The 66733-nt window shown below is 38.5% G+C and overlaps 13 protein-coding genes across 19 annotated transcripts in view; 7 read left to right on the forward strand and 6 right to left on the reverse strand.

The window, feature by feature from the left end:
* The first annotated feature begins 5479 nt into the window (after window positions 1–5479).
* LOC103447477 (protein NUCLEAR FUSION DEFECTIVE 4-like) lies at window positions 5480–8627 on the forward strand. 2 transcript variants are annotated; one of them, XR_003776400.2, is made up of 4 exons: window positions 5480–5977; window positions 6619–7529; window positions 7612–8188; window positions 8304–8627. XR_003776400.2 is itself a non-coding variant. In XM_008386675.3 (3 exons), the coding sequence occupies exons 1-3, from the start codon at window positions 5654–5656 to the stop codon at window positions 8096–8098; spliced, it is 1722 nt and encodes a 573-aa protein (XP_008384897.1). In that variant the 5' UTR covers window positions 5485–5653; the 3' UTR covers window positions 8099–8627. The 2 variants fall into 2 exon arrangements, 1 of the variants encoding a protein (XP_008384897.1); XM_008386675.3 differs by having other exon boundaries at window positions 5485–5977; window positions 7612–8627.
* A 4781-nt stretch (window positions 8628–13408) lies between these two features.
* LOC103451914 (protein NUCLEAR FUSION DEFECTIVE 4-like) lies at window positions 13409–16573 on the forward strand. The gene is made up of 2 exons (XM_070805276.1): window positions 13409–14392; window positions 14483–16573. Exons 1-2 carry the CDS (start codon window positions 13647–13649, stop codon window positions 14994–14996), a joined length of 1260 nt encoding a protein of 419 aa, XP_070661377.1. The 5' UTR covers window positions 13409–13646; the 3' UTR covers window positions 14997–16573.
* On the reverse strand, window positions 15743–16540 carry LOC103447469 (uncharacterized). The gene has a single exon (XM_029097183.1). The coding sequence runs from the start codon at window positions 16538–16540 to the stop codon at window positions 15743–15745; it is 798 nt and encodes a 265-aa protein (XP_028953016.1).
* A 2073-nt stretch (window positions 16574–18646) lies between the features above and the next one.
* Window positions 18647–21079, forward strand: LOC103447459 (calcium uptake protein, mitochondrial-like). Its single transcript, XM_008386665.4, has 7 exons — window positions 18647–19177; window positions 19272–19339; window positions 19462–19685; window positions 19778–19861; window positions 19963–20155; window positions 20258–20554; window positions 20654–21079. Exons 1-7 carry the CDS (start codon window positions 18775–18777, stop codon window positions 20867–20869), a joined length of 1485 nt encoding a protein of 494 aa, XP_008384887.2. The 5' UTR covers window positions 18647–18774; the 3' UTR covers window positions 20870–21079.
* A 126-nt stretch (window positions 21080–21205) lies between these two features.
* On the reverse strand, window positions 21206–22754 carry LOC103447454 (protein ANTAGONIST OF LIKE HETEROCHROMATIN PROTEIN 1-like). Its single transcript, XM_029097192.1, has 2 exons — window positions 21441–22754; window positions 21206–21286 (listed from the first exon to the last, which is right to left on the reverse strand). The coding sequence occupies exons 1-2, from the start codon at window positions 22752–22754 to the stop codon at window positions 21206–21208; spliced, it is 1395 nt and encodes a 464-aa protein (XP_028953025.1).
* Window positions 22755–24905: 2151 nt separating this feature from the next.
* On the reverse strand, window positions 24906–27871 carry LOC103447544 (protein OS-9 homolog). The gene is made up of 8 exons (XM_008386744.4): window positions 27620–27871; window positions 27041–27117; window positions 26390–26590; window positions 26178–26249; window positions 25618–25733; window positions 25450–25516; window positions 25260–25366; window positions 24906–25134 (listed from the first exon to the last, which is right to left on the reverse strand). The coding sequence occupies exons 1-8, from the start codon at window positions 27702–27704 to the stop codon at window positions 24987–24989; spliced, it is 873 nt and encodes a 290-aa protein (XP_008384966.2). The 5' UTR covers window positions 27705–27871; the 3' UTR covers window positions 24906–24986.
* Window positions 27872–29641: 1770 nt separating this feature from the next.
* On the forward strand, window positions 29642–33383 carry LOC103447530 (protein PHOX1). 2 transcript variants are annotated; one of them, XR_011576132.1, is made up of 4 exons: window positions 29642–30166; window positions 30366–32497; window positions 32599–32849; window positions 32986–33383. XR_011576132.1 is itself a non-coding variant. In XM_070813746.1 (4 exons), the coding sequence occupies exons 2-3, from the start codon at window positions 30454–30456 to the stop codon at window positions 32745–32747; spliced, it is 2193 nt and encodes a 730-aa protein (XP_070669847.1). In that variant the 5' UTR covers window positions 29646–30166; window positions 30366–30453; the 3' UTR covers window positions 32748–32762; window positions 32986–33383. The 2 variants fall into 2 exon arrangements, 1 of the variants encoding a protein (XP_070669847.1); XM_070813746.1 differs by having other exon boundaries at window positions 29646–30166; window positions 32599–32762.
* A 546-nt stretch (window positions 33384–33929) lies between these two features.
* On the reverse strand, window positions 33930–39075 carry LOC103447500 (uncharacterized). Of its 4 annotated transcripts, none has more exons than XM_008386708.4 (16): window positions 38733–39075; window positions 38063–38374; window positions 37827–37955; window positions 37533–37740; window positions 37158–37304; window positions 36876–36950; window positions 36687–36758; window positions 36438–36509; window positions 36144–36215; window positions 35870–35941; window positions 35627–35698; window positions 35353–35424; window positions 34969–35112; window positions 34708–34779; window positions 34431–34577; window positions 33930–34268 (listed from the first exon to the last, which is right to left on the reverse strand). In XM_008386708.4, exons 2-16 carry the CDS (start codon window positions 38264–38266, stop codon window positions 34084–34086), a joined length of 1743 nt encoding a protein of 580 aa, XP_008384930.1. In that variant the 5' UTR covers window positions 38267–38374; window positions 38733–39075; the 3' UTR covers window positions 33930–34083. The 4 variants fall into 4 exon arrangements, with proteins under 4 accessions (XP_008384930.1, XP_070669857.1, XP_008384936.1 ...); XM_070813756.1 differs by having other exon boundaries at window positions 38063–38266; window positions 38729–38885; XM_008386714.4 differs by having other exon boundaries at window positions 38063–38270; window positions 38642–38876.
* Window positions 39076–40427: 1352 nt separating this feature from the next.
* Window positions 40428–45433, reverse strand: LOC103406708 (protein S-acyltransferase 24). The gene is made up of 13 exons (XM_008345699.4): window positions 44857–45433; window positions 44268–44408; window positions 43652–43764; window positions 43419–43498; window positions 43141–43304; window positions 42623–42761; window positions 42420–42519; window positions 42072–42129; window positions 41800–41877; window positions 41610–41708; window positions 41435–41513; window positions 41173–41321; window positions 40428–40978 (listed from the first exon to the last, which is right to left on the reverse strand). The coding sequence occupies exons 1-13, from the start codon at window positions 45136–45138 to the stop codon at window positions 40550–40552; spliced, it is 1911 nt and encodes a 636-aa protein (XP_008343921.2). The 5' UTR covers window positions 45139–45433; the 3' UTR covers window positions 40428–40549.
* Window positions 45434–46730: 1297 nt separating this feature from the next.
* LOC103426572 (uncharacterized) lies at window positions 46731–49365 on the forward strand. Its single transcript, XM_008364661.3, has 3 exons — window positions 46731–47293; window positions 48599–48657; window positions 48754–49365. Exons 1-3 carry the CDS (start codon window positions 47180–47182, stop codon window positions 49097–49099), a joined length of 519 nt encoding a protein of 172 aa, XP_008362883.2. The 5' UTR covers window positions 46731–47179; the 3' UTR covers window positions 49100–49365.
* Window positions 49366–50363: 998 nt separating this feature from the next.
* On the reverse strand, window positions 50364–52413 carry LOC103426573 (triphosphate tunnel metalloenzyme 3-like). 2 transcript variants are annotated; one of them, XM_008364662.4, is made up of 2 exons: window positions 51507–52413; window positions 50364–50610 (listed from the first exon to the last, which is right to left on the reverse strand). In XM_008364662.4, the coding sequence occupies exon 1, from the start codon at window positions 52139–52141 to the stop codon at window positions 51512–51514; it is 630 nt and encodes a 209-aa protein (XP_008362884.2). In that variant the 5' UTR covers window positions 52142–52413; the 3' UTR covers window positions 50364–50610; window positions 51507–51511. The 2 variants fall into 2 exon arrangements, with proteins under 2 accessions (XP_008362884.2, XP_070661389.1); XM_070805288.1 differs by having other exon boundaries at window positions 50364–50825; window positions 51507–52383.
* A 3333-nt stretch (window positions 52414–55746) lies between these two features.
* LOC103451923 (probable receptor-like protein kinase At2g23200) lies at window positions 55747–58550 on the forward strand. The gene is made up of 2 exons (XM_070813766.1): window positions 55747–56632; window positions 56783–58550. The coding sequence occupies exons 1-2, from the start codon at window positions 55818–55820 to the stop codon at window positions 58377–58379; spliced, it is 2412 nt and encodes an 803-aa protein (XP_070669867.1). The 5' UTR covers window positions 55747–55817; the 3' UTR covers window positions 58380–58550.
* Window positions 58551–64865: 6315 nt separating this feature from the next.
* LOC103447604 (heparanase-like protein 3) overlaps window positions 64866–66733 on the forward strand; it is a 3131-nt gene continuing 1263 nt past the window's right edge. The window contains exons 1-5 of the mRNA XM_008386800.4: window positions 64866–65443; window positions 65882–65918; window positions 66017–66200; window positions 66299–66447; window positions 66547–66733. The exon at window positions 66547–66733 is cut by the window's right edge and continues 44 nt beyond it. Of these exons, the coding sequence (XP_008385022.2) occupies window positions 65201–65443; window positions 65882–65918; window positions 66017–66200; window positions 66299–66447; window positions 66547–66733 (800 nt within the window). The 5' untranslated portion in view covers window positions 64866–65200. The remainder of the gene's footprint in view (window positions 65444–65881; window positions 65919–66016; window positions 66201–66298; window positions 66448–66546) is intronic.

A 66733-nucleotide genomic window follows, 5' to 3' on the forward strand; every position in this document is an offset into this window, starting at 1 on the left:
AACTTGAACATAAATAATAACGCCACGTAACAATATTAGTATGAAACACAAAATCTTATCCGACATCATCTATGATGAGTGATTTCTTTAGCCATGAGACTAGAATATTGACGTAGTGTAACGTGATGCGACTGTTGGACTCTAATACTTATCCATTACTATGCACATAGTGTCATTTGTGTTTTGTTCCTTTTCAGATAAGCCGATTTAAGGTTTTCGGTTTTATCTTTTGGTTGTTTGTGTTGTGTTATTCTGAGAGGAAAGAATGTAACCTTGTGTGTGGTGGGAAACAACAAATCGCTTGCCGGCCCGTGACAGAGGATTTGTTTGTAAATTGCAATATGCAATATGCATGCACAGCTGGTGATGCTACTTTGTTTATAGTTTTATATTTTAAGTCGGCTTCTTCACACATATCTTTGCCATTGGTGATACTATGCTTTGGCTGGCCTATGTGTATCTACTAATGGATATTGTTGTATCATAGCCTCACAAGGACTCGATGTTTGGGTGTCACTACTTAGTCAATGAAGTATGCAAAAGAAAAGGAAAGCCTTTACCATACAAAGAGATCTCTCACCGTCACTTTAAGACGTCTTTCATTCTAAACCCTAGACATTGTAATCCATCAAAGACAAACACGCATCTATGTACACTATAACCCACATTTACATACTAAAATTGAATCTACAACAAAATGGATGTAGTCTGAACTTGGAGTGAACCACGATACATCATTGGGTTCTTGTGTGCTTTATGGACAAATCTATGTTGGTCCAAAATCTATTTGATTTTGTACATCAACATATATCCTTTACTATTTAGGATTTAGTAAATACTATATATGCGATGGACAATTTTAGAAATGACACAACCTACATGCGATGGACAACATTTATCGGATTAGTGATTCAAAAGTTTTAGTTATCATTGTTCAGTATTGGAACATCGATTTTTATATGGCACCGTTGCACATTGTTAATTAAGTATGATTCAAATTTTTTTCTAGATAAATAGATAATCTAAACTACTGTATAGTTTACGGAAAGAAGGATTCGAACTTGGGTGCAAGATGGTGCATTGTCATGATCTACTATCCTACCCTTACATTGGCTTGATTGTTCCTTTGAGACAAGTACTCTCATATATAGAGGTACTGCAAGGATAACAAGCTTATGACTCCCCAAAGCTCTTATCGACGGAGTTTTTTGGCATCTCGATATCGAATCATCGCATCCTGGAGTTGAAGACAGTCCTAAGGGTTTAGTTACTTGCCGATTGAGGTGGCATGCCAGTTCCAAATGGCGTTTTACTGCAATGGCAAAAAACAATAATACCTATGCATTATGGTAAAGTTCGATCTCTAACGATTTTCTTCTCCCTAACATTTTATAATTTAACTCACTAGCCCTATCGTTTATCAAAAGAAAAAAGTGACATGACAGATTGATTCAGAATGTTGTGAGACAGTTCGTTTCTATACCATTGATGTGAATGGGAGAAATTTGTGGCCAACGTTTGCTACGAGAGGTTATTGGGAGGAGAGGCCCCAATCACCTTAGGGTAGCTTTATTAACGGATTCAAAGCCCATTACACCAGTACCCAAAGAAAAAGAAAGGAAAAGAGCACAACTATGCTTTCATTGTCTTTTCGAGAAGGGAAGTGCTAATCACACATTTTTCTTAATTTCCAGCCGTTGGATAGAATAAAGTAAAAAAGATCAAACAACATAAATTAACAAGAGGTGTATGGACATCATCACCCTTGGAGAAATGATAAACACTTACTATTTTTCTCGTCTTGTACACCTCTTTTTATTTTCTGTTATCGAATTGAATGTCATATGAAATAACGGACAAAATCCAACAAAAATGCCGTACAGAAAAACGATGTGGGGTTATCATATCTCTTGTTTTGATGACCCCTCTTGTCAACTTCTTTGGAGAAAACAATGGATCTGGTAGATATTATAGAATCATGCAAAGGCAGCTTGAGCTAAAAGCATGTTTGCATTCTTTTTCACTTTTGTACTCGGAAGCAAGAACACAATGATGCTCCATTGGGCCACCCATTACATGTGGCCAGGCCCAGGCCTTTTTTTGTTTTCCATTCTTTTTCCTACACAAAGTATTATTTAACTCTTAACTAATCTATCTTTGTCCAAAAAAAAAAAAAAAAAAACTCTTAACTAATCTAAATTGCGAGAAAAAAATTGAAACTCAAATGTACAGTGAGGAGAGTTTATCTGATCTAAAAAAAGGAAGATTGAGAAATATAGCTCGTTTGATAGTGTTTTTAAAATGACTGAAAGTACTTTAGATGAAAGTGTTTTGAGAACCAATTATTAGTACAAAATGCAAGTGAATTCTGAAAAAACATTTGAAGTGCTTATTGGAATAAACACATAAATGGTGCTTCTTACATAAAGAATTTCAAGTGCTTTTGGAGCCCAAACAATTTCTACAAAAGCGTTTTAGTTTATTTTATAAGCATTTCCTAACTAGTCCTTTATTTGTCCAAATTAACATTAATAGTTGTGAGAAGACTATACAAGTTATATTTTTCAATGAAAGAACGAGTATATAGAGATGCTAAAACGACTAAAATTATCAAATATATGATTATTTAACAAAGAAAATTGGAATTAGACATGCGATTTGAAGGGCTTGAAACTAGAATATATATATATATATATATATATATAACTAATAATTTTCAAACATCAATTGATGAAGTAAATAATTTCGCTATTTGATTATGATGTCGTTAATATTTAATAGTTATAATATTTTTATCAATACATTATTTATATTTAATTATAATTAGTTCAGCAACTAAATTCGATTTTAGATCATTTTATTTAATACAAGAATGCACACTGTCTAATTGTCAAATATAATCAGGCATAATATTTATTTTTGTTATGCTTAACAGTTAATAACCGTTAAGCATAACAAAAAAATATATTATGCCTGATTGATAGATCATCATTCCAAAACTATTAAGACAATCATTTTGTAGTGAAAAAAATAGACGAATACAATTATACAAAAAAATCCTAAACTCTTGATGGTTGGATCATATAATTTCAATTTTAGGTGATTTTTGCTAAATATTAAAAAAAAGACGTAAAAAATAAACAGTTCGTATTTTTAAAGTAAATTACAAGCCTCACATAAACATGTATAAAAACTATGCAATTAAGAATATTCAAAGTCATCGGCTCCCAATACGTGGCTTCCTAGGAGTTTCCAAGCAATGGCCCACCTGTTCTTTCTGCTTTTGGAAATTGGTTTTGGACCACATGATCTGATGTGATGTGACTCACAATTCACAAAGAGGGCCCACCAATCAAGGGAGGTGGCTCCAAAGGGCATCCTCCTTGTCACGTGCGGAGGCGTGCGAAAGACAGCAGAGACTTTGCCTGCTTGCAAATGGCAATTATCAATGTCGCTTGATTCTCAGCCACAGGTGGCGGTTGGCCACCCAACTCTTAAAGAATTTGAAGCTGATAATTGAAATAATACTGGTCACATGAAGACTTTGAACTTTCAAGCATGATAATTGAAGTCTTTATTTTTTACACTGGTTTTATTACGAGGCAGTTCATGATGTTTTTATTGATTTATTATGTGCTTTTACATTTAGCATTGGGTGGACCTCGTACAATAACTGTCATAATGTTATCGTATCTTTTGTTTCGTTAACTTTATAAATAATGTTAGAACTGCTAAACAATTAGCAGGTACTTCTGCTAAATAGCCAATGTGGCTACTCATGGCATTTTCAATATTGCATAAGTTTAAAAAAAAAAAAAAAAGTGAATATTTGTCAACCTGTTGAGCAGCCAAGATGGCTATTTAGCAGGAGTTCTTGCTAATTATTCAGCAATTATTCAGCAGTCAAGCAAAGTGGGTAAGGTATCTTTATTTTTGTAAGGGCTAAATAACCAAAATGGTCCCTGAGATATGCATAACACATTACTTTGGTATATGAGATTGAAAATCAATATAAATGGTCCCTGAGATTGTCCATCCATAATTTTGATCATTTCGTTAAAAACTCTTTGGGTAATTTTCAAAGCTTCGTAACTTAATTGTTTATTAACCAAATTCGACCCGTAATATATCAAAATGAAGATAAGAAAGTGTAGAACAAGATTATACCTATTTGTAAGCCCAATGGTTGCCGAAGATGGCCAGAAAATAGTCTCAAAGTTGACTAATCCTCGGAAAAATTGGAAAACTCGTCGGAAATTGGGTAAACTTTAAACGTTCACAACTTCTTCAATACTCAACGAAATTGAGTGATTAAAAAATGAAAATCATACTTCTCGACGAAACGAAGAGAATGATACCCTTATTGATCGCGAGTTAGCCACTTTCGAGCCATTTTCCGGCCAAACCACAACTAGGTAGTAGTCGATAAAGGTATCATTCTCCTTTTCTCGTCGAAAAGTATGATTTTCATTTTTGAATCACTCAATTTCGTTGAGTATTGAAGAAGTTATGAACGTTTAAAGTTTACCCAGTTTCCGGTTAGTTTTCCAATTTTTCCGCCGACCAATCAACGTTAAGGCTATTTTCCGGCCATCGCCGGCAACCATTAGGCTTCCAAATAGGTAAAATCTTATTCTACACTTTCCTATCTTCATTTTGATATATTATGGGTCGAATTTGGTTAAGAAACAATTGAGTTACGAAGTTTTGAAAATTGCCCAAAGAGTTTTTAATAGAATGACTAAAATGATGGATGGTGGACAACCTCAGGGACCATTTCTATTGATTTTCAATCTCAAGGACCAAAGTGATGTGTTATGCATATCTCATGGACCATTTTGGCTATTTAACCTTTTGTAAATTGCCGGATGAAAAACTAAGTGAGAATTCAAGATCTCTCTCAATTCGAAAATCCCTAAATTTGCATCATTGTACACACACCAAAATATAACAAGCAAAAGAAAGAAGAGAGATGCAGAAGAAAAATACCAGTGATGTATACCAAGACTAGATAGAAGAGAAAAATAGTGAGAGTTACTCCTATTATTTCAAACAATAAAAGAAACTATTGTTGTTGCACCAAGGACTTAGGCACATTTACTGAATCTCGTAAATACTGTGCATTGTTTACCTTATATTCTATTGCACACATATCGTATATTTCACAACAAATTTAGCATTCAAGATTGAGCCGTAACATATGACAAATAAGTTTATATACAATATTTGTCAACATTTTAACAAGTGAGTTTTAACAAAACACTCATGGTACTGTTCACTTTAAAAAAAAATGATATTTTTACTCTAAAAAGCCACACCTGATATTATTCACTTACAACACCTTTTTGTTATTTTGATTAAAACTCAAAGTTTTCAAGTTCTTTCATTAGGTTTTTTTTTTAACAATTCAATGGGCATTTGTGCAATTTCCCCAACAAGGAAAAAGAAAAATAAAATTTCACATGAAGGAAAGTCAAGAGACGAAAACAGACAAATGATCCCAAATGGCAAATGCCGAGTCATAAACTCATAACTTCCTACACCAACAGATTTCATTCGGACAAACTTATCACCGCCTTCTTCTTCTGCTCTACTTGTACCCCCTTCTTCTTGCCTCTGAGCTGAAGCTTCTTGCTACTTCTACCCACCACCAATGCCGACACTCAAAGCAGGCACCCGACCGCCGTGGGTCGGCCTAGGAGCGGCAGTGTGGGTGCAAATTGCAGCCGGCAATGCCTACACTTTTCCTCTCTACTCCCACTCCCTGAAGTCGGTTCTGGGTTTCAACCAGCAGCAGCTCACCATGCTGGGTGTGGCCAACGATATCGGCGAGAACGTCGGCCTTATCCCTGGCATCGCTTCCAACAGGCTCCCTCCGTGGCTAATTCTTTTGATCGGCGCTCTCGCCTGCTTTACCGGCTACGGCATCATCTGGCTCACCGTCAGCCGCACCATTCAGCCCCTGCCTTACTGGTTGGTATGTTTTTTTTCCTTCCGATTTTTATAAATTTTGTAGCTTTTCTTGAAAATGTGAGCGTTTCTTATCCAAATCTGTTTGCTTGCAAATTTGACTAACTGGGGTTTCTACAGAAGCACTTCTGCTTATAAGCGCTTACGGTAGAAGTGTTTTTGTAATAAGCCTGTAGAAATTTTGAAGCTTTTTTGACAATTTAAGCATATCATGTTGCTGATCCGATTGTTTGCAAATCTTATTTGGTGGGTTTTTGTTTTAAGACACATTTTAGGACAAATCTGAAGTTAATCGACGGTGAAATGTATTTCTATTACAATTGAAGAGTAATCTGCTGGTGATTTGGAAATTTATTCGGCTTTGACGATGCTATTACTCACATGCTGCTACTTTTTTGTAAGCTTTTGAATAAATTGATGGATTAAAATTGGTGTGCTTTAATTTGATGTTGCCTTGGTTATTACTTGGTTCCATTTAAGAAACTCAGATTTAAGCATCAATTTCTGCATTTAATTATCTTGTGGAGGTTTGCTTATCCAATTAAATGATTGCGGGCCGATGTAGTTTATCTGCAAATGCCATATATATCGTGATTTTCTAACAATTAAGATCTTAAAAAATTAATGATTTTTTCTCTGGTATTGCAGTTATGGCTTGCCCTTTGTGTTGCCACTAATAGTAATGCTTGGTTTAGCACGGCCGTGCTTGTAACCAACATGAGAAACTTCCCTCTAAAGCGTGGCACAGTTGCTGGTATTCTGAAAGGTTACGGGGGTCTCAGCGCAGCTGTATTTACAGAAGTTTATAGTGTTCTGCTTCGTAATTCCTCTTCCAGGCTTCTGCTCTTCCTTACACTTGGGATTCCCGTTCTGTGTTTCACTATGATGTATTTTGTGTGGCCTTGTACTCCGGCTTCAAGTGAAGACCCTGCAGAGCATGGCCACTTTCTTTTCATCCAAGTTGCAAGCGTTGTGCTTGGATTATACGTTCTCTCAACTACAATATTGGATGATACCATTTCCTTAAGTGCTCCAATTACCAACACTTTTGTCGTCGTAATGGTTCTACTTCTTATGGCCCCACTTGCAGTCCCTGTAAAAATGACATTGTATCCCACAAGAACCAGCAAATCGGGGATGCTTGGTCAAGCGGTTGGGTCTTCAAGTAGTTTGAACGATGAAGAAGGCACTGCAGACAAAACTGAACCACTAATGAAGCCATCTTCATCGACAGCGAGCCTGGTAAGTTTAAATGAAGGTTATGATTCATCTGACGTGGCTTTGCTTCTAGCTGAGGGTGAGGGGGCAGTGAAAAGAAAGAGACGGCCCAGAAGAGGGGAAGACTTCAAATTTAGTGAAGCTGTGGTGAAGGCTGACTTCTGGCTTCTATTCTTTGTTTACTTTTTCGGGGTTGGTTCGGGGGTAACTGTTCTCAATAATCTAGCCCAAATCGGGATTGCACAAGGATTTCATGATACAACAGTCTTGCTGTCTCTCTTCAGTTTTGGAAATTTTGTTGGTCGTCTTGGAGGAGGAGTTGTTTCCGAACATTTTGTCAGGTCAGTAACATTACCTTGTGCCTAATCTACAATATATATCCAAATGGATGTCCTTTTGATTTAGAGAAACTTCTCTTTGCAGGTCGAAAACAATCCCTCGGACAGTTTGGATGACGTGCACTCAAATTATAATGATCGCCACATATCTGCTGTTTGCTTCTGCCATCAGCGCAACCTTTTATCCTGCAACGGCATTACTTGGAATCTGCTACGGTGTCCAATTTTCTGTCATGATCCCAACTGTCTCGGAACTCTTTGGCTTGAGGGATTTTGGCATATTTTACAATTTCATGTCACTAGGGAATCCTCTGGGTGCACTGCTTTTTTCAGGCCTCTTAGCCGGGTACGTATATGATAACGAGGCAGCGAAGCAGCATGGGATTCATCTCTACGGGACAAATATCTCCTGCGTGGGTCCGAATTGCTTTAGGCTCACCTTCCTGGTTCTCGCTGCTGTCTGTGGCGTCGGTACCATCTTAAGCATCGTTCTGTCTTTAAGGATAAAGCCTGTTTACCAAATGCTTTACTCTGGGGGCTCCTTCAGGGTACTTCCAAATACAAACCATTAAGATCAAGGAGCGGCCGGGGGAGCTCAAACTGTCTAGAGAGCCATCATACTCAAGCATATTTCAATACAACTACAACAGTCCGAGACGCATGTAAAAAGTTTCGTTTTTAGTTTCTCAAATCTATCTCAGAACCAAAGAATCAACACATGTGGAGGCTCTAGGTTGTTTGTACAATTCTGAACTGCTGTTTGTGCAATTTTTTCAGGTTTTTGTGTGCTATATACTGCGGTTGGAGACTTTTAGCTCTCCAGTGTATCCTATGAACTATACTCCACCCTCCGGCATCAATGACGAGTACAAAACCTGTAACGGGTTCGTTCGCCCTCACGAGGACGTGCCTCGTAGGGACAAATTAAAAATTTTGGTTGCAGCTTTCAATCCTGAGAAAGACTTGGTTTTGAGAGTGATTGTGTAATTGAATGAATGTAGCTGCCGAATAAAGCTGTAGTAGTAGTGTTTGATATTTTGTTGGGTGGAAAGTACTGTTGATGTGTTGTTGAAGCAGAATCCTGAAAGTTTGTTGTGGAAATTACTTTTATTTATTTGTCCTTTGATTCTCCGAGATAGAAGGGAAATCACTTCCGTTCTTTTACCCCATTGAAAACATATATGTTTCAAGAAATTACAATTAACTGATGGGCAATTCAAATCAACCGGTATATATATTTAGGGCTTTCCATTCCCATCTAAGAACACACGAGGATGCAGAGGAAAGTAATACGGTGAGAAAAAACATCAAACATCCTCCCTTTCCTTCTCAAAAGGAGTGCAAAACTTTGGGCTCACAATTCTCCCATCCAACTGCCCAGAAAGTCTTGGACTTTTATTTGTGGCTATGACCTTCTCATGCGTTCTTCCATCCAACGGTCCAGATAACTTGAGACTCAAACTTGCAACCAAAGGACTGGTCAGCCTTGGTCTCCTATTTGTGTACATTAAACTCTCATGAACCTTCCCATGCAACGGTCCAGATAGCTTCAAGCATGGATTATTATGAGCCACCAATCTCTCCTGAACTCTCCCATCCAACGGCCCAGCAAGCGCAATGCTCCTAGTCTTACCAACCATAGGCTTCTCATCCTTGACCTCCTCACTGCAACTCTTGTGCTTCCTCAACAAGGCTCCTCTCCAATGCTCTTGATATCGAGTTGGCTCAGCCAGAGTTGCACCCCTACTGTCGAAAGACTCCTCCTGAAAAACCAACTTGTTAAAGTACTTGGATGGCACTTCTGGTTCGAATGAGTGCCCAACTTAGCCGGGAAAGCGACTTCTGGTGCCCTAATCTGGTTTCTTTCTTGGTAAGTTTGAGTATTTCTAGCCTATGCTTGGCTACAGATATTCCCATGCTGATCTGCAAGAACTCGTGGTCGCAGTAGCTCACATCGCCGAGCTGCAGCTGGTTGCGAGACGAGGCCATATTCGTAGATGAGGAGGGTTAAGGCCGACTTTTGACAGCCATGAGAACCAGTTCATAGCTGAGCTTAAGGTAAAATGTGCCTGAGGCCTGAGGGGTTATGTTGTTATGTGGTGATACATTTTGTGAAGGCCAATAATTAGTAATAGGTGGTTTAGTTGGGATAATAGCGTTGATATTGATGGATGGATCTGCATGGACCTATAAAGTTTATCATGATAATAGAGCATGCTATTTTTTGACACGTCTTGGCCTGATTTACTGGCCTTGAATTTGCCATCTTAAGTTGGCATTTTAAAAAACATTTCACAAGCTCTAGCTTAAAGATATTGAATGATGAGACTTCAAAAAGTTACATTGGCTTTAGTATAATGACTTGATAAGTTGTCTGTGAGAATTTGTTCCCTTGTGATCCTAGGTGGGGTCAATTGTGAGAGGATTTGTTGGAGAATAGAATCCGGCATTGGTCATATGACAAAATAATATATAATTTATATTTGAGAGTTTATGTACCTAATAACATCAACACTTAGTAATAAGTAGTTAAGTTGTTACAATATCGGTAATATTGATGGTGGACCTACATGAGCTTATAAAGTTTATCAACTGCTGGCCAAAGGGCACACTTACCTAACCTCGTAAATATTGTACTTGTTTATTTTGTATTCTACTGCACACATCGTCTATCTCACAACAGATTTAACATTCACTATTGATACATTCACAGTATATACTATGAGCCGTATATTATGAAAAATAAATTATACACGATATTTGTCAACATATTAAAAATTCTAGGGGCATTTTTGCAATTTTCCCAAAAGGAGAAAAAGAAAAAGCAAATGTCAAATGGAAGAAAGTCAAGAGACGAAAACCGTTATATAAAAATCCCAAATGGAAAATGTCAAGTCATAACTTCCCACACCAACAGGTTTCATTCAGATAAACTTCCCTCCGCCTCCTCCTTCTGTTACTTGTACCCCTTCTTGCTGCTGCTGAGCTGAAGCTTTTTGCTACTTGTACCCACGACCAGTGGCGACACTCCAAGCAGGCACCCGACCGTCGTGTGTCGGCCTAGGTGCTGCAGTGTGGGTGCAAATGGCTGCCGGCAATGCCTACAATTTCCCGCTCTACTCCCACTCGCTGAAGTCGGTTCTGGGTTTCAACCAGCAGCAGCTTACCATGCTTAACCATGGACTTGGACACTTGGAGACACTTGTCAAATACTCTAATGCAAATGGTTAGTATGTACACTTGGCTCTACAACCCGCGAGTTATTAGCCGCATGTTTCATGTCGAAGGGAGCCCAACAATGCATGTATATCTATCCATTACTTGGTGAATAAGTAGGTGTGTTGAGCCTCACAGTTTCTCCAATCAAAGCATAGTTGTAACCGCTTCATTTTAGTGTTTCCTATAAATAGCAAGCCATTCTATACAATCCCATTCATATTATATCTCCACCCCTCTCTTTAGCCACGTTGCATGCATGCAGTAGCCTTACATGCATAATATACATAGAAAGAAAAGAGAGTGGAAGAAATAGATGGCGTTAGGAGTGATCAACGAGCTTATTCAAGTAGATTGAGCTTAGTTATAGCGGTGGTGACGTGGATCTTCGCTTTAGCTTTGGAATCGAGGTAGGAGGTTTCTTGGGGAACTTATCACTATTGGGTATTTGTCTTGTTTAAGCTTTGTGAAATATGTGTTATACTTAATGTGTTTATAACTGATATAACTGTTTTGTATTGGAACTGATATATTATTGTTATTTTCAATAATGTGGATGTTGTGATAATGTTGATCATATGCATATATCATTTCATATCGGAGTAGATGGATTTTATTGGTATATTCAAAGATTGAGTTATGGAAATAGAACTATATTTTGTGTGGTTGAGTTCAGCTCTTGTAGGGACCAGCAAGGGTTGTAAAAGTGAAATTATAGGAATGGTATGAAGTAATGGGGACTTTGCAATCAAGAGAAAAACATAAGTGCGGCGAGCGCGGAGACTATTCTTCTTTCTTAAGATGACCAACAAAATGGAAAATTTGGGATGATAGAGTTACGGGTGTGAGTTTATATAATAAAGCTTTCAGACCACCGATGCAGTGGTAGAATGCATGAGATTGGACGTGCAGGTTCGCTTGAATTATTATATAAATTAACGGGTTGGGTAATTGAAGTTTATATAATAAAGCCTTGTACGATAAAACGCAACACTTAGTACTAGGTGGTTACATTGGAATCATATCGGTAATATTGGTGGTGAACCTACAGGAGCCTATAAAGTTTATCAACTCCTACCCCAAAGGTACACTTGTCTAACTTCGTAAATATTGTGCTTATTTATTTTATATTCCACTGCACATATTGTCTATTTCATAACGAATTTAACATTCACTATTGATATATGAGCAGTAAATTAAGAAGGAAATAAAATTCACAATACGATATTTGTCCACATTTTAACAATTCAAGGGGCATATGTGCAATTTACCCAAAAAAAAAAAGAAAAAGAAAAAGCAAATATCACATGCACGAAAGTCAAGACGAAAACGGTTATATAAACCCAAATGGCAAATGCCAATTCATAACTTCCTACACCAACAGAATTTTCATTCGGACAAACTAATCACCGCCTTCATCTTCTGCACTCGTACCCCTTCTTCTTGCCTCTGAGCTGAAGCCTTTTGCTACTTGTACCCACCACCAATGGCGGCACTCGCAGCAGGCACCCGACGGCCGTGGGTCGGCCTAGGAGCGGCGGTGTGGGTGCAAATTGCAGCCGGCAATGCCTACACTTTCCCGCTCTACTCCCACTCCCTGAAGTCGGTTCTGGGTTTCAACCAGCAGCAGCTCACCATGCTGGGTGTGGCCAACGATATCGGCGAGAACTTCGGCCTTATCCCCGGATTCGTTTCCAAGAAGCACCCGCCGTGGCTAATTCTTTTGATCGGCGCTCTCGCCTGTTTCTTCGGCTACGGCCTCATCTGGCTCACCGTCAGCAGCACCATTCTGCCCCTGCCTTACTGGATGGTATGTTTTCTTTCCTTCCGATTTTTATAAATGTTGAAGCTTTTCTTAACAATGTGTAGCTTTTCTTGTTCGTTCTTGAAAATGTGTAGCTTTTCTTGTTCTTGAAGATTTGTAGCTTTTCTTGTTCGTTCTTGAAAATGTGTAGCTTTTCTTGATCCAAATCTGTTTTCTTGCAAATTTGACTTAGTGGGATTTTTACAGAAGCACTTCTGCTTGCTTATAAGCGCTTATGCTAAGGTGTTTTTGCTATAACATGTACAAATTTTGATGCTTTTTCGACAATTTGAGCATATCATGTTGCTGATCTGATTGTTTGCAAATATGATTTGGTGGGTTTGTTTTAAAGAAAGGTTTTGTAGGATTGGTGATATTTGAGTTTGATAGAGCGATTTTGCATCCGGATTGTTTTAATTTTGACACTACCAGGAGTTACTTTATTCTGTTCTGGAAAATGAACAACACAGATATTGTTGAAGAATGTAAGAAGTAGCGTATCGGAAATTGACAACATAAAATACAATGGTTCTACTAGTATCGAGGCATTTTGTGAGAAAACTCACACCTTCCGTGTTGTGCAGGTGATTATATGTAAGTTGGGGACAATATCGATGTTGATTAGTAAACTATGACAAATCTGAAGTTAATCGATGGTGAAATGTTTTTCTATTACAATTGAAGAGTAATCTGCTGGTGATTTGGAAATTTATTCGGCTTTGACGATGCTATTACTCATCTGCTGGTGATTTGGAAATTTATTCGGCTTTGATGATGCTATTACTCACACGCTGCTACTTCTTCGTAAGCTTTTGAATAAATTGATAGATTAAACCATTAATGATTTTGTTCTGGTATTGCAGTTATGGATTGCCCTTTGTGTTGCCGCTAATAGTAATGCTTGGTTTACCACGGCTGTGATTGTTACCAACATCAAAAACTTCCCTCTACAGCGTGGCATAGTTGCTGGTATTCTGAAAGGTTACGCGGGTCTAGGCGCAGCTGTATTTACAGAAAGTTATCGTGTTCTGCTTGGTAATTCCTCTTCCAGGCTTCTGCTGTTCCTTACACTTGGAATTCCCGTTCTGTGTTTCGCTAGCATGTTTTTTGTGAAGCCTTGTACTCCGGCTCCAAATGAAGACCCTGCAGAGCGTGGCCGCTTAGATTTCATCCAAGTTTCAAGCTTTGCGCTTGGATTCTATGTTCTCTTAACTGCAATATTGGATGATAACATTTCCTTAAGTGCTCCAATTACCAACACTCTTTTCGTTGTAATGGTTCTACTTCTCATGGCCCCACTCGCAATCCCCGTTAAAATGACATTGTATCCCACACCAGCCGGCGAATTGGGAATGCTTGGTCAAGCGGTTGGATCTCCAGGTAGTTTGAACGATGAAGGCGGCACTGCAGACCTAACTGAACCGCTACTGGAGCCATCTGGCGTGGTTGGATCTCCAGGTAGTTTGAAAGATGAAGAAGGCACTGCAGACATAACTGAACCACTACTGGAGCCATCTGGCGTGGTTGGATCTCCAGGTAGGTTAAATGAAGGTCATGATTCATCGGACGTGCCCTTGCTTCTTGCCGAGGGCGAGGGGGGAGTGAACGAAAAAAGAAAGCTAGGGGAAGATTTCAAATTCATTGAAGCTGTGGTGAAGGCTGACTTCTGGCTTCTATTCTTTGTTTTCTTTTTCGGGGTTGGCTCGGGGGTAACTGTTCTCAATAATCTAGCCCAAATTGGGGTTGCACAAGGATTTGATGATACAACATTCTTGCTGTCTCTCTTCGGTGTTGGAAATTTTGTTGGTCGTCTTGGGGGAGGATTTGTTTCGGAACGCTTTGTCAGGTCAGTAACATTATCCTTGTGGCTAATCTATCTTCAATGCAAATCCAAATTGATGTCCTTTTGATTCAGAGAAACTTCTTCTCTTTGCAGGTCGAAAACAATCCCTCGGACAGTTTGGATGACGTGCACTCAAATCATAATGTTCGCCACATACCTGCTGTTTCCTTCTGCCATCAACGCAACCTTTTGTACTGCAACGGGAATACTTGGAGTCTGCTACGGTGTCCAATTTTCTGTCATGATCTCAACTGTCTCGGAACTCTTTGGCTTGAAGGATTTTGGCACACTTTACAATTTCATGGCACTAGGGAATCCTCTGGGTGCACTACTCTTTTCAGGCCTCCTAGCCGGGTACGTATATGACAACGAGGCAACGAAGCAGCAGGGGATTCATCTCTACGGGACAAATGTCTCCTGCGTGGGTCCGAATTGCTTTAGGCTCACCTTCCTGGTTCTTGCTGCTGTCTGTTTTGTCGGTAGCATCTTAAGCATCGTTCTGTCTTTAAGGATAAAGCCCTTTTACCAAAATCTTTACGCTGGGGGCTCCGTCGGGGTACTTCCAAATACAAACCAACAAGATCAAGGAGCGGCGAGTGCAAGTTGAACTGTCTAGAGAGCCATCATACTCAAGCCTATCTCGATACATCTACATCAACTATCTGAGACGTATGTAAAAAGTTTTAGCTTCTCAAATCCATCTTCAGAACCAAAGAATCAACACATGTGGAGACTCTAGGCCATTTACCTCAACACTCGGCCGTCCGGCATAAATGAGACCACTAGGAGACCTACAACGGATTCCTTCGTTCGGTCTCACGAGGACATGTCGTATAGGGACAGATTACAAAATTTTCGTTATAGCTTTCAATCATCAGAAAGAGTAGGTTTTTGAGTAATTGTGTATATCAGTGTTGATGTGTTGCTGAAGCAGAATCGTGAAAGCTTTCTGTAAAGCTAGTACTTTTTTCTAGGAAACGATTTACTTCTGCACACTTTCTTATTTGTCCTTTGATTCCCCGAGAAAAAAGAGAGGTGCGGAAATCACTTCCCTTATTTTCCCCATTGAAAACATATAATGTTTCAAGATATTAAAACTAACTGATGGGCAAATCAAATCAACCAGTAAATATATTTAGGGCTTTCCATTCCCATCTAAAAACACAAGAGGATGCAGAAGAAAGTAATACACTGTAGAAAAACCATCAAACTTGTAGGAACACACAAAAAAATGAACATATATCTTGTCATGTTGTCGCGGTACATCCCTTTGTGTAACCGAAGCAAACAGATATGTCTCCGGTAGTACGGCATATTCTCTCTTGTTAGGACAAAACCAACCAAACACAAACTTCAAGTTGGTTTCAGATCCTGAAACAGTGCAGTCCAGAGTGAATGATCATCGTAATCAACATCCTCCCTTTCCTTCTCATAAGGAGAGCAAAACTTTGGGCTCACAACTCTCCCATCCAACTGCCCAGAAAGTCTTGGACTTTTGTTTGGGGTCATGATCCTCTCATGCGTTCTTCCATCCAACGGTCCAGATAACTTGGGACTCAAACTTGCGAACGAAGGACCGGTCAGCCTTGGGCTCCTATTTGTGTACATTAACCTCTCATGAACTTTCCCATCCAACGGTCCAGATAGCTTCAAGCTTGGATTATTATGAGCCATCAATCTCTCCTGTACTCTCCCATCCAACGGCCCAGAAAGCGCAATACTCCTAGTCTTAACAACCATAGGCTTCTCATCCTTGACCTCCTCACTACAACTCTTATGCTTCCTCAACAAAGCTCCTCTCCAATGCTCTTGATATCGAGTTGGTGTTGCCGGAGTTGCACCCCCACCGTCGAAAGACTCCTCCTGAAAAACCAACTTGTTAAAGTACTTGGAGAAGCACTTCTTGGTCCGAATGAGCGCCCAACTTAGCCGGGAAAGCGACTTCGGGTGCCCTAATCTGGTTTCTTTCTTGGCAAGCTTGAGTATCTCTAGCCTATGCTTGGCTACAGATATTCCCATGCTCTGCAAGAACTCGTGGTCGAAGTAGTTCACGTCGTCGAGCTGCAGCTGGTTGCGCGTAAAGACGACGCCGTAGTCGTAGATGAGGGAGGGTTCAAGGCCGGTTTTTGACAGCCATGTGAACCAGTCCATAGCTTAGCTTAAGCTAAAATGTGCCTGAGGCCTGAAGGGTTATGTTGTTATGTGGTGATACATTTATACGAGAAGGAGATGATGATATAAAATGATAAAGTGGGAAGGAAAATAAATAAAATTAAATGTGGTGGATAAATAATGGGGCCTTAGAAAATTTGGATGGTTGTTGGGACTGGATGTGACATTAGCAATATCCTGGAAGTTGAGGATGAGCTTAACGACCTCGTGATCTGGATTCCGAAAATCTCTGTCTAGAACAATTTAAATTCTGTTTGACATTAGATGGCTGGTCATCGTCTCGATTAATTCTTAGGTGATTTCATTTTCCCAATCTCATGTTCATGATTCAACCCGTCTCTGCCCTATGCAAATACTTCGTTATTCTACATGTTTTAGTAAACAGAAACTAAATCATAAAAACTGAATAGTTCTAGACTTCTAGTAATCACTTGTTCAATGATATAGAGCACAAGTCCAAATTACATGTGAGATTGGGCAGGTAAATACTAAATATGATTGATGAAAACTCAAAGCTACAGCATAAGGTTATAGGGCCCAAAATTGAGGGGAGCAGTTAGGATATTGAATTGGATAACCTACTACCACTTGATGAAAATCATTAAGGCAAAGTTTAACACGCCAGCAGATTTTAGAGAGATTTTTCAACGTGTCCAGAATACGGGATGATATGTCATATATTATTATACAAGTAGGAAATTTTTTTTTTCAAGTGTTTTTCAAACACACTGAAAAATCTCTTCCAGTTTTAAGGGTCCAATAACTTTATTTTACTCCAACTCATTGCTATTAACTGCTTTACCTGCTAGATTGTGACAATGTTTCTTCCCCAAAAAGTGATATGACTTAATAACCTACTACAAATCTGCAACATTCTTTAAATCACATTTAATCTTGTCAACCTACCGTTACCGCTTATCCCCGTAGAATAAATAAAGACAAAAAGTAACGTAGTTTTGGAGAAATTTTTCAGTATTAGGTACATAATCCAGTACACCAATTGTTATAATACAATTAGTTGAATTTTTTTTTCTTCAAGTTTTCAACTGATATATATATATATATATGTGTGTGTGTGTGTGTGTGTGTATTTAACAAATGATATTATTTACATTAAGGGGATGAAGGAGTGGGCTAAGTCGCACAATGGGCTAACAATAATATGATTCAAATTCGCATTTGGCAATAATCGAACCTGAGATCTCTCATTTACTAAGTGAAGAAGAATACTACTAGACTGTAGTACTAAGTGACAACTGATTATATTATTATATTTGGTGTAACGAGTCGTGTGCTTAGTACAATGAAAAATCTTTCGTAGTTTTGGGCAGTGGAAGTCATTTACTGTAGTCTACTGCTCATACAAGAATTATATGCTTATAGTTGTAGAACGATAGTTAGAGTTCATCTACAAACAATTTACTCTTCCAAACTTTGTAATTAGTATTTTGATCAATTTACCAAGTTTTTACACATTAATATAACGTAGGAAAAAAAAAAAAAAAGAGATGACCAAAGTGGATAAATTAATTTATCTAAAGTGGTTCGAAATTGGCAATAAATCACCCAAGAGAGAAACATCAAACTTAAGCATTAAGTATGATGTTAGAAAGGGAAACAAGGTGGATATTTGAGATTTTTCGGATAGCATGAGTACAATACAAGCGTGACAAAATTCGGCAAGGTGTATAAAGAGTACTTTCTTTCCTGTTACGTTTTGGGAATATTACAAAACATTTAGGGTTACTTAGAATCTTTAATTTTCTATTTAAGTCAACCTATGAAATTGTATTCGCTAGATCTGTTATATTTTCGATTTATGTTCTTTCATCCTCTTGTTTTCGATAAATTCTAACTCGATGAATTTGTAACCCATCTGATCAATCTATGTGTGGAAAATCGACTGAGAAGACGCAAATAGACCCAAGCCACAAACTAACTTTTGAAAAAACCGTTACAATCAGGTTCAGTCAAAACCCTTGAAGTGCCAACCACTGTTCCCGCTCCAAAGGCGTACCCGATTCCGTACCATCCTCTCTCCCTCTCACCCTCTCACCCTCGCCTATTTATAATCTCCACCGCTTCCAAATTTGACAAGAAAAATCTCTATCACCCCTTTAATTTAATTCTCTGTATGTTTTTTCGCATCTAAACTTCAACTAGCTCGCCATATACGTCAGAAACCCTAACCCTAAAGACCGTAGACTCATAGTATGTTTTCACGGGCATCTTCGAGGGGATCCTCAGGGTCCATCCACCGGCTTTTTTCGGATGTTAAAAGCCTCAGCTCTCGTCCTCCATTCAACAAATCGCAACCCTCCTCCTCGGTCGCTTCATCGCCATCTTCTTCTTCTTCTTCACTCAGCTCATCGGTTGGCAGATTTGGCTATGGTGGCAGTCATAATGGTAGATCAGGCTCCGATAACACTTTTGATTTGTTGCTGAGATCCGTTTCTTCGGGGGTTCTGATTCTCGGGACCAGTCTAGGGTTTTCGTATTGGTCTTCTTCTTCTCTGGATCCAAATTCCTACGTTTCTTACGCTGATAATTATCCCAAGGAGGCGGCATTTGCAATCGGCGAAGATACAAACAAAACTCAGTTTTCCCTCTTTGATGGTACCTTGTTTGTTTCTTTGTTTTCTTCAACTTATCTGTGTATCGTGTTTTCCGAGGTTTCTGTTATGTTTTACCCTGATGGATCTCGTCTCAGTTTCATATAGGAGAAGAAAATTCTTTACGTATGAAAAGCGGCTCCGAGATCAAAGTCCTCCGGAGAAGGTATGGATCATGCACTCCTCGGAAAATTGATTTTTATAAGTTGTAATTTTGTTTGTTTGATGATTGTCGTGGTTGCAAACACTACATGCTTGTGTTTTGTGTTGTGTGCTTGTGGTTTTCAGCTATTCGACTACTTTGCATCGGTTAAAAACCCCAACGGAGAGGCGTTTATGACGCCGGCAGACTTGATGAGAGCGGTGGTTCCTGTATTTCCTCCCTCAGAATCAACCCACGTTAGAGTGGGGTCTCTGAGAGGGGAGAAGGTTCCCAGCAAGCAGCAGTACGCTCCTTCCAAATTCTTTATGCTTTTCGACACTGACGGAGATGGCCTGATTTCCTTCCCGGAGTGAGTAATCTTGATACCACAATGATTCTAGCCTAATTGAAATTTGTTAAGATCTAAAACAACGTATACGTGTTCCTTCTTGATATGATCAGGTTCATCTTCTTCGTCAACCTCCTCAGCATCCCTGAATCGAGCTTTACGATTGCGTTTAAAATGTTTGATCTCGACAACAGCGGGTGGGTTAAAATCGCCATCGCCTTCTCAGTCGTAAAAATCTTTCATTGTAATGTACTGCTAGTAGAAAACTTAATTAACTTGTTACACTTGTGATTCACAGAGACATTGATAAGCTGGAGTTTAATAAAGTCATGTCCTTGATGCGATCTCAAAGCAAACAAAACACGGATAGCCACAGGCTCAATGTTTCTGTCGAAGACGGAGGCCTACTCGAGTACTTCTTCGGCAAAGACGGCAAAAAAAGTCTAAAACTTGAAAGATTTGTTCAGTTTTTCCGGGATTTACACGAAGAAGTATGCGATTTTTTCTTAGGGTTGTGATTGTATCAAGCTATTTTTTCTGTCAGCTGATCCTTTTCCTGTCTCTTTTTCTTCCTCTGTTTTCGAATTTGAAAGATTTTGCGATTGGAGTTTGCTCACTACGACTTCAGAGCACAAGGAACCATATTGGCTAAAGACTTCGCGTTCTCCTTGGTTGCATCTGCTGATAGCGGTGAAATAAACAAGTTGCTTGATCGGGTGGACGAAATTGATAATGACGCACGTCTTAAGAACATAAGAATCACATACAAGGAATTCAAAGATTTCGCGGAGCTCCGTAAGAACTTGCAGTCCTTCTCTCTGGCCCTTTTCAGTTACGGAGAAGTTAACGGAGTGTTGACGAAAAGTGATCTCCAGAGAGCTGCTTCCCGAGTACTCATCTGATCTGTCATTGTCATTTCTAGGTAGCTTCGTTGGTCATTAACTAGTAGCTTATTGTGCTAATGCTTTGATCACTTTCAATTTATACAGGTATGTGGCATCTCTGTTTCTACCAATGTGCTTGACATAATATTCCATCTATTCGATGCAAATGGTGACGGAGATTTAAGCGCAAATGAGTTCGTGAGAGTTTTACAAAGTCGGGGAGGCGAAACGCAAGAGACAGGCATAAGGGGACTCCTATCTTGCTGGTTTAATTGTGCTGGTAAAGCTTTTGGTCAGAACAACTGCAGCTCTGGTTTCTAAGATCATACATGGATTACCTTCAACTCACGTAACCAAATGTTGTTTACGGCTCTAATCTAGGGTTGGAGCCGAAAAGATGTAATTAGCGAATCTGGCTGGGTTTGTGATTGAAGGATTATATATCACAGCAGGCTGATCTTACCAATTTTTGTAACCCTACATAACCATAATCACTTCAAACTAATACATAAGTGCAGATATCTTTGTTAATTTGTGTACCAATATTTTCTGCTAATGGCGCCGATTTTGCACAACTGATACGCATAACATCACAGATATTTAGCATCAAGGACAAGATAAGAATTGCAAAATCTAATCCGAAGATCATAACGTATGCTAGCATGAGAAACCAGTATTCGGAAAGAAATTTGATTGAGGAAACACATTCAATGTCTTGACATTGATGGTCTTCATTGGCTATTTACACACAAAAATACATGCATAAATGCAGTGAAAGCAGACCATATCAAGACTCCAACTGATCCGAAAAATTCTCTCCGAAAGCCTAATGCACTGCTAATCGATCATAGCAACTACAAGGCAACAAAAGAATTCATCTTCTGAGGCTTACCCGGCTCAAGTGCAAGGCGAGGACATCCCTCATCCGCTCGTCACTCTCGTTCACTTGTCCATCAAAAACAGGAAGCTCCTCCTCCTTTAAGCCCCTCACATTGTCATCTGGCATCGGCTCGCTACACTTGATAAGAAAGTTATGCAGCAGACACCCTGTAACCACCACAAACGGCAGAAACTCAGCACACTCTTCCTTCCACTGCCTAGCCAATAGCTGCCACCGCGCCCGAAGCCTCCCAAAAGCTGTCCCAACCAACCCCATTGCCCGATAATGCACCGCATTAAACGCCTTCTCCATTGAACCGAAACTATCCGCCTCATCCGACCTTACATAAGGTGTTAGAAGCCATGGCAATAGAGGGAAGCAAGAGTCCCCCAGTATGTACTGAGGAATGGAATTCCCATTCCCAAGCTCAAAAGCAGGACCACTGAGAAATTCCCTGGACTCCTCCACACCCAAATAAAGCTTACTCTGCCGGAAAATTGATTCCGGTTTCATGGTAGAGGGCCATCCGGCGGAGACATCGAGGAACCTCCCCTCAGAATCCACCACTGCCTGAACCAACAATGACCCATTTGCCCCCAGCAGTTCACCACCAACCCCAAATCTCGAAAAACCTAAAACCCCACAGCAATTCGGCAGCGAAATCCACCCGAACGCCTCCAAGACCCGGGATATATCTGACCGGAATTCGAACAAGTTCCCCAATTGATCGTTCACCGCCTTACATACGGCGTAAAATGCGCGGCAGGCATCCAAGGAGTCGAGCCCGAAGCGCCTTCCGATCGCCTTGTAGCTCGCGCCGTGGGCCAGGCGGTAAATTGCGGCGGCGAGGACGAAATTGGGTGGGATTGAAGGGATTGTGGAGTTGAGAAATGGGGAGAGGAGGGAGAGGAGGACGGAGAAGGAGTGTTCGGACATGCGGAAGGTTTGGGACCAGCGGAAGTCGAAGTCTCCGTCTGCGGCGGTGGCGGAGAGGAAGCGGCTGAACCAACATTCTAAAGGCGGCGGCGGTGGGCGTAATGGCGATTGCGGTGGTGGGTTGGGGAAGCAGAGGAGGGTGGACAGGGAGATGGAGGCGGAGGAGAGGAGGGATTCAAGGGTTAGGGTTTGGGCGGGAAGGAGGAGGAGGTCGTTTTGGAAGAGGAAGGAGTGAGCCGGTGACGTGGCGGCGGTTACGAGGCTGACGAGGTGGTGTTGATTGAGGGGCTTTTTGTTGTTGTTGCCGTGGGTTTGGTTTTGTTTCTTGTTTCTGGCATTGCCTTTGGTGGTGCTCGTGGCCGTACCGCCGACTCCGCCGCCGGCAGCCATTGGTGGTGGGACTTTGGGAGTTTGATTAGTAACGAGTCAGATGTTGTGACGTAGTGTGAAAGTGATTGTTGTGTGCCAAGTATAATTACTGCTGATTACTATGGTGTTTTTCCTTTTCTTGCTTTTTGGTCCTTCCTAAAACAACATTTTCTAAAGTGGACTTTTTTTCAATGGAAAGGGATCATCTCCGAATCCCTTCCATCAAATCCACCAAGTTCAAAAATTCGGACTGTTGAAATTTGATTTAACGGCTACAGTTATTATAACTTTTAAAGGGCCCCTTGTTTGTAGTCATTAGATTAACTTTCAACGATCCGGATCTCTGAACTTAGTGAATTTGATAGAAGGGATCCGAAGATGATCCCTTTCCTTTTTCAATGGCCACTTGGTTTTGCTATATTTAGAATTTGGAAAAATCCCCCTAGGTTAAAGGTACTTTGCTAGATTCTCATATGTAACCCATTCATCATGTCACGATTGTTTATTGTGACAATTTTTATAAAGTGAAAATTGTTTATTAGTTGATGACACTGCTTAAATTGAAACTTAATTGTATGAGAAAATCTTTCATTACCTTTACAAAAAGAAAAACTCTTACTCTTGAGGAAAAAAAGAGAATCGTGACATATTGCTTCAAATTAAGATTCAAAATTCGTGTAATGAATAATTTTCCTTGTGTGTTCATGATTCAAATTATCTCTTTTCTAGTGTAGTTTAGAGTAATAGTATTACTTGTAATTAGGAATGGGCAAATACCCATTGGTTATGGGTAATCGCGGTTACCCGTCCATTTAAATTAAACGGTTACGGTTATGGGTAACTATTTAGATATATAAATGGTTATTGGTATAACCGTTTACCCGTGAAATTTAAATGGACGGTTATGGGTATTAACCGCGGTTATAAAAAGGTAACCGTTTACCCATTTATTTTATATATGTAAAACTAACACAAACCATGTTCTCGATTCAATAATACTTAACACCCAATAAATTAGCAAGGAATTCATCGGTCATTCTCTCAATAACACTACTACAGGAATGATGATTCTCATCATCAAGGAATTGCCCAAATTAATTTAAATTCCTTGCGAGTAACCATGAAATTGACAGAAATGTCTTCTAAACAATTTTGTAATCCAATAATACTTAGCAAATATTATATTTACCTTCATTGGTAACAGTTAAAAATATCGTCCGTAAACTATTATTTCAATTATTAGAATGGTATAAGGACTTAACAAATTAAAATATGAAAATGTATGATGAATATACCTATAACGGTGTTTAATTGTAAAAAAAAAAAAATTATGACAATATTTTTTTAATTTTCAAGTTGTTAAAAAACATGTAGACGGGTGAAAAAAGGGTAATGGTAAAATAACAGAAGATAAACGGGTTAAAAATGATAAATGGGTAAACGGGTATTAAACGGTTACGGTTAAATGGGTATGCATTTATGAGTATGGTTAACCGTTTATAAACGGTTATGGGTATGGGTATAACCGTTTAGGCAATTACCCAATGGATAAACGGTTATGCGGGTATGAGCATAAACGGTTATGGGTAAATAACCGCGATTACCCGCCCGCTATAACCATTGCCCATCCCTACTTGTAATAAAGAAAAAACTTCAGATAAAGTATGAATATTGCCAAATTATAAGGTCATCACAAATTGGTACTCAAATAGTCGAATTTGTCTAAATCCTGAAACTCACTTGCCATCTTCTGTTTGAACGAATTTCTATCTACAAAACAATAAACACCAAAGCCATTGCAAAACAATAAACACCTTCAATCTAGGCCAAAGCCACATGCGTGCCCATGAGGTGGAGGTAGGCCATTACAAAACAATAAACACCTTCATTGATTGATTGTGATGAGGATTCCTTACTTTTTTGAGTTGATCTTCAACCAGAAATGTATTAAAGATGGAATTTGGACCTATCTTAAATGCATTTGACTTTTTCATATCACGAGCTTGGGAGCTTGTATAGTCGTAGCCAGCCGCTCAAGCCACCACGGATGTTATAATGCATGTGAGAATATTTGTGTGCCCTGCTCATTCATTGAGAGCAATTTTGTCTTTTTATGAAAAAATATTCACTGTGTCATCTTCTAGATGTTTGGTATTATTTTTGGCTCTACACTCACGACAATAGGAAATGTATTAAGAATGTCAATGAACATGTTACTGCTATTCACAAAGATTAAGTGAATCAATACACATGTTACTCATCCGAAACCTCATTAGCGGCATCTTCACTATCTGCGTCTGCAACCGGATTAGATTCTTCCTCTGCTTTGGTTTCCTTGTAATCCTTGGGGAGCACGTTACAATCAACGGTCTGCCAAACTGGTCTCTCTGATTGGAATGCTCTGTTGGGGAAAAACGCAGTCATTAGAGCTAGTAGTAACATACATCGCAGAAGAACACACGCCACGAAACATGATGGAGCGGGGGAGGGAGGGAGGGAGGGAGGGAGGGAGAGAAGGAGACTCACGGGTGCTTGCAAAGTGCGGGGCATTGGATTGTAACTGCATACTTGCATGTGGATACCTCTGTGATTGAATTAATCATAGCTCTGCCCTCTGAGCACACAAATCTCACCTGCAAAATGCCATATGAAGTAAGGACCGGATGGAGAAATGCGGAAGGGAATGAAAAACTACAGAAATATAGTGACGTCATACCTCAGTCTCTCGTTGCAGGTCTGTAAGATCACAAGTAGTCCCGTTTGTATATTGATGAGCATGGTACCTACAAGGCCATACAATCGTATTCAATCTCTCCTTTCTTATCCGCAGAAATATTTCCCTCAAACTTGCCCGACACATTTTTGTAAAGGCCAAATTCCATACCTTTGGTATGCGTCTTTTGAGCGTGGATCTTTGAGTGTAGATATGTCAGAGAGGTTCCGGTTGACACCAGCAGTGGCCTCTGCATCATATACACCCAAAACAAATTCCTGAACCACCTGTAATAAGAGAAGAAAGTACCCAATCCACGAGTATTATTGTGAGGTTTTAAATTTTCTGAAAGCGTTCCAACAAGAAATGAGAATATCTAAAAAGATGATAATACGTTAATAACAACAATGAATTGGAAAAGAAAAGGTCAAGAACGTAACAAATGGAACAATGACACCGCTCTTGTAGCACAACTACTACATATACCACTGTAACCACTACAAGGATGGGGGACTTGTGGGAATGCATCAAATACTGTGTGCCAACCCTACATCAAAGGCCAAGATCACTAGATAAATGTGAAAGTTATTTACACTTCCGTGTATATTATCCCACTTCCTCTCGTTGTATGCAGTTATAACATATTACAAAGCATCCAAAAGAAATAAGAACTAACAATAGAAGGATAGAACATTTAAATGAGAGCACTTAACAGGCACATAAGACAATACCTTATCATCTTCCACATGAATTTGTCGTAATCTCTTGTGATAGCAAAATTCATATGACCACCAACCCTCTTGCTGCATAAAGGAGTTTGTTATGTTAGCGTAGTTTGCAGTAAATGCATCATCAACCAATGGGGGCACGGTAAACATGTATTACTGTAGTTTTATAAGTTATATAACTACAATAGTGAGAGTATTAATGTCACGGATCTTACTCTGACAAAGCATTGGTCCTCGAGTACTTCAAGCAGTTCATCCGGTGTCTTCATTTTAATTCGTTTCTCAGTTTCCACAATCATGCTGCTAATATTCTGCTGAAGAACTTGCTTCCCACTCTTGGCCTCCTCCACCTTAGGCAAGTAGCATATAAAATTTTGTCCATTGTTATTCATAACCAGAGACTCCTGGCCATCATCCTGCAATATTCGTACCCAATCATTAGATCAAGCATACTACGTATTTGTGACAAGTGAAAAATTCACAGACAAATCAGCGAGGTACACAGATCTTATCCATAATGTGGAACAAATAGGTGACAGAATCATTTGTCTGAGTCTATTATATGATACGATACGAGGCATGGTTTTGCAAGGAGCAAATGTCTAATGCATCGCTTATTCTAAAGTACATAAAGTGTGCAATTTTGGGATGGAAACTGTAAACGAATTGATATATAATAACTATTTCGAAGCATGAATAAATCGAGCATTTTCACGATCAATTGGAGATGATAAACTTACAAAACAAAGTATAAAGTCAAGAAATATACTTATTAAAAAAACTGGCATCAAATCTTATATATGTGAAAGTTAAACAACAAATACAAGTAAAAACAATGGATATACTAAAAATACAGTATTCCTTACAGGATGAAAAGGTGAGTCTTCAGGATGGAATTCAATCCTGTATTTTGGCTCACGAGAGCTGCGACGAAATGTGCCACCTGCTCATCAAACGACAAAGAATCAAAGAACTTAAATTTGCAGCACAATATATCAAATTAAACGAACAAACTTTCATCCATCGAGTTGAAATGGTAACAATTGCTAGACAGCCAATTGATCATCAAAGTAGCCTACATCAAATTTGGCCCTTCAAACTAAAAGCTCAACATGTATGAACCCTCAGGTACTTTTAAACTAATTAAGCTAGAAGCTGTATGCTTTTAACTAATTGCCAACTAACTGAAAATTCCGCCATTGCTTTCGAGCTCGGAAGCTGATTGACAATGATTGGTAGAACGCCAAAAACCCAAATCCATACACACACACACACATATATATAGTTGAGAAATTTGCAAAATTTGGTAAGCAAGACAAGATTTTGTAATCAAAAAGAGAGAAATGGCAATGAAAAAAAGGATGGGTTTAACAAATTTCAGCAGAAACAACGAAATTATGCAAAGTATGCGGTAAATGTATGGATTTGGGAAGTGGGCAATTAACCTAGGTGAGCTGGGAAGATCTGATCGGCGGAGACGAGGCAGCTCAGAACGTACAAAACTTGAACCAAAAACACCAACACCTTCATTTTTTCAACCTCTTCAGAGAAAAAGAAAAGTTGCAGAAACCAGAGAGAAGCAGAGAGAGAGAGCAGGAGGAGGAAGAGGTATTGAAACCTTCTGCTGTTGCTACGTCTCGAGGAAGAACCAGAGAGACGCAGAGCGGAAGAGGTATTGAAACCTTCTGCTGTTGGCCAATAATAAGATGCCGCGTGTACATGGTATTGCTGACTGGACTGACTAAGTCGAGGTGGTTTTTTTTATTTTTTTTTTGTGAAATTGTTGTTGGGCTGCAAAGCCCAAAATTTTAATTTGGAAGATTGGATTGGGTTGGGCTTGAATTTGAAACTCCAAATTGGTGGACTTGGGCTTGAATTTCTGAACTACAAGTTGGAGGGGTTCGTACGTACCATCGAAGGCAGCCTCATAAGCAAAACAGCTTCTCCAACGAACAAGTTTTGAGATTTGGATCCCATTCGGAAAACTCGCCGCACGATGTACGATAAACAGTTAGGATGTGAGAATCTTGGATCCGGAGAGGATCCTCATCCTAAGTTTTGATGTCTTGTGCTTGCAGCTTGCCCTCTTATTTCATTGCTATTGTTTCTTGGTCAGATCTATTGACTTGGCTTGACAGCAAAACTTAAACAAGACACAACAAGGCAAAAATGCCTCGACCACAAATATTGTAAACAAACAAACATTCAAGAGGGCGGTGGGCGGTGGGCGGTGGCTTCTAGCTTTGCAACACGCTTGTCTTAACTGCTGACCTTTGTTCAGGATATCTCACTACATTTTTATGTGTTTTAGCTTAATAGTGCGTGATTAATTTGTGATACTGTTACGACATTTTTTCAAAAAAAAATTCTTCTCCAAACAAACGTTCAACAGGGAGGTGGGCGGTGGCTTCTAGCTTTGCAACATGCTTGTCTTAACCGCTGACCCCGATTTGGGATATCTCACTATATTATCATGTGTTTTAACTTAACAATGCATGATTAACTTGTGATACTATTACGAAAAATTATCAAAGAAAGTTCTTCTCCAAAGAAACGTTCAAGAGGTTGGTGGGCCGTGGCTTCTAGCTTTGCAACATACTTGTCTTAACCAATGATCCCGGTTCGGGATATCTCACTATATTATCATATGTTTTAACTTACCAGTGCATAATTAATTTGTGATACTGTTACGACGTTTAATTATAGAATAATACTTCTCCACATGTGTATCACATTCTAGAAACGTCTTAGAAGTATACTTTAGTTTATAGAGGGTCCCCCAACACGCTGTCTTAATTCCTAAAAAGGCCACTACTTCTTGTCTTGTAATTGTCCATGTGATTTGCCTTGCCACTCGCCGAGTCTGCAAAAACTTTCTTATGCTTTGTGATTTTGGCAGTTGAACTTGGCCCGCCATATTTGATAGTTAGTTACTTTCCTTCACATGCCCACTCAGCCACGTGGGCAACACTCTGGCAAAAAGTTGAGGTTGCCCACTTTTTCCAGTTGCATGCTTTTCCTCCTGAAATGACTATTTTACCCCTCCATCGTATTCTTCTCCGTATTTTTGCTTTTTCTCCTTTTTTTTTAAATATTTTTTGTTAGCCAAATATTAAATAATAAATTTAAAAAAAAAAAAAACAACAACAAGCAAACAGAAGTCAATTGCAAATCCAAGCAGCTCAATGGTTGGATCTCTGGCCATAGCTAATTGAAAGAGAAATTTTCAATGTGTCGAAAAAACAATTTGATACATCAAACATCATAATAAAAGAAATTATAACTTCTTTTCAATATTCAATTATTTGTACTATGATACTTGTTATACCGAGCTGGATTAACGGCACATTGAAAAATCTCTCTAATCAAATAGCCCCAAGAAACTTGGAAATCACGGAAACAAGGGGCCCACCATCTTAAATTTTTTAATTCCTTACTCTTATTTTTTTTGCAATTTCAATATTATATTTTGATGAAATACAAAGAAGATGAAATTACAAGTTATCAGATTCTTCGTCTCTCTGGTTTTGTGGCGTACACGTTAAGCAGTGAACAAAGGCAAAAATCGTGTCTTCCCGCATAACAAAAGGAGCCAACGGACATTGGTCGGTTTTCTTTTCCCCTTCCATTTCTGGCAACATCCCGTTCGCCCAGAGAATTTTCTCTCCTTTTCTCGGCTGAGATTTTCCTGGAAACGCCGGAGCTTTCATTTCCCAGATAAGTTTCTCTCTCCCCAGAAGCTTGGTTTTTCTCAAAGCTTGCTTTTTGAGCTGAATTGGGGGCCGGCTGCTTCTCTTTCGGTTGGGATTTGTTTTAATTTGGTGGGCAGTGACAAATCCTAATTTGGAGGGAAAAAGTTGATGAATTTGTCATTTTTATGGTTGGGGAAAGATATCCCAGTTGAGCTTTCAAGGTAGTAGCTTCAGATTTTCCAGGAGGAGGTTTTTTGGGTGCATTTGGCTTCTGGGAAAAGTGCTTTTCTTTTGCTTCTGGTATGCTGCTCTGTGTGTTTCTGATTTGTTTTGTTGTTGCATGAGTGAATCGTGAGAAACTGTTTTGTGTTGAATTGAGTTTTGGGCTTGGATTCGTTTATCTTGTGCAAAGGACTTGTTTGTTTCTCGGGAAAGTTGGGGAAACAGGATATTAGTGGTTTTAATAAGTTTTGTTTCCCTGTTTACTTAATTGGATCAGGTACTGAGTTTTGAGCATTGAGGTCTGTAGTGAGATTACGTTTGAGTTTTCGGTGTAGCTCAAACGTATTGTCTGAGTTGTTGAGTTTATGATGGGGAAGCAAAGAGGAAAAAAGAAGAAAAATGCAGGAGAAATTTCAGGTGATAGTTCGAATCAAAGCGAAGTCGGGGATACTAGCCCGGAAGCCAATGATAAGGACACAGAAGCTTTCATCTCGATGTCTCAAGAACTGAAGGACGAGGGGAACAAGTTGTTTCAGAAGAGGGATGTTGAAGGAGCTTTGTTGAAATATGAGAAAGCCCTCAAACTGCTTCCGAGAAACCATATCGATGTATCCTATCTTAGGAGTAACATGGCAGCGTGCTATATGCAGATGGGGTTGAATGAGTATCCGAGGGCTATCAATGAGTGTAATTTGGTGCTTGAAGTCACGCCTACGTACAGTAAGGCGCTGTTGAAGAGGGCAAAGTGTTACGAGGCTTTGAATAGGTTGGATTTGGCTCTGAGAGATGTTGGCACTGTCTTGAACCTGGAGCCAAAAAATGTCATGGCAATGGAGATCGCAGAACGGGTGAAAAACGTACTTGAGGAGAAGGGGTTGAGGGTGAATGACACAGTAATTGAGTTGCCTCTGGATTATGTTGAACCAAGTCATGCTTTGCAGCCAGGGAAAGTAATGAAGTTGAAGAGTCGGAAGAAGAAGAAGGGAAAAAAAGATGCTGGGATGAAGTCCGAGGAGAATTTTGAGGAGAAGGCTGAGGAGAAGATCGAGGAAAAGAAGGCTGTGGACGTAGCTGAGGAAGAGAAGTCTGTGGAAATAGCTGAAGACAAGAAGGATGTGGAAATAACCGAGGAAAAGAAGGTAGAGGTCAAGGTAGTTGTGGAGGAGACAATCAGCAGCATAAAGGAAGAAGGGCCTAAAAGAAGTGTGAAATTGGTATTTGGAGAGGATATAAGATGGGCTCAGTTGCCTGTATATTGCACCCTCCTGCAACTAAGAGAGGTTGTTCGTGACCGGTTTCCAAGCTCCAAAGCAGTTCTTATCAAGTATAGAGACCAAGAAGGTGATTTGGTCACAATAACTAGTAACGAAGAGCTGAGATGGGCTGAAGGATCAACAGAATCGGAAGGGTCTGTCAGGCTTTACGTAGTGGAAGTTAACCCCAAGCAGGATCCCTTCTTCGAGAAACTGGAAATCGAGGAAAACAGGCAACATAGCGTAGCTGAGAATGGCGTGGTAAAACACAAGGATACAAAGAGGCCACCTTGCATTGAGGATTGGATAATCAGTTTTTCTCAGCTGTTCAAGAACTATGCCGGGATTGAATCTGATGCATACTTGGATCTTCATGAATTTGGCATGAAGCTTTATTCGGAGGCAATGGAGGAGACAATCACGAGTGAAGAAGCACAGGACCTGTTTGACATAGCAGGAATGAAGTTCCAAGAAATGGGAGCTTTAGCTCTGTTCAACTGGGGAAATGTTCACATGGCCAGGGCGAGGAAGAAGGTGTATTTCACCGAAGATCCTTCGAAAGAATCTATCATTTCAAATATCAAAAGTGCATACGATTGGGCACAGAAAGAATACATACAAGCAGGAAGGAGATACGAAGAAGCGCTGCAGATCAAACCAGACTTTTATGAAGGCTATCTGGCCCTCGGGCAGCAGCAGTTTGAACAGGCAAAACTTTCTTGGTATTATGCTATTAGCAGCAATGTTGATCTGGAGACGTGGCCTTCCACAGAGGTTCTGCGACTTTATAACTACGCCGAAGACAATATGGAAAAAGGCATGCAGCTGTTTGAGGAATTGGAAGAGCAACGCCTGACTGAACCGTCCTGTCCAAGTAGTGTCAAGACTCAGGTGCAGAAAATGGGTTTGAACGGAATTTTCAAAGACGTATCATCAAATGAAGCTGCAGACCAGGCTACAAGCATGAGGTGTCAGATCAATCTCCTATGGGGCACTATGCTCTACGAGCGATCTATTGTTGAATTCAAGTTAGGACTACCTGTATGGAACGAATGTTTGGAAGTCGCAGTTGAAAAATTTGGGCTCGCCGGGGCTTCACCAACAGATATAGCAGTCATGCTCAAAAACCACTCTTCAAATGATAATGCATTAGAAGGTGAAACGACTCAAAGTTTTGCACTCCGAAACTAAATCATTTGCTGCCATTTCTTTTAATTACCTTAGACATTTAAGTAGCTCATTTTTCTGTTGTTGCAGGTCTGGGGTTCAAAATTGACGAGATAGTTCAAGCTTGGAACGAGATGCAAGAAGCGAAAAAGTGGCAGACTGGAATTCCATCATTCCGGTTAGAACCATTACTGCGAAGACGAGTTTCCAGAATTTATTCTGCCTTGGAGCATGCTTGAGCTTCACGGTATCAGGTTTGGGTGCTTGAAAATGTAGCATTGCACTAGACACTTTCACAACCATGTTCCCACGGGTTGGATCATATAATCATGCACATTGAGGTTGGCATGATCTGATTTCTTTACATCTTGAATTCGTTCTATTTCTTTTGGTTGCTTTTCGTGTCACGCTTAAAACTTCGTGTACAAATTCATCGTTGAGTAATTCACAGTGGCTCGCCGCTCGTCTGTTTTGCAGGTTTTCTTGCTACTGCCCTGTAAACTACATTCAGGCTTCTAGCTATGATCTATTAGTTTTATACACAGTGGATAGTTTGTGGATTCAAATTCTGATGTGAGTAGATTGTTCAGAAACCAAGTTCTTTTCTTTCTCTTTCGATCGTAAGGAGGGTCGGAGGTGAAGTTGCAGATCTTCATTTTAGTCAGTTTCTGCGTTCATCTGCTTCGCTTTACAGTTTCTGTCCGAATATTTGTACTTGTTACTGAAGTGTCGACGTCGACGACGGCATGTTCTTGATTGTATTTTTTGTGAAATCCATGTTATTTTGGGGTTTAATTCAACATTAATTTGATAAATGTAGTGTGTTTTAGGGGGAAAATTTGTACCGGAATACGAGGTTCATGTTACAAACATCACTTCCTTATTTGTTCTTCCTCTACTTGGTGCGATGGCAAGTGCCTTCGCCCATGAGCGGTAGGTCTCGGGTTCGAGACTTGGGAGTAGCCTCTCCATAAATGGGGTAAGGCTAGCCGACATTCACCTCTCCCAGACCCTGCGTAAAGCGGGAGCCTTGTGCACTGAGTACGACCTTTTTTTTTATTACGTAGGTAAAAGATCTTGCGAAAACTCAATAATTTTATTTTTCAAAGAAATTGTGACTAAATAAATGTTCGCCCCTCTTCAAAATGACTTGCAAGATTTTTCTTTTCACGTACGTAAAAAATCGTAGAAAACTCAAAAATCACAATTTTCAGATAAACTATAAGCTATAACTCATGATTCTCGATCGTTTTCTTAAAATTCTACAGAATTCACTTCAAGATCAAAGATGAACTCAGCCATTTGTTTGGCATTCACATTGCGCCAAATGTTTTTCCATCCCCAATTTCGGCACCCTTTAGAGTGACGGACAAAATACATAAAATCTCAAACCTTACCAAAAACTTGGCGCAAAACCGAGCTAGTTTTAGAATTCATACAGCCGACCCCACTTAATGGGATCAGGATTTGTTATTAATTATTTATCTTAATCCATTTGGAGTTATTAACCTGTACACACAGCTATCCAAGAGCAGATGGCAGGCAATTAACATGGTATCTTACACAGCTTCGGATCTATTCCGGCCGAAAGCTGACGAGATTAGGCAGGGCATCAGACTGAAGCTTCATGATCTCGGATGCGGTCACCTTGCACGATTCCAAGTTTAGCGCACGTAAGTTCTTCAAAGGCTTCAAGTGCTGCAATCCGTCGTTGGTAATGCGAGAATTTGAAGCGTTCAGTGACACCAATGCAGTCAATCCTGCATTTTTCAGACGAGAAAGAAGCATGAGAAGAGGTACAGATGAAATTAAAATGCCACGTTCGGTCGCTGAAATCTGGTCAGAGTTACAGCAACAGATCACTGAAGCAATGCAGCAACTGCTCTAGGAGAAGAAAATAAGAGAACAGAAGCGTAAAATACCGGAAATCAACTCCAAAGAGTTATCGGTCAGGTTGCAGTTCTGTGATATATTTAGCCTTGTAAGACGGGTGAGGTCTTTGATATTCTTCACACCGGCATCAGTCAATCCTCCACCGCATATTTCAAGAGATTGAAGGTTCTTGAAGTCTGATTCCACCAACAAAAATAAAAGCATACAGAAGTGTGACTTTAAAACGAGAAGATTACCGCTAAGTTGCGAAAGTTAAAACGTAAAATCAAATCCCCCCCGTTCTATTCTGCAAATGTTATAACATACATTTTAAACAGCTTGTTCCAGAATCTGAAATGTGAGCGCCAAAAAGGTCCAGATGTGTCAATCCCGTAAGACCTGCATCAGCAAGGCATAAATTCTTTAACCAGGACAGAAGGCTTCAAGCTTCCACCAAACACACAGGAAGTGAATGAAGCTAAAACATTTGAATAATTTGAGTGGAATTCGATGCTTCTATCGCAAGATTTTCTCAACAAAAAGCCGAGCTATTCCCTCTACGGCTTCAAAATACACAAAAATCCTTACTTGTAATAACTGCAAGTCCATCATCAGTAATTTGGCGAGAATCCAGATTAAGCGATTTGAGAGATGTCAATCCAGATATTCTTTTCAAGCCACTGTCAGTTACTGGAGTGAACGACAAGTTCAAATTTTCGAGATTTTTCAAACCTGGAAGTGATAACAAACAGCGTAATAAGATGAACATGCACCAAATATTACAAGCTGATTAGCAGAACAATTATGCGGTGCAGTTTAACTTTGTACATTAATGGCACCTTCAAAGAATTTGAGCCACAAAATAACAAGGTAGCTTAAATTCATAGCTTCAGCATACTCTATAGCTTACGCTGAACTCGGAAAACATTCAGATCATAACTATGCAACTGTGTGATGCAATGCAATCATCACCTGAGAGATGACGAAGCCCACTGCTTCCAACTTCAGTATCAGATAGCTCCAAGTTCTTCAAGATTGACAGCCCTTAATATAGAAACAACACCACAAAATCAAATAGGCGGCCACGTCTTTCGACCTCAAGCACTTCTAGCAAACATTTCATGCTAGTTACGAATGAAACACCATGTCCCATTTCCAAACCAATTTAAACAATTGAAAAAAAAAACAGACCATGCAGACTATAACACTGTTATCCAAGTGAAAGATGGTAGAACCAGAATAGAACCTTCCAAATTAGCAAGCCCCTTGTCACCTATCTTACAGGAATCCAGGTTCAAGCTCTCCAATTTTGTTAGACCTGATACAAGCAATAACAAATATAAACGTTTGAACAAAAGCAAAAACTTAATATAACATACAGAATAGTTGTATGTGTGCATGTGCGTGCGTGCGTGCGTGTGTGTGTGTGTGTGTGAGAGAGAGAGAGAGAGAGAGAGAGAGAGAGAGAGAGAGAGAGAGAGAGAGAGACCTTTTAGATGCATCAAACATGCATCTGTAATATTGTTGAATCCCAAGCTCAAAACCTTCAAGTTTTTAAGTCCTGTAGAAACAGTGTGTAAAAGTCAAGATTACCAACAATTCAGCCACATAAAAATTATAAAAATCGGGTGAATCGGCAAAAGAATATGGTTACTGCGGCAAACTCAAGATTACCAGCTACTTAGCCAGTTGAAAATATAGAAATTGAGCAAACCCGTTAAACAAATAGCCAGAACCACGTGGCAACAAAATTTGTCACTCACCCGAAAACTTATCGCATCCTTCATCAGATAGATCGCATCTGTTGAGATTTAAGTATGCCAGGGCAACAAGAGCTGCAATAGAAACAATTAGTTTTAACCAAACATCGGATGCCATACTCTTTACCACCTAAAATAACAGAACAAAAATTGTGCAATAGAGACCTTTAAGAAGTTTGTCTTTTAGAAATACTAAAGTGAACATTTTCGTTGAAATGTTGTCGCGGACTTGAGAATTCTTATCAGTGTTATAAACAGAATCATTAGAAAGCACTAAACAGCAAAGAGAAAGCAAACCTGAAATTGACTGCAGACATGAGGCTGTAACATTGCATCCCTCTAAATTCAGCATTCTAAGCCTGTGCAAGCCTGCCATGCACAAATGTACCAAAAAGCTATGCGTTAAAAAGTACTGATAAACAAGCAATATGAGGTGTATTTGTCAGATGTGTGAGCGTGTGCATCCTACTACACAAACACAATTAAGGAGAGGGACAGCAGAATTTTTGGTGCATCACTATGGAAACTACGGAAACAATATTATACCTTTCAAATAAGAAATGCCAAAATCAGTAATGTTACAGTTGGATAGCTGCAACTCATTCAGCTCAGTAAGCCCTGGGAAGTACAAAAACAAGAGCAACATGAGTTGATCCAAACTGTGATTTTGCAATTAAGAAAGACAGAAAAATTAATGACAACACTACACAAATTCATCTAACATTCAAAAAATACCTGAGATGGCCTTCAAATCTGAATCTGTGATGCTTCTACAACATCTTACATTAAGAGACTTCAGTTTCTTCAAACCTGCAAGTATACAGTTACAATTTGTTAACCCCCTATGAATCACTAATTTCATATACTAAAATCTTTCACTAATCACTCAAATTGTAAACTCGTGACAGTGCAACAGAGCTCACGGCCTCAGTTAGATTTATATACTCCTAATTCTCATGGCCTCAAGAAGTTCCATTTAGTTAAACGGTCATAATTCATTTTTTAAGCAGGACAAACCTTTAAGATGAACAAATCCACCATGAATATCTGAACACCTCTCCAGGTCCAACTTTTCCAAGTTAAGTAAGCCAGAGAAAGCACTCATCCCTTCAGCACCTATTGCATCGCTCCTTTTAAAACTTAAGGATGTCAAGTTTGAAAGACCTACAAAACAAGGTCAGAATAAGCATTCACAATCACATGAAAAGTTTAACTGATAAAAAAGACTAAGTGGAATTACTAAGGAAAGGATCAAATTAAATTAACTTTATCATCTCTAGCAATAAACCGTATCGTTAAGTGACAACTTAGCACAAAATAAACAAGATAAATGAAAAATGCTTAAATTGGAAAAATAGAAAAGATACAACGAATAGAAGACAGAGATTTTACCACTTATGAGTTTAAGTCCCTGTTCAGAAACATAGTCACAGTAATTATAAGTTAATGCTTGGAGGTTCGAGCAGCCTTTCAGAAGAGCCAACCCAGAATCTGTCACCTCTGAACCGGAAAGATCAACGGAAAGTAAATGTGAACCTTGTGAAGAGATGACACTCATCCAACTATCTTTCACATCAGGGTATTCCCCCAAACCAATATCCTGCAATCACAAAAGAAAAAGAAAAATCTAATACATGACAAAGCCCTTCCAAATTTCCAAATTTCAACCACCTACAAGCACATTACCTCGAGGGCGCAATCTCTAAAAGCTTCAAGAGAAACATCAGTAAGAGAATTGGAACAGACCAATTCATTGAATATCTGTTGACTAAGATCCCTTGGCAGCATCGAAAACGAGCTATATTTGTCAATGTCCTGTAACCGATATGCAAATACAAATCACAACCTGAAAATTACTACACATATAATCTCCTCTCACAACACAGATAACTTCAAGCTTACATTCCACAGAAAGCAAGTACCTGGCATATTTTACGAATGCACAATTCCAAGAGAGATGGGCAAGCCCCTGCTCCTCCTGGAGGCAGCTCTACAGCGGGTCGAAAAGATGAATTCCTCAGCCATTTTGAACTGCTACTCTTACCATATCTTCCAGCCACGACGCTGCGAACTTCATCTTCAATGACCGGTTGGTCTCGCTTTCTTGAACAAATTCCCCCCATCATCTAACTGCGGATTGAACTATCACTAAACCTCACGAAAATTCGCAGCAAAAGAACTAATTTCCGGCCTATTCCATGAAAGAGGTTCATGGGATTGAAATTTTATTCACCCTGGAAGGTAAAGAACAAAAAGTATCATTGTATTTACATCACAAAAGTTACTGCTAAAACGAAAAAAAGGAAGATTACCAGCATCAAAAAACCAACTTTTGCACACAAAAATCTTCACTTTATGCAAATAAAACGATCAAACAAGTGCGAAAGTTACTTAAATCGAAAACGGAAAATCACCCACATCAAGAAATCAACGTTTACACAGAAAAATCACCACTTTCTACGAACAATCGATCAAATAAGTACGAAAGTTTAAAACTTTACTCTTGGGTTCTTTCAGTTTTGGTGACACGGTCATATTTTCTCGGATACCAAACAGAAACTGAGTGCAAAAGTATCAGAACAGAAAACCCACCGATCAACTAGCAGAGCGAGCTGAGAGAGAGAGAGAGAGAGAGAGAGAGAGAGATTGGAACTGAAATATTAACAGAGGAGGGGTTGGAGTTGCGACTTGGCAGGAGGAGAGAGAGAGGTGAGGTGAGAGACGGACCTCACCCCCATCTGATCTTCGCCACGTGGCATTTGGCGGGGATTAGTCATTCTTTGTCTGCTGTAATCGCAACTAGCTCAATTGGGACAACGAGAGAGCGACACGCCACTGAAGGGCCATGGCTTCTGTGGGTCCCTCCTCAGTCGGTCCGGCCCCACTGAGAGCGTCGTTTTCTTCTCTTTTCCGCCGGCGGGAAAAACAAGGCGCTGCCGCGTGGTATGGTAGTACTTAGCAGAAGGATGAAACAATGGGCCTACTTAACCCAACAAAGCATAAGAAATTAGAAGGAGAAAATGAAGGCTAAATTTACTCTATTAGCGGTTTCGTCTCGAAAAAACTCGTAGAGACATTTTAGTCTCTGATAACCAGTCTTATGATTTAGAAGCACTAAAAATTGAACTTAAAATGTGCTGTATAATATACGGGCCTAAAATTCGTCATCAACCATTGAATTATCTTGTAAAGCAAATATTATATTATAATGTTAATGATAATCTGAATCTGTCTCTATCTAGTACATTTTTTATAAAGTGCGTATTACACCGTCATGTATTATTATTAGTATACGTGTATAATGTAACTCTCACACTTAAAGTTAGTAGCATGATGCATATTGAGTTGTGGTCGAATTTACTTGGCGTGGAAGGAGAATAGTCTCAAACATAAATGATAAACCGGTGTGGTGAAGAAGAAAAGAATAATAATTATCTTGCAAGGATTGCTTAGAATCATACAAATAATAATCATGGTTAGCAATGATGTTAAAATAAATATTAATCTTATGATTTGACATGATTCATTCAGATTTCAATTTATTGTAGGTGGGTTAGTGGAAGCCCCTTGTTTTCCTAAACCTGCCTCAACCAAGCGTCGGTGAAAGCAGAATAAAAATCAGACATAAAACGAAATTTGTCGTACCCAGTGCACAAGGCTCCCGCTTTACGCAGGGTTTGGGAGAGGTGAATGTCGGCTAGCCTTACCCCCATTTATGGAGAGGCTGCTCCCAAGTCTCGAACCCGAGATCTACCGCTCATGGGCGAAGGCACTTGCCATCACACCAAGTGCGACCTCTAAATTATTAAGAAAATTAGGCATTTTGGTAATTTTGGATTAACAAGGGACAAAATTATTAAGAAAATTAGGAATGAATTGTCAAATTAATCAAACTTTATTAAAAGAATAATAATAAATGATGAAACTTTTGTCATCTTGTCAATGTCTTGACCTTATCTAGGGTTTATGAGGCAGTCCCGTAGAAGCACATAAAAGTGCTTGAAGAACTTTGGGTTTCGTTAAAAGCACTTGTGAGCAAAAGAGCTCCTACAAAAGCAGTCTCAAACGAATGCTAAATACAGAACCAAGGTAAACTAAATCGAACTTCATGAAATTTGAAACCAAATCACGACGTATCATTCGTTATGGTGTAGTGCTCACCAACCAAGATCTCACATAACTCAGGGAAAAAGGATTCAATCTAAACAAACTTCGTGGAACTGCTTTTTTAAGGAGCGACAATCACTTGCAAAAAAAGCTGAATAACTCAGGGAAAAAGGATCAATCAAACAAATTTCATGGACCTGCTTTTATAAGGAGTGACAATCACTTACAAAAAAAGCTGAAGTAAAAATATGATTATAATACACAACAGCTCTTCAGCTACACTCAGGCCATCAAAATTACTATCATGAAGCTACAACAGACCGGGCACTGTTCCGTCCCAGGCCAAGACCCAATCCTACCGGAATGTTTTCAGTTTTCGATTTCCCGTGGTTGTTACTATGGCTGCAATGGGCAGAATGAACGTGACCGTGATGTGGTGTTGAATTAGAATTTACATCGATTGCAGCGTGACTGTTGCCGTTTGTGCGGTGAGAATAGGCGTCCCCTTTCTGCAAGTTTGAAGAATTTATATCCCTCATCCCAATTCCCTCCTCATCATGAGCCGGTTCTTCAATGTGTTCCACATCTTCGTTGTAACCCTTGATCAAGAAATCCGAACAATTCTTCCTTATCCCATGATCGAATGGATTTCTGAACCTACCACCTGGGCCTCGAAGGTAGTTATAGCGCATCATGTTTGCCATTTCGTTAGTTGTAATGTTCCGTGATATCTGTAACAAGAGAGATTATTGACTAACAAATCGCTAAGACACTCTTTACACAGAGCTGCTGTTGTGGGGAGAAAAATATCTGGAAATATTTATACTTTTCCGATCAGATCAGATCAGATCAGAACAGAACAGTCTTCGATATTGGTTTTTTTCGTTTTCATATTGAGCAACTCAATTTTAAAAAGAAAATTTACCTGAGAAGCTTGGACAACGGTCAAAACCACCACGCCAAAGAAGAGGAAGAAATCCATTATAAAAAATGAAAGAGCACCCACATGTCTAGTAGCAACAAAATTGATCCATGCTCCAAAAGAAGATGGACACAATGGATCGCTCGAAACTCCTGAAAGAAGAAAATTAATCTCCTTTAGCGGGTTGAAGCACATATGGCCATGCAAACGATTCTATGCCTAGAGAAACTTCAGAAAACAGAGTTGGAAAAAGACTGGAACATACTCATAAGAGTAACCCCTCCAGTAAACACCATCGCCAAAACTTCCAGAACAAGGAAAGCAAAGAAATCCCACTTGTTTTTCTGCACAGCATGAAAAAAAGAGAAAATAGATTAAACTAATATAACATGAAAAAGTTGGAAAAACAATCCAGAACACCAAAACTTATGTCATTGCACCTTGCCAATGCAATTGGATACCCAGGGGCAATGGTGGTCAAATTGTTCAACACAACGATCACAAGTTGGACAGTGCTTTGCACGAAGAGGCCTGACAATCTGATGACAACGCCAGCAAGTATGTTAGGTGATATGTTCTAAGAACATAAAAGGGTCATATATAAGTACCACAGTAGGCAACCAATAGTACCTTGCACGTTGCACAGAGCTGAGACCAATTACCAGCTAGCAAGGCAGGATTATTTATCTCAATCTTCAAAAGAGGCTCCTGTTAAAAAGATGAGAAACCAATGTTAACATACGGCAAGTCAAGAGCACATTATGATTCTTATCTATGATATGACAGTCATAATAATAAGCTTAACTGTAAGAAATCCTAAGTGGAACAGCCTGAGATGGATTAAAATATTATGCAGAAAGAAGGTGGAAATAAGATAAGATGAAGAAAGGTACGGTACAAACATCATCTTTCATATTTTGTGAATCATGGACATTCATTCGGATGTAACCTGGATCCTTGCTGCAATAAGAGCAATTAAAAAAAATAATCAACCAAACATTTAATTAAGTGACATTGCTCTAGATGGCACCATAATATCTATGCATACATCCCCAAAACGATGTGTGTGTGTGTGTGTGTGTGTGCAAGACAAAACATGAATTATTAAAACGTGAATTATTTCCATCATTGCAGTCAGTCTACAGCCAGCTAAAGTATCAACAAAACTCCACAAGTCTGATAATCAGAGAGTGAATGCTTAACATGTAGGCAATTAACATCATAGAACTCAGAAATTCTCTATGTCGTACCTGCTGCATCTATAGAACATAACAAGCCCGGATGTTGCTAGGAAAACTCCTAGCCATGCAACAAAAACTGATCCAGCTGTTAATTTTGGCAGACTTGGTGCTGCAACAAAGTTGGACAGGGGGAGAGGAGTCGGTATAAGTATTGTATAATCCTGACATTAAGGGCACATACTGAAGTTTCATATAAAGTTCAGGGCAGATACCCATAATGACAGAATGAGTATAGGTCACCAGGAGCACAAAGATTATACACCAAAGTAGTGGCGCAAGTCCTAGTTTTGAAATTCTTCCAAGACGACTGTTCCCATCACAGCGTTTGTCAAGCAGTCTTCTAGCATTCCCCTACATAATCAAATTTATCAGAGCATGATCAGTTCTTTCCATTCTTTCATTTACGAATTCAACTGTATACACATTATATGTAAGGCTCAAACCGAATAGAAGCACCAGACTAAAAAAGAAAAACATCTAGGAACTTCCTGTTAAGTCTATAAATAAAACTATAGTGAGAACAGAAGAAAACAACAAAACCAATATTCTCCACTCGTTAGATATTACGAGGCATTCTTTCTAAACATAAAAGTCCCAGAAAAGAACCGATCAAAAGTTTAAAGGATTCATCAGATCATTGCACAGCTTGAAAACTTAAGTCCTCAAATTCATTGAACAAATAAGAACATTACTAACCAATGTTAAAAGTGTTTGGTTATGGAACACCTACAAGGAAAAAGGCAACTTGTCTGTGATTCTTATCAGCGGCAAGTTGTGCTGGTGTAAGGCCAGTGTTGTCTGTAACCATTAAGTCGTCCTTCTTTCCAGCCTGTACCAACACTGTACATGCCTCCAAGTTACCCCTGATAGCAGCCCAATGCAAAGGAGTGCAACCTGAAGTCACAAAAAAAGGTAATGAATTAATAATTTTGCATAATAGGTGAAACAAAAGCACATTTCAGCATCTATAACCTAGTCATATAATAATGGAACGGAGATGGTACTAACCCTCCTTATCTTGGCGTCCTTTATATGCATCCAGAAATAAAAGAAGACGTATACAATCAGCAAAACCTTTATAAGCAGCCCTAAACACAAAAGGAAAAGAGTGAATCAAATTTACATGATAAAAGCAGAAACATAGTGCACATTTTCCATGTAGAAAATATAACATATCACTGGAAAGGGGTAGGGAAGTAGTTACTATTCACAAGAAATCAAAATATAATATTGTCACATACCAGTGTAAAGGGCTTCTCCCGTCATTATCAGGCACATCAGGGTCAGCATTCCATTTTGAAACAATATGGTACAGGAAAGCTGTCTGACCATATTGAGCCGCAACATGTGTAGTCTGTGATCATATCAAATTTGATCAGTTATGTTTCAGGCTCTTTCAGCCAACTTATAGGTCAAAATGGGGCCCTAAAGCTTTTAGCAAAACCGTGAGCCTAACACAAAACAAGCGTGCGAAACAACGTAAATTTGAGTTATCCACTTTCAGTTTAATATTGTTACATTGTATCACTACATGTCATGTCTTTCAGTAGCCACAACTGAAGAAAATGATTAGCTGCTGGTTGCTAATATTGGATTTGACTAAAATTGATCAAAATTACTAGCAACACACATGACCCAAAAATCTTTAGTTTATGGAATAACTACATGAAAATTCCATTTTACAATGCGAATATCGTACATAGACTCGCTGATACTAAGATACAGATATGAATACAGATGCTGGTGAGAAGCTTTACATACCAATTTTCTCTCCCAAAATCCATAATCAACAAACCATACTATTTTCTTAAGCAGGGTTAGTTAGGATTGTGAATTGGAGCATGAAGTAAAACTGACCTGATAGCCATACATATCGACAGCATTCACCCGAGCACCCTCTTGGAGTAATAGCTCCGCAACCTGGATTGCACCACGCACCGCACTCCAGTGTAATGCTGTTTGCCCCGTATGATCTGTGGCATTCACATCTCCTCCATGCTGGCATTTAACAAACCCAAGTAACATACTTGTTATACAAACTTATCCTGGATACGATTTTGTTTTCAATAAAAAACAGCAACAATCATAAATAACATCAAGAAAAACCAATAGCAACCTATCCAATGCTAAATTTCACCTTTTTCTCGTACGAAATGGTCATTCTAAAGCAAAAATCTATAGAACGAAAATTTCATTTCTCGGTTTCTTTTTCCATTTCTTAAGATAGAAGAGAAGAATTATGAGAAAAAGGTTGGATTTTTAGTTAACCAAGTAGCACAGAATTTATCTACAACTCCTCGAATGAATACGAAATCTCGGATTCGCATAACCAACTTAAGCACATTTCATAAACCCATCGAAACAAAGAAAACCCAATTCACCTAACTCCATGGAAATGCAAAAACAAATAAAAATTGGGAGCAGAGAGTGCATGAAGAACCCTCACCTCAATAATATACTGGGCGGCGGCAGTGCGGTTGTTGAGAGCGGCCCACTGGAGGGCATAGTAGCCGAGACCATCGGTCTCGGAAACAGAGCAACCCTCACACTCCACCAATCTCTGAAGCTTCTCCAAATCCCCATACGCAGCCGCCGTATACACATCGTTTCGCAGACTCTCTTCCCCAATCCGATTAGCGTCGCCATTGTTGTTCGTTGAATTGGCAGAGACGGATCCAGGATCACCGGTTTGGACCTCATCCTCGACGACCTCGATCTCCGACGACATATCTACGGGCAAAAACCAAAAATTGAGCAGCACGACCGGCGGAGCTGGCTTTTATTTGGTTTCGTTGACCTTCAATTTGCGATTAAATAAATCAATCGAATTGGGGGTTGGGAATTTAGGGTTTTTCAGCGAAGCCGGCCGTGTTGACTGGGGTGGTGGAGAGCGAGACGGAGAGAGAAGAAGAAGCCAAATGATTTGCCTATGGATTATCATTGGTCAAATTCCAATATTTCATTTTTGGACTAATTGGATTTTTAGTAATGTAATCATAACGTATTTGGAAAATAAAAAAATTAAGATTTAAATTTTGCATATTTATTAGTATTTAATGTCACATCCCCCCAAGGCGGACCACTTCCCGGGCCCAAGGCAGACCACTTCCCGGGCCCGGTCCACTTCTCGGGTCCGCTCCACCACCGTAGCACGATATTGTCCGTTTTGGGCCCCGACCATGCCCTCACGGTTTTGTTTCTGGGAACTCAAGAATAACTTCTCAGTGGATCACTCATCACCATGCCCTCACAGCTTTGTTTCTGGAAACTCACGAGTAACTTCTCAGTGGGTCACTCATCATGGGAGTGCTCTAGCCCCCTTCTCGCTTAACTTCGGAGTTCCGTCGGAACCCGAAGCCAGTGAGCTCTCAAAAGGCATTGTGCTAGGTAGGGATGAGAATATACATTTAAAGATCACTCCCCTGGGCGATATGGGATGTTACATTTAAGCTTAAAATTTAAAGTTTTGTTAATTTTTTATTAATTGTTAGCAGGTGAGGCTAAAAAGGTAAAGTTAATATCATATGTATGTTCACATACTGATAATTAATGAAGAGTTACACAAAATATATAAATTTGGAGCTAAATCCTACTTCACTCTAATAGTTTAATCCTAATTTTTGTATCACATGGGCTATTTTTTACTACCTAAAAACATTAAGCTCGATTTGAGTCGCTTTTAAAAAAACCCAAAGCACTTCTAAGAAGAATGTTTTTGGATTTCAAAGACACTTGAAGTGTTTTTTTGCATAAAACACTAGTTAAGTGTTTCTTGTAACAAGCACTTCAAGTACTTTTCTATAATTCACTTATATTTTTATTAAGAATTAGTCACAAAAATATTTTCATTTTTAACCATTTTAAAAACATTTTCAAACATTTGTTCTAAATTTTTGTTCGACATTTCCCATTTTGTTTTCCACTTTTTATTTATTTTACAACTGATATTTTAGCCTAATTACCAAATATAAAGTCAATCAATATCCCAAGTGTGAAAATATATCATGTGGCAAAAGTGACATATTAAATACTTTGTTCGCTTGTATAACACATGAAGATATATCACGTAGTAAAAGTGTGACATGTTAACCTGTACTTGAAAGTATAAGATCTTGGTTTGATTCTTGGGAATGGTAAGATAGTAACAACATTATTATAGTTGGTTCATTATGCAATCTAGTCCAACCCAAAAGCAATGTTGAACTGAATTATCCTGTATCATTTAACGCTCCTGGAGACGGGCCTGGACCGCTTGGTTTGGCAGTTGGAGACGGAGTTTCTATTTAAATACTAAGAGTTTTAAGTAGAAATTTCTATTTATTTTGTAAGTATTCAAGTAATACTTTTTTATTTAAATGATCCGAATTGCCTCATCTTTAAACGCGAGACAATGGGATTCAGAAAGATCTCTATGCTTCCATGACCTTCGCAATACCCAATAAGTCAACGCAAAATTTACCCAAGCGACCGATAAAATTACCTAATCAGCAATTAGTCAGCAGATATAAATCTACCGTGGTGGCAGTAGAAATTTCAGAGACCAAAAAACCCTAACCGGACAAAGCCTCAGTGGGTTTACCTTCTCCCCCACTGGACCAGACATTTTAGCCCGAACCCAGAAAACCCTTCAAAATTATCCGTCCCTTTCTCCTTCTCTCTCTCCTCACACACACACTTTCTCTCTCTGTGTATCTCTCTATCTCTGTTTGTGCAATTTTTGCTCTGATTTTTTGTCTATTTTTGAGGTTTTTTTTTTTGCAGCGAAGAAGATGGAGTTGTGCGCCTCTGAGAAAAAGGGCATCTGGGTTGGCTCTCTTTTGGAAGCAATGGTGGGCGACACTGTCGTTGCTGCTCGCAACTCCATTGCTCTGCTGCTCCTTGCGGTATACTTCTGTCTCTCTTAAATTGCTCTTATTTGTTCATAATTTTGTGTGTGTAAAATTGTGACATGGATTGAAGTGTCAAAGTTTCAAGCTTTTGTTGTGTTTTTTACTTTTTACTGCTCGAGATCTAAAAAATCTGCAGCTTTTTTACTGAACTATTATTTCAGAATTTGGGGCTTTTTTTTTTTTTTTTTTGGCTTTTACCAATGGTTTTGAAATTTGAAATTAGAATTTTTATTTATTTTTGATAAATTTAAGGGATGGAATTTGGTAGTTTTATGTATTAGGTTGTTTGGGGGAGAAAAGCCCTTTTTCTGCTTATCTTTATTTTTTTATTTTTTAGAAAAGCACTTTGTATTATTGATTGTATGCTGTCTTAAAACTTGTATTTATTTCAGTCAGCTTCTGGAGAATCTGGGTTTTTCTTGTTAATCGTTTGCTTTCATTCTATTTTTTTAATGTAGCATTGTGTTAAAGTTGCTTTCTTTTGGATTGTTTGTCGAAATTTTGTGTAGAAACTAATTGCTTCGATGTAATGTTACAAACTTCTTGACGCTCTTTTCCTAATGTTCTTGGTTTCTAGTTGGTTTTTCTTGTGAATCGTTCGCTTTCATTGTTTTCCTAATGCTCTTGGTTTCTGGTTGGTTTTAGCTCACACAAATTTTTAATCTTTTTCATATGCCGTGATTTCTATTTTAAGTTCATGAATTATTCTACATTTTGTAAATTAATACAATGAGCAGTCATAATTCCTTTTCATACTTATAAACTTAGAACAGTAGATTACTAAAACGACCTAATTTAGACCCCGTCATGAGAACAGAGTATTGCCGCAAAGAAATTTGCGCATACATTGCATATATGGTGTTACCATTTCTGCGTTTAAGATAACAACGCAGCACTATCCAACTTTCCTAACACTGTATAAATGTAATTGTTGTTGGGCTGTAGCACCGGATTTTACATTGACCACATATTTCGGTAGTTTTAGTTTTGAACATCTGGCTAAGGTTTGTTTAGTTTATCATATTATGGAGTGTTGTATGCCTTGTATTGGGATTTCTATTTTGCTGTTGACCGGATTTGGTATTGTACCATTGTTGATAAGCTATGAAGTATGTTTTGCAAACTTGTTTTGGTTTGCTGGGCGTCGCCTGCTACATTATGAGCCGCATGCCTAAATGCCGTTTTAGAATCCATTTTATGAACTGGGACATGCATGTTTATGGAAAACGAAAGCCTTGTGTTATTTGTTACTTTCTCTTTTTAAAAGCTGTTCACCAACACTAGTTATCGCTGTTTCAGACTGGGGCACTGATGAATGGTATCAATATGTCACCGGAATTGACTGCAATCACAGGAAGGTAATGAAATTGTTATTCTGTTCATCCAATACCAGCATCAATGGTTTTTGAGGGTATAATCGAATCTAAGTTGGTGACTGTTGCTTCCTTCTTCAGGTTTCCTTTTGAAGAACTTCTCAAAGTGGAAAAACCGGGTGCGGAAAACAAAGATGCTAGTGATACAGAGGATGACAACGAGGATGAAGATGATGAGGAGGTGGATGACCCGGAGGATGATGATGCAGGAGATGAGGACTTCTCAGGTGACGAAGGGGCAGATAAAGAAGGGGATCCAGAGGATGATCCTGAAGCCAATGGCAACGGAGGCAGCGATGAGGATGATGATGAAGAAGACAATGATGATGACGATGGTGATGATGACGATGATGAAGATGAGGATGGAGAAGAAGAGGAAGAAGAGGACGACGAGATTCCACAGCCACCTGCTAAGAAGAGGAAGTGAGAAGAGGAGCCAGTCGTGCTTTGCCATTGTGTTGTTTCGGTTTCGGTAAGGAGTTATGAAGTAGTGAGGCATAATTTAGCTTGTCAGTTTGATCGGAGTAGAATTTACATTCCTTGTCCTTGATGAACCGCAGATGTTATTAGTTATCGTCGAGATACATTGTTCTCGTATGAGAATCAGTAGACGTCTTTGATGTCGCGTTGAGAATCTTCGTATGTTGTGTTAAACCTCTTCGATTGATTTATATAAGTTTGGGATTCATAAAATTGAAAGAAACCAACCGTTTCTTTCTTCTCTTGTTTGCTGTCTTGGAGAAACCAACTGGTTCTTGAGCTGTCCCGGAGATCGTCGTCTTGAAAGGAACCATCTGTTTCTTCAACACTTTCTTCCCTCGGGGGCGGGTCTATCATTACTCGCACTTGATGTTGGTGAAACGAAAGATGTGCATGTGATGAGAGAGATACAAACATTGTGATCACCTACAGTAGCTGTTCATTCCACCAACAGTTAGTTGCTAATAGAAGTGCAACTTGGGTTGAACCAATCAGAACCGGTTCATAGTCAACTCGACTCTAAACCCGCACAAATGGGTTTTTTTTAGTTATAATCTGCTCGAATCCAACTCAATTTCAACCCGTTCATTGTTTTGGTTGAGTTTGGTCGATTATTTGTTCGTCCATCCCCAACCCAACCTAACCCAACTAACCAGACCTAATCTAATCAGATTGTAACCAATATCAATTAATGCTCATACTACACCGAAGTGAGCCAAGTCTAAAAACTAACGGGCTTTCTATACATATTTTTAATAAATTACCCTTTATAATTACTTAAGCTTTAAGGGAATAAGAAGCTTTGATTAGTCAATCTATATTTGTAGTCTCCAAATCCTAAAGCTTTATAGTAGATGAATTTATGAAATTAAAGTTAGCTAGCTTTAATGCTACTTGGCTTAAATTTTTTAGGAATTCTTATAAACTAAGTTGTTATAAGATTAAACTTGAAAAAAATGGACATCCCGAACCCAACCCAATTAAACTTGAGTCCAAATGAACCCAAATGAACCCAAATGAAACCAAACCCGAATCAGAGCTCGAATTGTAAAAGTTAGGATAGGATTGGGTTGACCTTCCAACCCGCCCGAGTTGCATCCCTAGTTGCTAATATGCCTACGTTTGATCTAGGCTGGGATTAGTGCTAAATAGTCCAATCCTAGTCCCAGTCCATTCAATCAAACGCGCTCTCAGAGCTTGCACATATCATGTTAACGATGAACAATTTACGCTACAAAAACATATAACGTGACATTAGTGCAATTTATTACAAACAATGGAATTTACCGACGTCCTTGAGTTAAGAAAGTATCGGAGTTCTATGACAATAGAATGAGAAGATGAAGTTCGGAACAGAAGCAGAGTACAGTGATCTCGAGGATTTGGAGACGTCCTCATCCTTTGATTCATCGCAGAATTTCTCCCGACTGAGACTCCAATTGCGCTCCGCTGAATAACCTACAAAGTAATGGGTATGCAACAACAAACGTTAATAAAAGGCATCCAGCATTTGCAGAGTTCCATGGGAAAGATGCATACATAGACCACATTCTGCAAGGCCCGTCAACGGTCTTTAAAACTGAAAGGAAATGCTCAGCCACAGCTTTCGAAAACATGAATTCGCATTCAACCATCAAATCTTTTTAAGTTTAAAAGAGAAGGAACATGGTTGGCTACAATACCATCAATGAGTATCACATAGTCAGACTAGCATCGCTGAGGACGAGGAAGAACTATGCATATATAGATTCGAAGGTTGATAATTTAGGTTAAGCAAGATATTATGACATTTGCGAATAAAAGAAATATTTGAATCATCTAAAACTACAAAAAACAACTGGGTTCAAGGGTACTGGGGTTGAAGTCTTAGTCTAGGCATGGCGGACCAGGAAATAGAAAGGGTAAAATTATCGAACTCGTTGTTGCCTTTTTCATCTCCTTCTAGTTTGAAAGCAAACAACGATTTTCCGCTCGTTGAAAGAAATCTTAAAAACTCAACAATGAAATGATCATACTTGAATTAAAGCTGAGAAGCGAATCCTGCACTAACTTGATCTTTACTTAATTGATCAGACAACAATGCGATATCAGCATTTTAAAGAGTTCATTTCGTATAATCGACACAAAATCGAAGGGAAATCCATATTCGGCCATACCCACGAAAGCTTCAATCACTTAAACAACAATGCCATCTCAATAATAAACATCCACACACATGATTCTACCACAAAGTCACCAAATTCAAATTTGTTGCAATCAAAATTCCTCACAACCCCACATTGTAAGATCACATCATAAGTATTCAATCAAGAAAGAACAGAAATTTCCAAACACAATTCAATCACAAAACTTACCACATTCACTCAGCAACGGGCAGCTTCCCAGCTCGAAAAGTCGCAAACTTTGACACTTCGGAGTAGGAATACCGAACCCCATTTTCCTTCAAAAAGTCCTCAAGCACCACCTTCACTCCTTCAGGGTCAGCACTCTCACACTCAATTTCGTAACAAGTACCAAAATCATACTTAGTCTCATCCACCTCCAATTTCAAGCCCTTCCAATCATACACATCCCTCACATTCCTAAATCCTCCCAATCCCACAAACCCTAAAACCCCAAATTCCTCCCTCACCCTCCTCAAAACCCTAGACTCCGCGGCCATCAGCTTATCCGGCTCGGCGACGCAGGCCCGCCCGATCGAGTGATCAAGCTCCTCCTCGTCCTCCTCCACTCGGCTAATGCCATCGACAAGCACCGCCCGCGCCTTGAGCGTCACGGCGCAGAGAGGACTCCTGTCGGAGAATCGTAGCCGGAGAACGGCTAGGCGGGCCGAGAGCTCGGCTTTGGAGCCGTCGAAAAAGAAATTCTCTTGGCGGTGCGTGGCGACGAGGAATGGCGCCAGGAGGGTGGTGACTTGGCGGTGAGCGGCAGCGTCGAGGAGCCTGAGCTTGACCTCGACTTCCATCAGAGCTTTGGGGATTTGAGACATGAAGGTTTTTTGAGGGCGTTCGAGCTTCGATTACTGAGGGAGGCCGATGCGGTGCGTTTTGGAGGAGGCGTCTTTGGCGCGGTCGAGGTGGTGGAGGAGAGTAGTGGCGGCGGTGGTTGTGGTTGTGGTGGACGAGGCGGCGGCGCGTAGCTTGCGAGCTTCTTCGAGTTCGTCTTTGTCTTCGATTTTGAGTTCGATCTTGGTTGGCTTTCGTCTCAGCATTTCTGCTCTCTCAAATTTCCTTCACTTTTGATATCCACTGCGTATTTTATACGTTTTGGATTGGGCCTGCTAAGTAGTATTGGGCTTTGATTCACTGAGGCTCGCTCGGTATCGTTTTTATAAGAAGCACTTTCATCATAAGCATTTCCGTAACATGTGCTTTTATTTGAAAGAAATATAATTGTTTTTCGAAATTTTAAATCCTTCCTGAAAAAAATCTTGGAAGTGCTTTTTGAAGAAGCACATGAGTGATACTTCTCCAAAAAACGCTTATATAATCAAAATTGATATGTAGTTAATACATGTTGCATAATAGTAAATCCCCTTGTTTTGAAAAAAAAGGGACCAGGCTGATCAGCTGGTGGCCAAGTTATGGCAATCTAGTTTTTCGGGGGTCGAAAAAGTTTATAGATGCATTTCAGTACCTCTCTGTCCACTATCGTGTGATAAATCCCTTTGTTCTGAAACTTATTTTTAAGTTTTTCTATTTTATTAAAGAATAAAAACTGATTAATTTTAAATGCAGTGATAAGATCATCACTCTAACTGAAGAGATTCTTTAAGCAAATTTCAGTTTCATAAATTCACATTAAACGTTTCAAAATTTTCACATAAAAATAATAAACTATTAAAATCTCCCATTCTTCAACCTTGATCCTCAAGCTCCCCAGCACCATGGCGGCAAAATCCCCAGCAAAATACTCAATGCTGTTCTTGCTCGCGGCTTGTGCGGCAAGCATAGGCGTAGCACTGTCGACCGCACCGCTGGCAGCATCACCACTACCCATCTTGCCGCACGGCCCCTGGGAGTCGGGACTTCCAAGGACAAGGACATTTCCAGGTCGGCCCGGCTGGAAAGAGCTCCGACAGTGCTGGGCTCCTCTCCAACATGTAACAGGCTGCGTCGACCAGATTTACGATGCGCTCTCCAACGCCCGATTAGACCTGGTCGGGCCGGCTTGTTGTAAGGCCGTCGCTGAAACGTTTGACGATTGTTGGGCCAAGCTGTTTCCTTTCAACCCATCTTTCCCTCCATCTCTTAAGAGCTTTTGCACCGCTCATCCACCTTCACCCAGGTCAACTTGAATAAGGTTTATTGTGTCACACCGTTACATCGTATTATTGATCGACTAATGTTATAACTAGTGGATCAAATTAGTAATCTTATATCCTAGGTCATGCTATATCAATTGTTACGACAATAATACGTAACGATATGAATGTCACATCAAAATTAAATTTTGCTTTTGAGAGAATCTCACCCTAGTTAGTTTGCTTTTGCATCAGTCTAGAGCAAACGATGCTCTCTTCTCTTTTGTTTAGGTTGTTTTATGTAGTAAAACTTTTTTATTTAGTTATGATTCCTTTGAGAAATTTGGTAAAATGCCCCTTTTGCAGGCCGAAAAAGATTTTTGCTCCTTTTTTTTTTAAAAAAAAATTTATAGGACTCGTTTAAAAGAAGTTTTCAAATAACTAAAAACGCTTTTGGTGAAATTGATTTTAGGTTCCAAAAGCAATTTAAGTGTTTTTTTTAAAAAGTATCATGTATGTGTTTCTTATCGGAACAACTTAAAGGTGATTTTTCAGGATTCACTTGAATTTTTACAAAAGATCGGTTTAAAAAACATTTTCACTAAAAATGCTTTCAGTCATTTTAAGCTAGATTTAATTATTTTCAAATTCTTTTAAATTGCTTAGAAACAATAGTTTATGAACTCGTTTCAGCTAAAATTTTCTCTTATGAGCAATGAAGAATACATATATCTAACTTCATTTGTTAGCTAAAACTAAAGAGAAATCTGAATATATATGAAATCGTAATCACGGTATTAATTCTTGTCTCTTTTTCTAATCATGTACTTTTTATTTGTTCTTTTATTTATTCAGACGATGGAACCAGCTTCGAATTAGGTCGCTGCATACACTTTTTATATACGCATACTAGCAGTTTACATGCATTTGTAATTACGTGATAACATTGATAAGGTATATTGGTATACAATATATATCCCATTTCAAAACAAAACATGCATCAACCACAAATACTAGGACTGATCATGTATATATATAGAACTAGAAAGTGGGTGTTGATTATGATTAGCCTAATCACATGTTAAAACGACCCATGTATATACTGGATGGATTCGTGATGTCATTTTTTAACATAACTTTTGGCAGATGTTTTTGTGGAACATATTCCGTAATGTATTTTAACGATCCGAATCATTTATCTTTTAGGGTTTTCCTCAAAAATTATATATATAGAGCAACTTCTTAGCATACTGTAACAAAATCTGAGAAAATGTATATAAGAGTATCGTAAGAAACATGTATTTACCATATAAGACTTATGTATGTCCTTTTCTTTTGTTTTCCTTTCTTTACAGCTTTGTAACTTTCTAGATAATTTCTCAGACTGAGCCGACCCATTTTGTTTTAAGTAATGGTTTTGCGTGGGACTGCAGCTAGCATGCAGTGATGTGGACCTTTCATGAGTCATACTTTCGATGTTCTTTTTGTTAATACTAGAAAATAAAAGATCCTTTATTTGAAATGAAATTCGAATTTCTCACAAAATCAGATGTTCATTTTCTTAAACCAAAAAAATAAAAGATCTTTTATTTGAAATCAAATTCGGATTTTTCGAAAAATCCGACTTTTGGTCGATCAAATTCACTTCAATTTGGTCTCAAAATGTCTCTTTTGAAAGCTGAAGAAATCCTAAGGAGGAATCTTTCTCAAAATATGCCATTTTGACCTTTAAAATACCTAAAATGTCCACAAACGTCAATTTGAAAAAGTTGCGCGTTGGGCCTTTATTTCATTGCCATGGCCGAACGGCTTAGTAGAAAAATTTGAAATTTTGATAAAATCATCTTGAAATACTCACGAACATCCACCAATTGAAATCACTCCAAAATTCATCCGTTTGATCACTTTTTGCTCCACAAGAAGTCGAATGTTGTACATTAAGAATATATAATAAAGTATCAAAATTCTACCAAAATAACCAATAAATTATAATTAAGAATAAGATAAAATATATGATATAATATCGACTCATCAACAACCCTGTTGGATAACTATTTCGTTTTTAACTTTTTGTTTTCGTTTTTGTATTCGCTTCTAATTTATTAAATATCCAGGTAGGTTCCTAATAATGTAGTAAATGTAGTCAAGTTCTTTGTTCTCATCCAAATGCAAAAGGATAGTAAGAAGCAGCCACCAAACTTGATGCTAGTGGAAGACAGTTCAGTCAATGATGTGGTTGTCCTTCACAAGAAACAAATAAAGCACCCAAAATATCCTCTCCTGTATATCTACAGCCTATCAAATATAAAGGGTATTTCCACGACCCTACCATTATTGTCCCTTGAATATTCAAGTGGTTGGCATTTCAACTTCAAAGTCCACCACTTTTTCTGTTCCAAGTCTTCGTACTTCAATAATTTGCATGGTCACTCAGATAGAACTCCATAGCCTAAACACTTGCAAAATTCAGCAACTCCATCAAATTTTCATGGAAAATCTTCCTATCCGTAAAACCCCTCCCCCTCTATTTTCCGTGCTTGTTTTTCTCCTCCATTTCTCATCCCTTCACTTTCCCTCGTTGGCTTACGATACCCCTGATAAGTACTTCATCAACTGTGGGTCAAATGCTAATGCCAACTTCAATAACCATGTCTTCACTGCAGATCGTTTCTTCCACTCGAAGGCGACAAGCAGTATCAATGGCGGCAACCAGTCGAATCTTTACCTTACAGCAAGAATTTTCGAGCAAGAATCCTACTATAAGTTCGACATCACTGAAAACGGTACTTATTATGTACGTCTGCATTTCTTGGCTTTCGCCTCTTCCTCAAGTAATCTCTCCGCTGCTATTTTTGATGTTTCGGCTTTTCCTAATAATTCAAATTCTGGATTCATGCTGTTGAAGAATTTCACTGCTAAGAATAGTAGTGGCAATTCTACGATACATGAGTTCTTTCTTGGCATTGATCCTGGCTCATTTAGGATATACTTTACTCCTCGTGGATTGTCTTTTGCATTTGTAAATGCCATTGAAGTCTTCCTTGCCCCTGCAAATTTCAGCCCTGAGAATTACCCAAGTAGTTCCCCATTAGTTCTACATACAATTTACAGGGTGAATGTTGGAGGTCATGAACTCGGACCAGATGAGGACAAACTATGGCGAAACTGGGAACCTGACGATCATTATCTGTTGAATTCAAACCCTGTAGGGGAAGTTGGACCCTCACAGAAGCCTAGGTACTTGGAGTCTAAAAATGATGGTTTTGTTGCTGCTGCTAATTATTTTATTGCCCCAGATTTAGTTTACGAGACTGCCAAAGTAATGAACAATGGTAGTAGAAACCCATCCACTTCGTTCAACATAACCTGGTCGTTTAATGTGCGCAGGAATGCTAAACATCTTGTCCGAGCACACTTTTGTGACCTTGTTGGCCAAGCTGCCGACATTGTTTTTAACTTGTATTCAAATGGAAACTTCATTAAGAATGTCAATAATTCTGTGTTTGTCAACCCGATACCTTACTACTATGATTTTGTGGTGGAGTCTAAGGAGTCTGAACTCATTAACATCAGCATAGGTCCTAATGTAGAAAAAACTTCCACTAACAATTCCTTTCTAAATGGACTGGAAATGTTGGAAATAATGGATGAATTGGCACAAATTCCAAATATGAAAGAGCACAAGAGCATAAATGTCCCTGTTGTGGTTGGTTCAGTTCTTGGAGGTCTGTCTCTTATCTGCATTTTGGTTGTCGGGTTCTTGTTCGGTTTGAAATACAGAAAGGCAAAGCATGTTGAAACTTCGGAATGGTCACCAATGCCTGCATTTGGGGGAGGGAGTACCCACAGTAGGGTCACTGAGGGAACGATTACTGGCTCCCCTATGACTTATCTAAATCTTGGGTTGAAGATATCTTTTGCTCAACTTCAGCAAGCAACGAACAACTTTGACACAAAATTTCTGATAGGCAAGGGTGGCTTTGGGAACGTCTATAGGGGAACTCTATCAGATGGGAGAATTGTAGCTGTCAAGCGAGGTAAGCGACATGAACATAGTTCAGGTCAAGGGCTTCCAGAGTTTGAAACAGAGATAATGGTTTTGTCCAGGATTCGTCATCGCCATCTTGTCTCCTTAATTGGGTACTGTGATGAAGGGTCTGAGATGATATTGGTCTACGAGTTCATGGAAAAGGGGACCTTGAGAGAACATTTATATGAATCAAATTTGCCTCGCTTGCCATGGAAGCAAAGACTTGAAATCTGCATTGGTGCAGCAAGGGGTCTTCATTACCTCCACAAGGGTGCAGCCGGAGGCATCATTCACCGCGATGTTAAGTCCACCAACATCTTGTTGGATGCAAAATGTGTTGCCAAAGTTGCTGATTTTGGCCTTTCAAGATCTGGTCCACTTGATGAAACCCATGTCAGCACAAATGTCAAAGGCACTTTTGGTTACCTAGATCCTGAGTACATACTGACTCAACAGTTGACAGAAAAATCAGATGTTTACTCATTCGGCGTTGTTCTCCTTGAGGTCTTATGTGCAAGACCTGCTCTGGCTAGGAATCTACCAAATGAGCAAATAAATTTAGCGGAATGGGGAATGAATTGCAAGAAGAACGGATTGCTTGAACAGATTGTTGATTCTTCACTCAAGGGTCAGATTGATCCTAGCTCGCTAAGAAAATTCATCGAGACAGCAGAGAAATGCTTGCAAGATGATGCTAGTGATAGGCCTACAATGGATGATGTACTGTGGGACTTGGACTATGCGTTACAGCTCCAGCAAACCGCAAAGCATAGAGAGCCCCACGAGGACAGCACAATCAATGCTTCATCAGAATTCGTATTGCCAAATGTTCAGCATTTTCCTTCCCATAGCTCTACAGCTAACCCAGATGATATGACCTTTTCCGGGGTGGATGAATCGGACACGGCAACAAACAAAGTATTCTCACAACTGAAGATTGGTGATGCCAGATAAACCTGTGCAGTGTGTGAGGTCTGTAAATTAACCTTGTTCAAGTATCTATAGATTGAAGAGCTATAAGCCTACAAGTTTAAGTGTGCCTTGTTAATTTGAGTCTTACTAGCCACGGCGTGTTATTCGCAATGTACACGTTTTAAATATATTTATATGCGTAAATTCACAAAAGGAAGGTTAAATATTTGAAGTAAATGGATAATTTAGATCATGCTAGAAGAAACCCCTCATAAACCAATTAAAATAGCTGAATTTACATAGTAAAATCGATTTCTATAGAATTTACATTAAGAATAAAGAAAATAATATTTAATAAACAATTGATTAAATCATATTATTAATAGCCTATTGTGAGGCTAAGCCTACCTCCTTCACCCTTAGTGTAGATAAAATTGTTTATTTAAAAAAAAAACAATCATTTGACAATTAATTTAATCACATTATTATCCGTGTGTGAAAGACCTTTTTTTATAACCGGCATTACACGCCTCTTAAAATGTTTTGAACATGTTTAAAAATAGAGAAAATAATATTTAATAAATGATTGATTGAATCATATTATTGCTAGGCCATTGTGAAGTTAAGCCCACCCATCCACCTTAGTCTATATAATATCGTTTGTTAAAAAAAAAAATAATCATTTGACAACTTATTTAATCATATTGTTATCCGCGTGCGAAAAACCTTTTTTATTCTTTTCTTTCTTCCCACTTATATTTATATTATATTTTATGATTATCAAATTACCAAATTACCCTTGTATTATTTGATATATTATATTGGGCTCCTTTTGGATCTTTTTGGTTGAGGGGCAATTTTGTCCTAATATTTTTGTCGAATTGTGTGATCCCAAATTTTTGTCGGCATGCGTGACCCCATTGGGGCGCTGGTTTTTATTATACTAGCCTTCATGCACGCGCTCATGCACGTGCGGAAGACATTTTTGGAATCATGGTATGCTAAATGTATTTATATGTATAAATTAATATAAGGAAAGTCAAATATTTGAAGTAAATGAATAATTTTATATCATTCTAGAAGAAACCTCTCATAAATCAATTAAAACAGCTGAATTCATATAATAAAATTGATTTTTATAGAATTTATATTAAGAATAAAGAAAATAATATTTAATAAACAATTGATTAAATCACAATATTGTTAGTCTATTATGAGGCTAAACCCACTCTTCCCTCTTAATGTAGATAATATCGTTTGTTAAAAAAAAAAATCATTTGACAACTAATTGAATCACATTCGTATGCGGCTGCGAGAGAATTTTTTGTAACTGGCACTACGCATTTCTTAAGTGTTTAAAAATTGAGAAATAATATTTAATAAACAACCGCGTGCAAAAGGCATTTTTTTAATCATAGCATACTACGCGCGACTTAGACATTTTAAATGTATTTATATTCATGAATTGCTTCAACATTTTCTTATTTTTTTAATTTTTTTTATCACCAGTGCTACGTATCACATCCAGGCCCGGGCCCCACCACATACCGGGCTCGACTTCACCGTAGCACGATATTGTCCGCTTTGGGTCTCGACCAATTCCTCACGGTTTTGTTTCTAGGAACTCACACGAGAACTTCCTAGTGGGTCACCCATCATGGGATTGTTCTCGGGTGAACTCGCTTAATTTCGAAGTTCCGATTGAACCCGAAGCCAGTGAGCTCCCAAAAGGCCTCGTGTTAGGTATAGATGAGAATATACATATAAAGCTTAAAGGATCCACTCCCTTGAACGATGTGGGATGTTACAATCCACCCCTCCTTAGGGGTTTGACGTCCTCGTCGGTACACTTCTGGCCAGGGATTGGTTCTGATACCAAATTGTCACATCCCAGCCTCGATCCTCACCACATATTGGGCTCGACTCTACCGTAGCACGATATTGTCTGCTTTGGGCCCCGACCACGCTCTTACAATTTTGTTTCTAAGAACTCACACAAGACCTTCACAGTGGGTCACCTATCATGAGATTGCTCTCGCACGAACTCGCTTAACTTCGAAGTTCTGATTGAACCCGAAGCTAGTGATCTCCCAAAAGGCCTCGTCCTAGGTAGAGATGAGAATATACATATAAGGCTTAGATGATCCACTCCCCTGGGCGATGTGGGATGTTACACTATGCGCTTCTTAAAATGTTTTGAACACAATATTCATGATTTTTCTTATTTTTTTTATTATATTTTTCTTCCCAATCACGTGGGTACCATCAGGGCCGGTCCAGAGATTTTTGAGGCCCGGGGCGACGTAAAAAAAGTGCCATAACTTCATGTAAGAAAATTATTTATTTTCACATATAAGACATCGAAAAAAATTATACTTAGAAAAACACTTCAAACTCAATAATTTAGAAACATAGAAAGACTAATTTATTTTGTATTGAGAGAGGGAAACAAAAAAACTTCGAGCTTACAAGTAGATAGATGATGAGTTTTGTTTTCCATTTGAACAATGAATGTGTTTTTGAATAAATCGTGAGATGCTTTTTTCTTATTTACTAACCTTGTCAATATGGGACTAAAAAATAATGATGTTATCGAGTCTTTAATTGATATGCATTATTAATGAATAGACACTAAATTAAACATTTTGATGACACATCATATAATTTGCAAATTTGGTCTACATACTATTCTTTGTTGAATATTAGACTTGAATTAAAATGAATATTTAAAAATAACAACCCACATAGCTACTAGATAGTAACTAAAAATAAATTAACAACCAAACAAAAATTTGTAAAAATTTAAAAAAATAAACATGTACATAACATTTCGAACTTAGGACCTCTTGTTAATTTTAAACAACAAAAATAATTGTTTCTAATTAAACTTCTTGATCTTTTAACCAAATTTTATAAATTTATACTCTTATAAAAAGAAATTTGTAAAAAATGGAAAGTAAATAAGCACACATGGTGTTTTGAACCTCATTATTTTCAAATGACAAACCACCACTTCTAGTTAAATTTCTGTGTCTTTGAACCAAATTTTATAAATTTTTACTCTCATAAAAATGTATATAAATATATCACCTTAATAATTTTGGTGCCCCTAATTTTTTTGGGCCCTGGACGGTTGCCCTACCTGCACTGGGCCTGGGTCGGCCCTGGGTACCATCAACTTTGTTATTTGTTTATTCTTTTCTCTCTTCCCATTTATATTTATATTATATTTTATGATGACCAAATTACCAACTTGCCCTTGCATGATTTGATAAATTATTTTCAACAGGTTTTGAATTTTTTTTCTGAGGGGCAGTTTGGTCATCATATTGTCAAAGGAGGCGACACCAAAATTTTTGTCGGCATCCAGTGACATCAAATTTCACTGTTCATCACACTGGTTTCATTGTTCACTGCCCTTCCCCCTTTATTATATAGATAGAAAGTGGGTTCAAAGAAAGAAAATTAAACCTTAAAAAAGTATTGCAGCTGTGAACGGGACTCTAGAATTTAGATATAAATTAAATTTATGATTCGGTGTTAATCTAGGGTTTGCTTAAATAGCTAAAGTTTGGAAAAATATATATTACCATCTGCTGTTGCGTAATCCAGAAATAATCCAATGCGACAGTGATGGGTGTAGTGGGTGTGAGCAGATCATAGATTCAGTTTTCCAAATAATTTAAGTTAAGACTTTGGCTTTTGATTAATAATAATAATAATAATAATATTGTCACAAAATCTAAGCACGAAAGACCACAAAAGATAGCAATTTCTTATCTAACATCCAATGGATTAGGTTTCGGTGGTTCTGTTGTGGGTGAAAATTCACCTGTTCCCATTGACAAATCAAGGCAATTAAGGAAGAATATATACACACACACTTATTAACATTTTTTTAATACATATATTTTATACTAAATGATAGAGGAGTGGGTTAGGCCTTACAATGAGCTGTCCATAATAATTTGGTTCAAATTTACTTTTGCGAGAATCAGACTTAAAATCTCTCATTTACGAGTGAAAATAAATATCACTAAAACGTAATACTAAGTGAACACACTTATTAAAATATTAAACTATAATACATAAAAATATCAGTTAGACCTAAATTTTGAAGGAGCTACCATATACATAATCCATAATTCCATATGGTTGGAGAAAAAGATAGAGTGGGATCTAGCTAGCTAGAGTATAAATTCTTTTATACTCAATGAACGAACAAACATATATACGTGGTTGGAGTCCGACCATGCCATGCACATGAACATTGACGTTTCATTGACGCCAACAAACTCTTGGTACTTGGTAGGCTATATATAACATCTTGAAATTTGATGTTGTGCTTGCTTACACAAGAAAATACCTTATGAATAATATGTCATCGAAGCTATTTGTCAGTGCCAGAGTTAGAAAGCTAAATTACAAGGGACTTTATTAGGTCATACGAAAGAAATTGATAAGGAGTATAAGGCACGAAATTGACAATCAAAAGAGAGGGATGAAGCTTTAGAAATTTTATGGGAACGCATGATTGAGATGATTATATCATAAGAGTAATTGATTTTTATGTCTTATGTTTTCACATGGAAAGCTAAACTAAACTTGTTCATAAGCTTATTATAAAAAATTACCACATTAGAGTTAGAATACAATTTTATGTTCATGGCTCAAAATTGCAAAAACGTTGTCTTGCATTTATATACTACAAAAACAGAAAAATGTCATCGAACAATTGTAGGATAACCAAGCCTAGTGTATAGTTTGGCTCGCCAAATCGATCGTCTCAGAGCTAATTATGGTTGTGTTTCATTGTTAAATCAAGTACTCTCGAAATATAACATTCTGGATACATTTATTACTTTGTATTCTCATAATTTAATACTTTGATTCCACCATTGGATCCTTCAAATAAGAGTAATGCTAGACAGACAATTTTTTTTATCCAAATTTGCAAATCATGTGATGCATTACCAATAAAAAATAAGCACGTTAATCAACAATTTAACAATAATCAAATCACCAACAATCACGTCATATGATTTACAAAATGATTTAAATATATGGTCTTTCTAGCATTACACTTGAAATAAACTATCACATTATCAAATCAAGTATTCGATTGGGAAATTTAAGGAGAGCAAGATAAATTTTTTAGTGTGCCGGACACACGGTCCAGTACATCATGTATCATAATACAATTAGTTGAATTTTTTTTTTCAAATTTTCAACCAATTGTATTATGACACATAGTTTACTACGCTGACACACTGAAAAATCTTTCAAGAAAGAGAGAGTCTCCAATGAAAGTTTAGATTGCGAGAAATAAGAAATTAAATAATCACAAATGGTATTTTTTTACATATTTGCATGCTTTGCTTTGGGGTTAGTTAATTCTATTTCTCTAATTTTTTGCGAATCTTTTCATAATTAAAGTGCTCATGTCGACCTCTTTTTTCCTCTTTTGGTAAAGAAAAACCTCAATTGTTTTCTGTTTTTTTTAACACAAATTAATTTCTGTACCAAATTGTTATTGAATTAAATGCATCAACATTCGTATATGCATGGGATATTTACGTCAACTGGGTTTTTCACGACAGTTGATAAACCGTGCATGTTTCGATTTTTATTCAAAAACCCTAATCAGTTTTCCATAAAATAAAAACCCTAATCGCTTTTACCGTAATTACTATTAGTTTTGCCAAATGAAATACAAATATAAAATAATGACCCTTTTTCAAACCCCGAGCTAAGTGCACGTTAAGAATCCAAAAATCAAGACCAAGTGGGTGGCTGGGCGCCGCTGTCAAACAGTAAAACCAGGCATATTTCTACCATTTCATGATTTTCTTTTGGTAAAGGCCAATCTTCGTACCTTCCGAGGGTTTTCTAATTTGCCAAAAACATAATCCAGTGTATTAAGTATTATAATTAATTACTTATATTATAATATTTGTTGCATTAAGTCGTGTTGTCAACACACAAAAAGAATTATGGTACCTTCCAATTTAGAAAGCAAACTCATGGACCCACTTATAAACTTGCAAGCAACTTCCAACCCCACCTCTAACATTGGCAACTTTATTCCATACTATATAGTTAATTCCCATGCTTTAAGCTCATCTAAAACGAAAACCATTATATAAATAAAAATAATCAACATTCTACAGCTCTTTACCTATAATGAGTCAAATTTTACATCATCAAATTAATGGTTTTACATAAATGAAAGTTTATGTACGTAACTGTGGTTCTCTTGCTTTACATATAAGAAGTAAAGTATTTTGTAAATATATTAGTAATCTTGAGCACTTGATCATTGCGCCTTTATAGGTATGTTTGCATGCAAATCATATATTGACACGGACGTAAAAACACATACTAGAATCATACAAAAAATGTATTGACCAAAAAAAAAAATCATAAAGAAAATATATATTATGTAATTTGTCGGTAAGAAAGAACAACTCGGAAATAATGACAATAATAAAAATAGGGTCATAGTCAGAGAGGAAGGAGACCAATGTCGTGAGTAGATCTCTCTTGACGTGGTTTCCCAATGGTTTTTTGTATGTATTATATGCCTTTTTTCTATCTTTGTAACACAATTATAGCAAATTGCAGATCTCTCTCTTTAAACTGTTAATTCATCTCTCTCTCTCTCTCTCTCTCTCTCTCTCTCTCTCTCTCTCTCTCCTGTTACAAAACACCTTCACTTTTGGCAATTTTTCAGTAATCTCAGCTCTTCACTTTTTCTTTCATGGGTTCCCCCTCCTCCTCCTCCTCCTCCTCCTCCATTTATATATAAACACAAGAGCTAGAGAAAGAAAAACTTAGAGACAGAGAGAGAGATCTTGTTGCAGATGGGTTCTGATATCTTGCAAATGGGATTCATTTTCTGGGTTTCTTTTAGTTTCTTGGTTTGTGCTGTAAATTCAAAGGTGGGGTTTGGAGGAGGAAGTGTGGAAGGTACAGTCCGCATCAATGGCAGAGACGCCATTGCCAAAATCGACGACGATTTTATTTGTGCAACTCTTGATTGGTGGCCACCTGAGAAATGCGACTATGGTACATGCAGCTGGGGTCGTGCTTCTCTCCTCAATCTGGTAACACACACACACACACACACACACATTTACATATACATACACATACACATACACATAATGTTTCTCTCTCTCTAGAACACCTACACCTTCATATGTTTTTCTTTAGATTTGTAAATAATCACAAATCATAAATCTTTTTATGGCTTTGGTTTTTTTAAAAGTTTATATCCTCTGATTCCATTTTCTGTGTTTTTAGTTAAATAACACACAAAAATAAATAAATAAACTGTTCTATTGAAACAGGTTGTTTTCTGGGGATTTTCACAATTATAACTGATCCACAAGTCTTCAAATTTACTTTTTCTTATGAATTTGTATATGTTTTTGCCAATGTACGATTCAAAATATCCGAAATCTATCTTTGTTTTGTGTTTTTGTTCATATTTTTTAGCATTTATAATGCTTTCTGATATTTATGTGATAATTCTTGTGCAGGATCTAAACAACGCTATCTTGTTAAATGCTATAAAGGGTAGGAATTTCTTGATTCCATTAGAAAAACTCGGTTTTCGATCCGGTGTTTATAATTAAGAGTCGAAAAACTTGCTTAATTCTCTGCTAATTGTGCAGCTTTCTCACCATTGAAACTTAGATTGGGTGGCACATTGCAAGATAAGGTGATATATGCTACACCAGATAACAAGCAAAGCTGTGATGCTTTTCAAAAAAGCACTTCTGAGATGTTTGGTTTCACTCAGGGCTGCTTGCCTATGAATAGATGGGATGAATTAAGCTCTTTTTTTCAGAAAGCAGGGTAAAAAAATATAATCTCTCTTCCTTCTGCTGCTTGATTAAAGTTTAGATTTTTGAAAACAAGAGCACGTAACATTATCCGATTGACGATCTCTTCAGGGCTAAGATTATCTTCGGATTGAATGCTCTCACCGGACGAACAATTAATTCGAACGGGACTGCAACTGGAGATTGGGACTACACCAATTCGGAGTCTTTCATCCGTTACAGCGTCAAAAACAACTACACCGTACATGGTTGGGAGCTTGGTGAGAACGCTTTTCGCACCAAAGTGTCGTTGAACAATGTCACAAAAGTTATAACGTACTTGTCTAGAAAAAACTGAGTGTGTTTCAATTCTTGGCCAGGAAATGAATTGTGTGGACATGGAATCGGAACAACAGTCTCGGCGAGTCAGTATGTATCCGATACAACTGCTCTTAAGAAGATAGTACAAGACATCTACAAGGGCGTCGAACCAAAGCCGCTGATCCTATCTCCGGGAGGATTTTTCGATGCGAAGTGGTTCAAAGACTACACAGATAAAACCACCAC

The sequence above is a fragment of the Malus domestica genome, chromosome 02 (assembly GCF_042453785.1).
Source record: "Malus domestica chromosome 02, GDT2T_hap1".
NCBI classification, from domain to species: domain Eukaryota; kingdom Viridiplantae; phylum Streptophyta; class Magnoliopsida; order Rosales; family Rosaceae; genus Malus; species Malus domestica.

Coding starts and splice junctions, on each gene's coding strand:
- LOC103447477 (XM_008386675.3), top strand. CDS start 5,654: ATGCCGACACTCAAAGCAGGCACCCGACCGCCGTGGGTCGGCCTAGGA. Junction 5,978..6,618: donor AGCCCCTGCCTTACTGGTTG/GTATGTTTTTTT, acceptor CTGGTATTGCAG/TTATGGCTTGCCCTTTGTGT. Junction 7,530..7,611: donor GTTTCCGAACATTTTGTCAG/GTCAGTAACATT, acceptor TTCTCTTTGCAG/GTCGAAAACAATCCCTCGGA.
- LOC103451914 (XM_070805276.1), top strand. CDS start 13,647: ATGTTTTTTGTGAAGCCTTGTACTCCGGCTCCAAATGAAGACCCTGCA. Junction 14,393..14,482: donor GTTTCGGAACGCTTTGTCAG/GTCAGTAACATT, acceptor TTCTCTTTGCAG/GTCGAAAACAATCCCTCGGA.
- LOC103447469 (XM_029097183.1), bottom strand. CDS start 16,540: ATGGACTGGTTCACATGGCTGTCAAAAACCGGCCTTGAACCCTCCCTC.
- LOC103447459 (XM_008386665.4), top strand. CDS start 18,775: ATGTTTTCACGGGCATCTTCGAGGGGATCCTCAGGGTCCATCCACCGG. Junction 19,862..19,962: donor TTTGATCTCGACAACAGCGG/GTGGGTTAAAAT, acceptor TGTGATTCACAG/AGACATTGATAAGCTGGAGT. Junction 20,555..20,653: donor TCCAGAGAGCTGCTTCCCGA/GTACTCATCTGA, acceptor CAATTTATACAG/GTATGTGGCATCTCTGTTTC.
- LOC103447454 (XM_029097192.1), bottom strand. CDS start 22,754: ATGGCTGCCGGCGGCGGAGTCGGCGGTACGGCCACGAGCACCACCAAA. Junction 21,287..21,440: donor TCGCCTTGCACTTGAGCCGG/GTAAGCCTCAGA, acceptor GTGTGTAAATAG/CCAATGAAGACCATCAATGT.
- LOC103447544 (XM_008386744.4), bottom strand. CDS start 27,704: ATGAAGGTGTTGGTGTTTTTGGTTCAAGTTTTGTACGTTCTGAGCTGC. Junction 27,118..27,619: donor GATCTTCCCAGCTCACCTAG/GTTAATTGCCCA, acceptor TTTGATGAGCAG/GTGGCACATTTCGTCGCAGC. Junction 26,250..26,389: donor AGGACCAATGCTTTGTCAGA/GTAAGATCCGTG, acceptor TCCTTTATGCAG/CAAGAGGGTTGGTGGTCATA.
- LOC103447530 (XM_070813746.1), top strand. CDS start 30,454: ATGATGGGGAAGCAAAGAGGAAAAAAGAAGAAAAATGCAGGAGAAATT. Junction 32,498..32,598: donor AAATGATAATGCATTAGAAG/GTGAAACGACTC, acceptor CTGTTGTTGCAG/GTCTGGGGTTCAAAATTGAC.
- LOC103447500 (XM_008386708.4), bottom strand. CDS start 38,266: ATGATGGGGGGAATTTGTTCAAGAAAGCGAGACCAACCGGTCATTGAA. Junction 36,510..36,686: donor TGGCATTTCTTATTTGAAAG/GTATAATATTGT, acceptor TGTGCATGGCAG/GCTTGCACAGGCTTAGAATG. Junction 35,699..35,869: donor ATGTTTGATGCATCTAAAAG/GTCTCTCTCTCT, acceptor TGCTTGTATCAG/GTCTAACAAAATTGGAGAGC.
- LOC103406708 (XM_008345699.4), bottom strand. CDS start 45,138: ATGTCGTCGGAGATCGAGGTCGTCGAGGATGAGGTCCAAACCGGTGAT. Junction 42,762..43,140: donor GACAAGTTGCCTTTTTCCTT/GTAGGTGTTCCA, acceptor TTGATTATGTAG/GGGAATGCTAGAAGACTGCT. Junction 41,878..42,071: donor CACAAAATATGAAAGATGAT/GTTTGTACCGTA, acceptor TCTTTTTAACAG/GAGCCTCTTTTGAAGATTGA.
- LOC103426572 (XM_008364661.3), top strand. CDS start 47,180: ATGGAGTTGTGCGCCTCTGAGAAAAAGGGCATCTGGGTTGGCTCTCTT. Junction 47,294..48,598: donor TTGCTCTGCTGCTCCTTGCG/GTATACTTCTGT, acceptor TCGCTGTTTCAG/ACTGGGGCACTGATGAATGG. Junction 48,658..48,753: donor TTGACTGCAATCACAGGAAG/GTAATGAAATTG, acceptor TTCCTTCTTCAG/GTTTCCTTTTGAAGAACTTC.
- LOC103426573 (XM_008364662.4), bottom strand. CDS start 52,141: ATGTCTCAAATCCCCAAAGCTCTGATGGAAGTCGAGGTCAAGCTCAGG.
- LOC103451923 (XM_070813766.1), top strand. CDS start 55,818: ATGGTCACTCAGATAGAACTCCATAGCCTAAACACTTGCAAAATTCAG. Junction 56,633..56,782: donor GGACCCTCACAGAAGCCTAG/GTACTTGGAGTC, acceptor TAATGTGCGCAG/GAATGCTAAACATCTTGTCC.